At 44.0% G+C, this 61,527-nt stretch overlaps 1 protein-coding gene across 6 annotated transcripts; it reads left to right on the top strand.

Annotated features, from left to right (window-relative positions):
• The first annotated feature begins 19,763 nt into the window (after positions 1-19,763).
• On the top strand, positions 19,764-48,952 carry uso1 (USO1 vesicle transport factor). Of its 6 annotated transcripts, none has more exons than XM_060926644.1 (27): positions 19,764-19,973; positions 24,285-24,371; positions 26,951-27,015; positions 27,140-27,216; positions 30,239-30,265; positions 30,959-31,059; positions 31,173-31,275; positions 31,366-31,421; positions 31,531-31,651; positions 31,779-31,960; positions 32,576-32,716; positions 32,898-32,986; positions 34,877-35,031; positions 35,567-35,772; positions 35,940-35,960; positions 38,105-38,119; positions 41,073-41,183; positions 41,271-41,389; positions 42,837-43,018; positions 43,312-43,433; positions 43,588-43,726; positions 46,414-46,568; positions 46,673-46,738; positions 46,892-46,990; positions 47,121-47,210; positions 47,348-47,563; positions 47,811-48,952. In XM_060926644.1, the coding sequence occupies exons 1-27, from the start codon at positions 19,908-19,910 to the stop codon at positions 47,898-47,900; spliced, it is 2,901 nt and encodes a 966-aa protein (XP_060782627.1). In that variant the 5' UTR covers positions 19,764-19,907; the 3' UTR covers positions 47,901-48,952. The 6 variants fall into 6 exon arrangements, with proteins under 6 accessions (XP_060782627.1, XP_060782626.1, XP_060782630.1 ...); XM_060926643.1 differs by having other exon boundaries at positions 38,105-38,131; XM_060926647.1 differs by lacking the exon at positions 35,940-35,960.
• The last annotated feature ends 12,575 nt before the right edge of the window (positions 48,953-61,527 follow it).

Raw genomic sequence — 61,527 nt, 5'->3', positions numbered from 1 at the left:
GGCTGTTTTTGATCCTTTCAGCGTAGCTCCTCTTAGCTGCTTTCACCTCTTTCATCAGTGTGTTTCTGGCCTGTTTGTACAGGACTCTGTCCCCACTTCTGGAGGCCTCCTCCTTGGCCTAGCAAAGCTGCCTGAGTTTTGCAGTGAACCAGGGTTGTTTGTTGTTGTATGTGTGGAAGGTCTTGGTGGGCACACGCATATCCTCACAAAAACCGATGTAAGATGTCACAGTATCAGTCAGTTCATGCAGGTCTGAATCTGCAGCCTCATAAACACTCCAATCAGTGCACTCAAAGCAGGCTTGTAGTTCCACTTTGGCCTCATCGGACCATCTCCTCACCATCTTTACCACAGGCTTAGCAGATTTCAGCTTCAGCCTGTAGGTCGGGATAAGATGAACAATGCAGTGATCAGATAGTCCCAAGGCTGCATGGGGGACAGAGTGGTATGAGTCCTTTAAAACAGTGTGTTTGTGTCCCTGGTGGGACACTTAATGTGCTGTTTATATTTTGGCAGTTCGTGGCTGAGGTTTGCTCTGTTAAAGTCCCCCAAAACAATGAGCAAAGAGTCCGGGTGTTTTTTCTCCACGTTGTTTATCTGGTCAGCCAGGTGTTGTAACACCTCAGTAACACAAACCTGAGGAGGGATGTAGACTCCAACCAGAATAAACAAGGAAAACTCTCACGGAGCATAAAACGGTTTGCAGTTTATGAATAATGTCTCCAGATGAGGACTGCATGATTTGTTTAGAACCGTGACATCAGTACACCAACCTTCGTTAATGTAAAAGCAGACTCCGCCTCCCCTCGTTTTCCCCATGAGCTCTGTTTTGCGGTCCACTCGGTGCAGGTGAAATCCAGGCAGGTGGAGAGAAGTGTCCGGGATGTGCTCACCGAGCCAGGTTTTGGTGAAGCACAAGGCAGCAGATCTGTTAAAATCCATGTTGATTGTGTTGAGGAGCAGCAGTTCGTCCATCTTGTTGGCCAGAGAGCGGACATTAGCCAGGTGAATAGACGGGAGCGCAGCGCAAAACCCCCGTTGCCTCAGCCTGACGAGCGCGCCAGCTTGCTTCCCCCGGTGTCTCCAGCGTCCTCGGCAGAGACCATAGAGAGCTGCTGCTCCTCCAAAAAGTAGCTCTGGAAAACTTTCCGGATCGATGAAAACCGATGAAAAAACTTTACTGGTGGTTATTCCAATGTTTATGAGTTCTTCTCTGGAGTATGTGACCAGAGGAGAAGCACAAAAAACACAACAAATACACAAAAACATAGAAAGTATGAGAGAGCGAAGTACCGAGGCAACTGTCCGCGGCACAATCCTTTTAGAGTTAGACAATGTGTTTTTGACACCCTTCCCTCTGGCAGGCTTAGGGTCATAAAGTCACGAACAGCAAGACACCAAAATAGCTTCTTCCCCAGGGCTGTAAAAGCTCTGCTGGAGGCCTGATTTGGACTTGGACCCACACTTTGCACCTTACTGTGTTTGGCTACATTGTATAATTACATGCTGCAATTTATACTGCTGCTTACTGTATGTGCCAATATGTTGCTTTTTAAAAGGTTATGTTATTTTATGTTATGTTATTCATTTATATTATTTTATTGATATGCTGCTGTGATTTGAGCCCTCAAACAGTGTTTTGTTGTATAGTAATGTGCAATGACAATAAAGAATCTATCTATCTATCTATCTATCTATCTATCTGTACTGTGATGTTCACGCCCTGGTTGAGGCAACTCCAGTGAGGGCCTGTAGGCAAGGCCCTTAATGCTACCTGCCTACTTCATCAATGAGAGACAGAAAAACAAGATTCATGCTGGCTCAAACATCGCCCAGTCTAACAAGGTCCATGTCAGGTGTTGAAGAACCAGGGCAACCTGATGAGAAATGGGCTACTGGAACAAGAGCAAGGCATTCATGGACAAGAGCTGAGAACACTGGACTACTGGAATGCTGAAAGGGGTTACAGTGTCCTGCAAAAGTATTCATCCCTCTTGGTGTTTGTCTTGTTTTGTTGCATTACCAGGTGGAATTAAAATGGAATTTGGGGGGTTAGCACCATTTGATTTACACAACATGCCTACCACTTTAAAGGTACAAAATGTTTTATTATGACACAAACAATAATTAAGATGAAAAAAAACAGAAATCTGGAGTGTGCATAGGTATTCACCCCCTTTCTTATGAAGCCCCTAAATAAGAGCTGCTCCAACCAATTCACTTCATGAGTCACATAATTAGTTGATTAAGATCCACCTGTGTGTAATCAAAGTGTCACATGATCTGTCACATGATGTCTGTATAAATCAACCTATTCTGGAAGGACCCTGACTCTGCTACACGACTAAGCAAGCAACATGAAAACCAAGGAGCCTCCAAACAGGTCAGAGACAAAGTTGTGGAGAAGTATAGATCAGGGTCGGGTTATAAAAAATATCCCAAACTTTGAATATCCCAGGGAGCTCTATTAAATCCATTGTAGCAAACTGGAAAGAATATGGCACCACTACAAACCTGACAAGAGAAGGCCCCGTCCACCAAAACTCACAGACCGGGCAAGGAGGGCATTAATCAGAAATACAACAAAGACACCAAAGAGAACACTGAAGGAGCTGCAAAGATCCACAGTGGAGATGGGAGTATCTGTCCATAGGACCACTTTAAGCCATACACTCCACAGAGTGGGCGGGGCTTTATGGAAGAGTGGCCAGAAAAAAAGCCATTGCTTAAGAAAGCATGTTTGGAGTTTGCCCAACAGCATGTGGAAGACTCCCCAAACACATGGAAGAAGATTCTCTGGTCAGATGAGACTAAAATGGATTTTTTTGGCCATCGTGGGAAATGCAATGTGTGGTGCAAACTCAACACCCTGAGAACACCATCCCTACAGTGAAGCATGGTGGTGGCAGCGTCATGCTGTGGAGATGTTTTTCATCTGCAGGGACAGGAAAGCTGGTCAGGATTGAAGGAAAGATGGATGGCACTAAATACAGGGCAATTCTGGAGGAAAACCTGTTTGAGTCAGCCAGAGGTTTGAGACTGGGACGAAGGTTCATGTTCCAGCAGGCCAATGACCTTAAAAATACTGCTAAAGCTACACTGGAGTGGTTTAAAGGGAAACATTTAAATGTCTTGGAATGGCCTAATCAAAGCCCAGACCTCAATCCAATTGAGAATCTGTGGCATAACTTGAAAATTGCTGTACACCAATGCAACCCATCTAACTTGAAGGAGTTGGAGCAGTTTTGCGTTGAGGAATGGGCAAAAATCCCAGTGGCTAGATGTGCTAAGCTAATAGAGACATACCCCAAGAGACTTACAGCTGTAACTGCAACAAAAGGTGGCTCTACAAAGTATTGACGGGGGGTGAATACCTCTGCACACTCCAAATTTCTGGGGGTTTTTTTCAACTTAATTATTGTTTGTGTCACAATAAAGCAACAATTTGGACCTTTAAAGTTGTAGGCATGTTGTGTAAATCAAATCGTGCTAACCCCCCCCCCCCCCCCCCAATCCATTTTAATTCCAGCTTGTAATGCGACAAAACAGGACAAACACCAAGGGGGATGAATGCTTTTGCAAGGCACTGTACATGTGAAGGATGTGGGACCAATGGATACTTCAATACCCAACATCTACAGTAACACCAAAACAACTAGTAACTCAATGTTCCAATGTCCACAAAAAGCAACTGTTATCACAATGAGAGATTGATAAGATACATAAAAAATGCTATGGCAAGGAGGAGTGGGGGGGCAATCATCATCCACACACTTGGAGATTGAGACTGGGACCCCCCAGCAACACACCCTTGAAAGCAAGAGCTTAAGGTACAAGCAGCTGACAGTAACAAAGCTGAACACCTGGAACCACTGTGCCTGACTACCAAGACTGTGTGAAATCTCCTAGAACATGTGAATGCAAAAGTATGAACTATCCCAACTACGACCATCACTGAGACCAACAAGTTGATATACGTCACAGCAACAGTGATCCTGGAAATGCTTGGCAATAAGATAAACATTAACCATAAGGTGCACTATCCACCATGGACAAGAAGGTTAGAAGCTAAGATCAAGGTGACCTGGAGAGAAGTTAGCCAGCTATCAGAACTCCAGAAAGGTATGACAAGGAAAGGGCTACCTAAGAAATACTGCAAGCTGTCCATACCTGAGGCCCTAGAGACTGCCAAACAAAGACTCACAGCCCTGGCTACCTGTCTAAGGAGGTACACAAGCAAAGCTGAAGCCAGGAGAATAAATAGGATGTTCTCCACTCAACTGTCAAAAGTGTACACCCAGTGGCAGGGTAATAACATGGTTCCAGATCCACCAAGGCTGGAGACTGAACAATACTGGAAAGGGAAATGAGAGAAGGAAAAATCACATAATGATAGTGCTCAGTGACTAATAGACCTGAGAGCCAAATACAGCAATCTCCCTGAACAAGACCCAGTAACCATCACTGTGGCAGACATCCATTAAGAGTCTCGAAAATTAAGAACTGGACAGCACCAGGCCCAGATATGGTTCACGCCTACTGGCTAAAGAAGTTAACCTCACTACATGAGCACTTGGCAGCACAGATGAAACAGCTACTAGTGGAGGGGACTCAACCGGAATGGCTGACTGAAAGTCGGACAGTCCTGATCCTGAAAGAGCCACAGAAGGGAGCAGTCCCATCCAACTACCACCCAATAACCTGTCACTGCACAACATGGAAGCTCTTTTCAGGCATCATAGCAAATAAGATGAGTAGGCACATGACTCAATACATGAGCGAGGCCCAGAAAGGAATTGGTAGGAACACCAGAGGGGCAAAACATCAGCTACTGTCAGACAGTGCAGTAGCTCGAGGCTACAGAACCAGACATATCAATCTGCGCACTGCCTGGATTGACTATAAGAAAGCTTATGACTCGATGCCCCACACATGGAGCCTGGAATGCTTGAAACTGTACAACATCAACAGGACTTTCAGAACCTTCATCAAGAACTCGATGAGGCTATGGAAAACAACTCTAGAGGCCAACTTCAAGCCAAGAACACGGGTCACCATCAAGTGCGGCATATACGAAGGAGAGGCCCTGTCCCTGCTGCTGTTCTGCATACGACTGAACCCTCTCAGCCAGATCATCACCAAGAGCAGCTATGGATACAGACTGTGAAATGGAGCAACCATCAGCCACCACCTCTACATGGATGACATCAAGCTGTATACCAGGTCTGAGCAAGACATCGACTCACTGATCCACACCACCAAGATCTACAGCAGCGACATCGAAATGTCATTCAGACTAGATAAGTGTGCCCAGATGGTAACAAGGAGAGGGAAAGCAGTCAGAACTGATGGGGTGGTGCTACCAGACAGCATAATAGGAGATGTGGAAGACAGCTACAAGTACCTTGGAATCCCTCAGGCAAATGGCAACCATAAAGAAGCCGCTAGGAAAACAGCAACAGCCAAATACCTACAGAGAGTAAGACAAGTCCTGAGAAGTCAGCTGAATGGGAAGAACAAGGCCCAGGCCATCAACACCTACGCCCTGCCAGTCATCAGATACCCTGCTGGCATAATAAGCTGGCTGAAGGAGGAGATAGATGCTACTGACATTAGGACAAGAAAACTGACAATGCCTGGAGGGTTTCACCCCAAGTCCAGCATCCTGAGGCTGTATGTTAAGAGGAATAAAGGAGGCTGAGGACTAATGAGCGTCAGAGCCGCTATCCAGGATGAAACAACAAAAATCCATGAGTACATCAAGGAGATGGCCCCGAATGATGAAGTGCTTGCTTAGTGAATACCTCAGGCAGCAGAAACCCAAGAAGGACGTGCAAGAGGAACCATTATGGAAAGTCAAATCACTGCATGAGATGTACCATCGGCAGATGGAAGAAGTGGTTTATGTTGAAAAATCCTACCAGTGGCTGGATAAAGCTGGACTGGAAGATGGCACAGAGACATTAATCATAGCTGCACAGGTATAGGCCCTAAGCACAAGATCAATAGAGGCCGGAGTCTACCACACGAGGCAGGAGCCTAGGTGCAGACTGTGCAAAGATGCCTCCAAAACAATCCAGCACATGACAGTAGGGTGTAAGATGCTAGCAGGAAGAGTGTACATGGAACACCATAACCAAGTGGCTGGCATAGTGTACAGAAACGCCTGTGCCAAGGATGGACTGGAAGTCCCAAAGTCAAAGTGGGACACACCTCTGAAGGTGGTTGAGAATGACCAAACTAAGATTCTGTGGGATTTTCAGATACAGATGGACAAACTGGTAATGGCTAACCAACCAGACATGGTAGTGGTGGATATACAGGAGAACAAGGCTGTGGTGATAGATGTGGCAATACCAAGTGACAATAACATCAGGAAAAAGGAACTTGAGAAGCTCAAGAAGTATCAAGGGCTGAAAGAAGAGCTAGAAAAGATGTGGAAGATGAAGACAACAGTGGTCCCTGTGGTGATAGGAGCCCTCGGTACAGTGACCCCCAAACTAGGAGAGTGGCTCCAACAGATCCCAGGAACCACATCCAAGATCTCTATCCAGAAAAGTGCAGTCCTGGGAACAGCTAAGATACTGCTCAGGACCCTCAAACTCCCAGGCCTCTGGTAGAGGACCTGAGCTCAAGGGAAAAAATACCGCCCGAAGGAGGGGCGAATGGGAAATTTATATAAATTTGTCCATGTTAATTTGTTTATACAGTAACTGCTAAATCACAAGGGCTTGTACAGTGGATGTTCTACATAACCTAAGCCTGATAATAAACAAAGTAAAATGTTTAATCATTGATGATTATACATTTGTTGATATTTTTAGGAGACATTTATTTAGTTATGGCAGGAGTCTCTGGTGTCAGCAATTTATAGTAGCCATGGTGCTTTGCAAAATGTCCCAGCTGTTAGATTGTGAAGTAAATTTTCTGTTTCCCCTTCAATAAAGAATTGAAAGCAGGCACCAAGACTTAATGAGAGAGGTTGATTTTATTCAAGAAGCTTCACAAATATACACCGGTGCTGTCTGAGACTCTCTCTGCACACCCAAAAAAACAACACTTTCACTTACTCTCTGGTTTCTCACAACTAAGAACCGCGAGTTGGCCTAGTGGTTAGCATGTCCACCTCTCAATCGGGAGATTGCGAGTTCTACTCGTAGCAAATGCCATCGTAAAAATGGTACCGACTGCTGTCTGGCAAGGCATGCTGCAATACAGATGTGAGTGGGGAGTTAAACTCTCATGGTTACCAGAGGACCAGCCCCCCACTGTAACCCTAGCTGTGTAATAGGTGAGAGGCCGAGGGCTACAGAAACGGGGATCAGTGCTGCCTAATGCGCCATATGGTGCGAGAAGGACTTTAGACTTCTCACAACAAAGAGATCTTTCTCAAAACATTTAATCCATAACACAAATAAGGATGTTACTGTGGACACACACTGTTTTTCTCCATCAGACAGAGGATTACACATATTCTGAAATAATAAGAATTTTAAGAAGCTCTTAACTATTCTTCACAGCTAAGAAAAGTCTTTCAGATATCTCTGTAAAATGACAGGTTGGTTTTTAGAGAGAGAGAGAAAGAGAGAGAGGCTGTTGGGGGAACAGCTGTTTATTGCAGCTATAACACAAGTGAGAACAGGAATGAACTCGTCTCAGTTCATGTAATGAACTGTTCCATAATATTACATCTGACGATAAACCGTTAAAATGTGCAACATGTTTGTTAATAAATTAAACATTTTAATAGTAAACAAATCTGTGGTATAAGTGGAATAAACACTACAGACTGTGTGGTTCTACAGAAATAATGCACTTTTTCTTGCATGTCGTGTTCCATCATACCGCTCTACGTGCATTATTTCTGTATAACAGCATAGTCTGGAGTGTGTTATTCCTTATATATAAACTTGCAGTCATTGTGATTGTCAGTCACACAGCTATTGACCAAGGTTCACGTTACTGAGTCTCCTTCTACACAGATTTACACACACAGGAGAGGACAGGATTCATGGGTTTTCATGAATATCACATTTCTTGTGGAAATGCACCTGTGAATGATTTATAAATAAATTTGTATTTCTCCAGTTTGTGTCCATTGGGACTCATTTCTCAGGCTGGATAACGGATTTATTTATAAATTGTTCATATGAGTGTGTTACATGAACATTTTTAAAATTCTGATTAAGTTTTCTGCCAGCTAATCAAAAGATGATGAGACTACATGTAAATTTAGTCACTAATAAAACTCTGCCCTGCTGTTTGGACTGCCTGGGTTTGAAGACTGTTTCAGAAATGTACAACCCCGATTCCAAAAAAGTTGGGACAAAGTACAAATTGTAAATAAAAATGGAATGAAATGATGTGGAAGTTTCAAAATTCCATATTTTATTCAGAATAGAACATAGATGACAAATGTTTAAACTGAGAAAATGTATCATTTAAAGAGAAAAATTAGGTGATTTTAGGGAGAGAAGACGACAGCCTCCACGCGGCCTCTCCTGCAAGTAATGAGAAATGGTGAAAGACCAGCTCATGAAACTAATGTCGCCACCAAATCGTCACGCTGCCAGACCAGGGCGCAAGAGGTCGGGGGGACGCAAGCTCACGTCAGGGCGGGCGGCCATCCTGACCATCAAGCATCAGGATCTGTCAGTGTTTCAGCTGAATGTCGAGGGCCTCACCATCGCCAAACTGGACATCATATGCCACCTCGCCGACTCCCACGAAGTCGCAGCCATCCTCCTTCAGGAGACACACTGTGAAAAAGCAGACTTCCTCAGGTTGCCCGGGTTCCACCTTGCCGGCTCCATCCTCAGTAGGCAGCATGGGATGGCCACCTTTGTTAGGTCATTGTTAGGCCATTCTTGTCTAATGTAGGATTCTAGTTGCTCAACTGTCTTAGGTCTTTTTTGTCGTATCTTCCGTTTTATGATGCGCCAAATGTTTTCTATGGGTGAAAGATCTGGACTGCAGGCTGGCCAGTTCAGTACCCGGACCCTTCTTCTACGCAGCCATGATGCTGTAATTGATGCAGTATGTGGTTTGGCATTGTCATGTTGGAAAATGCAAGGTCTTCCCTGAAAGAGACGTCGTCTGGATGGGAGCATATGTTGCTCTAGAACCTGGATATACCTTTCAGCATTGATGGTGTCTTTCCAGATGTGTAAGCTGCCCATGCCACACGCAGTAATGCAACCCCATACCATCAGAGATGCAGGCTTCTGAACTGAGCGCTGATGACAACTTGGGTCGTCCTTCTCCTCTTTAGTCTGAATGACACGGCGTCCCTGATTTCCATAAAGAACTTCAAATTTTGATTCGTCTGACCACAGAACAGTTTTCCACTTTGCCACAGTCCATTTTAAATGAGCCTTGCCCCAGAGAAGACGTCTGCGCTTCTGGATCATGTTTAGATACGGCTTCTTCTTTGAACTATAGAGTTTTAGCTGGCAACGGCGGATGGCACGGTGAATTGTGTTCACAGATAATGTTCTCTGGAAATATTCCTGAGCCCATTTTGTGATTTCCAATACAGAAGCATGCCTGCATGTGATGCAGTGCCGTCTAAGGGCCCGAAGATCACGGGCACCCAGTATGGTTTTCCGGCCTTGACCCTTACGCACAGAGATTCTTCCAGATTCTCTGAATCTTTTGATGATACTATGCACTGTAGATGATGATATGTTCAAACTCTTTGCAATTTTACACTGTCGAACTCCTTTCTGATATTGCTCCACTATTTGTCGGTGCAGAATTAGGGGGATTGGTGATCCTCTTCCCATCTTTACTTCTGAGAGCCGCTGCCACTCCAAGATGCTCTTTTTATACCCAGTCATGTTAATGACCTATTGCCAATTGACCTAATGAGTTGCAATTTGGTCCTCCAGCTGTTCCTTTTCTGTACCTTTAACTTTTCCAGCCTCTTATTGCCCCGTCCCAACTTTTTTGAGATGTGTTGCTGTCATGAAATTTCAAATGAGCCAATATTTGGCATGAAATTTCAAAATGTCTCACTTTTGACATTTGATATGTTGTCTATGTTCTATTGTGAATACAATATCAGTTTTTGAGATTTGTAAATTATTGCATTCTGTTTTTATTTACAATTTGTACTTTGTCCCAACTTTTTTGGAATTGGGCTTGTAGTTAAATGCAAAAATTCACGCTTAAAATCTAGCTTTGTGTCCCATTTTCTTAAGTGTTTTGTTTTTTAAATAAGAGCACCATGGGCGGCACGGTGGTGTAGTGGTTAGCACGGTCGCCTCACAGCAAGAAGGTTCCGGGTTTGAACCCAGTGGCCGGCGAGGGCCTTTCTGTGTGGAGTTTGCATGTTCTCCCCATGTCTACGTGGGTTTCCTCTGGGTGCTCCGGTTTCCCCCACAGTCCAAAGACATGCAGTTAGGTTGACGTGGGGTGGCCTCGGGCTGAGGTGCCCTTGAGCGAGGTACCGAACCCCTGACTGCTCCGCGGGTGCTGTGTGTGGCTGCCCACTGTTCTGGGTGTGTGTGTGTGTGTGTGTTAACTGCTTCAGATGGGTTAAATGCAGAAGATGAATTTCACTGTGCTTGAAGTGTGCATGTGACAAATAAAGGTTTCTTCTTCAACTCAAATATAAACTGCTTAAATGCCTATTTTAGTCTATTTGAACATTCCATATTGATCTGTGGATTGTACACTTATTTACATCAATGCACTGTGGATTTTTTAAAACACACCATTTGTACTAATTTCTGCTAATTGACATTATAGTATTTTTGGGGACGTAGTAGTAGTGGTGGTGGTGGGGGTATAATTGGAGCATTTGTTGGGGAGAGAAACAAACCGGTGACAGAACAGGACAAGGACTGTAATGACTAGATTTCTGTATTGTGATGCCACAGTTATAGAACACCAAAGGAGAATTAAACACTCAGCACTTCATCAGTAAAGCACACAACCAGATACTGATGAAGTATCCAGGTCTTTGAGATCATCCTCTGAGATGGTGAGGTGACATTTTTATTATTATTATTTAAGAGCATCAGTACCTTGTTTGTACCATACACCCTTAGATGATGATAATTCTTTCCTGATTCAAGTGTATTATTATATCCGTGTCTGACGAGGTGTTGATCTCATGACAAGACTCCCAGGGCAAAAATGGGGCAACCTAAGGCAGGACTGCTACTGGGTAAGTAAAAAGGTGGGTAGGGGGTAACCACATTAGCCCCAATATCAGAAGTTATATTTATAGTCATAGTCGATATTATTATTATTATTATTATTATTAGTGAGACTCATTGCCTGTGGGTGTTGGTCTCCAACCAGGGCTGCCCTTTGTCGCCAATTCTGTACATAACTTTCATGGACATAATTTCTTGGTGTAGCCAAGGGGTGGAGGGTGACCGATTTGCTGGGCTCAGGATTGCATTGTTACTTCTGGCAGATGATGTGGTCCTGTTGGCTTCACTGAGAGGCTGGGATAAGAATCAGCACCTCCTTGTCTAAGACCATGGTTTTTAGCGGTAAAAGGGTGGACTGTCTGCTCCAGGTTGGGGATGAGTCTTTGCCTCAACTGGAGGAGTTCAAGTAGCTTGGGGTCTTGTTCACAAGTGAGGGAAGAAAGGAGCAAGAGATTGACAGGTGGATTGGTGCAGCTCCTGCAGTGATGCAGACGCTGTACGGGTCTGTTTTGGCGAGGAGGGAGCTGAGCCAAAAGGCAAAGTTATCAATTTACTGGTCGAACTATGTTCCTACCTTCACCTATTTCCACAAGTTGTGGGTAGTGAACAAGATTGCACATGCAAGCAGCAGAAATGAGCTTTCTCTGAAGGGTGTCTGGGCTCACCCTGAGAGGCAGGGTGAGGAGCTTGGACATGCGGAAGGGGCTCAGAGTGCAGCCATTGTTCCTCCACATCAAAAGAAGCCAGGTGAGGATGACTTCTGGACACCTCCTAAGTGAAGGGTTCCAAGCATGTCCAACTGGGAGGATACCCCAGGGCAGATCCAAGATATGCTGCAGGGATTATATCCCAAGAGACAGCTGGCATGGGAACAGATCGGTGTCCCCCCAGAAGAGCTGGAGGAGGTGGACGGGGTGGATGGGGTTTGCTGCTAGAACTGCTGCCCCTGGACCCAGAAAAATGGCAGAAAATGGATGGATGGATGTGGTGTTGTTTTCTGTGCTTGGACCCCTAATTTAATAAAAATAAACAAATCCTGTCCCTGTGTTTTAATCAGTGTCTGTCCCTTTAAAAACGGTCACTCTCCAAACCGCTGTATCCTTGACTTGGAAGTGACGCCAAAGCAAAATAGAAACCCAGGTGTCGGCCATGTTGGTGGAGATACAAATGTGAGGTCAAGCAACATTCCATACAAAACATAGTCATGCGTGCGTAACTTTCTTTGTTTTTCCACTGCTTTAAGTGTTCTTTTAGCTATGCCATATATTTGTGCTGTATATGGTTGTGGTCACAACAGTACTTGTGACCGTGGCACATTCCGATTTTTTCGAATTCCGCCCGTGATTCGGAAAGAGGAAACTCTGAGGCTTAGTACGGAGAGGAGACGAGGGGATCAGGACACTTCATCCAATGACCATTTCATCCAATAGTTTCATTATTCCAAGATGGCGGCGCACACACACGCAGCGGCTCCTCTCTGTCCCGACAGAACGGTGTTTTTGTGTTTTTTGTGTTTTAAAACAGTGTGTATCTGTTCGTCTTTGTCGCTCCCATTAGTCTCAAGGCGCACATACTCCCGTGAGTTTCTGCTTGACATCCGCAGAACTTTATTCACGGATATAAACCCAGCGGACGTGGAAGTGCTACGCGGCTACGGTTTGCTCTGGAGGCCTGCTCAAGCACCGACCCCCACTCCTGCATCCTGCCCGCAGTGGAAGTGCCACAGGCGGAACATGTGGAAGCAGAAGAGAGGCAAACGTGGAGGTATTCGAGCTAGGCTAGTGGCTAGCCCTCACCGGCCGGCTATCCCTACCATCACTCTGGCCAATGTACGCTCGCTGGACAACAAGCTGGATTATGTCCACCTGCTCCGCTCATCTTTTAAGTCTGTGAGTGAGTGTTGTGTCCTTGTGGAAACATGGCTTAACAACAGCGTCCCGGACTGTGCCATTCAGCTAGCCCGGCTAACATACTACCGGTCAGACAGAGCGCTAGTCGAGGGAGGGAAGACTCACAGCGGAGGACTCTGTGTTTACATCAGTGATGCCTGGTGCCATGATGCTGTTGTAGTCTGCAAACACTGCTCACCACTGGTGGAGTTTATGATTATTAAGTGCCGGCCATTCTACCTGCCAAGGGAATTTACAGCCATACTGCTGGTAGCAATATACATCCCTCCCGGCTCCAATAACAACAGAAGTGAAGCACTGAATGAACTCTATCAGCACATCAGTGAGCAGCAGACAGCCCACCCAGATGCTTTCCTCATCCTGGCTGGGGATTTCAACCATGCAAACCCCAAAAGCGTGTTTCCAAAACTCTATGGACATATCAACTTTCCCACACGTGGAACCAATACTCTGGACAATGTTTACACCATGCATAAAGACGCCTACAAAGCCCTACTCCTCCCCCACCTTGGGGCTTCAGATCACTCCACTGTTATGCTAATGCCAGCATACAGGCCGCTGGTTAAAGTCACCAAACCAGCTAAAAAGCAGATACGTGTGTGGCCAGAGGGGTCCTCAGAGGCACTCCAGGACTGTTCCACCACTGACTGGAGCATGTTCAGACAGGCGGCCACCTACAACAACACCACAGATCTCCAGGAATACACGGAGACCGTCACTGCCTACATGAGGAAGTGCATGGACGACGTTACGGTCACCAGAACCGTCTCCATTCGGGCCAATCAGAAGCCATGGCTGACAGGGGAAGTCTAGAGGCTCCTGTGGGCTCGGAACACCGCCTTCAGAGCTGGGGACGAGGTGGGCCTGAGGACAGCTAGGGCCAATCTGTCATGAGGCATCAGGGTGGCCAAGAGACAGTATTCCAGGCACATTGCTGACCATTTCAACAACAGCAGAGACACCAGGAACCTGTGGCGGGGGATTCAGACCATCACAGACTACAAGCCCTCGCCACAGACCTGTGACAACTCCACGTCTCTGCTGAATCAGTTGAATGACTTCTTCGCTTGCTTTGAGGCAGACAACAGCACCACGGCAAAGAAGACCCCACCACCTCCCGGCGACCAGGTGTTGACGCTGTCCCCAGACAGCGTGAGGAGAGCTCTCAGGACGACAAATGTACGGAAAGCCCCGGGTCCTGATAACATTCCTGGTCACGTCCTGAGAGACTGTGCCGAGGAGCTCACAGATGTCTTTACAGACATCTTCAACATCTCATTGAGCCAGGCTGTTGTCCCCACATGCCTCAAAGCCACCACCATCATCCCAGTCCCAAAGAAGCAGTCTCCCTCCTGCTTCAATGACTACCGCCCTGTCGCACTCACTCCCATCCTCATGAAGTGCTTCAAGCGGCTAGTCATGAGGCATATCAAGTCTGCCCTCCCACCCGCCCTGGACCCTTTCCAGTTTGCATATCAATCCAACCATTCGACCGATGATGCCATCTCCACTGCCCTCCACTCAGTTCTCACCCACCTGGAGACAAAAGACTCGTATGTCAGAATGCTGTTCATAGACTTTAGCTCAGCATTCAACACAATCATTCCTCAGCAGCTCATTCACAAACTGGACCAGCTGGGACTCAACACCTCCCTGTGCAACTGGCTGCTGGACTTCCTGACGGGGAGACCACAGGCTGTACGGGTCGGCAGCAACTCCTCCAGCACTATCACACTAAACACAGGGGCCCCCCAAGGATGTGTGCTAAGCCCCCTCCTCTTTACTTTGCTGACCCACGACTGCACACCAACATCCAGCTCAAATATCTTCATTAAGTTTGCGGATGACATGACTGTGGTGGGTCTCATCAACAACGGCGATGAGACAATCTACAGGAGTAAGGTGAGCCGCTTGGCCATGTGGTGCAAGGACAACAATCTCCGTCTGAACGTGGAGAAGACGAAGGAGATTGTTGTGGACTTCAGGAGAGAGCACACCCAGCATGCTCCACTATCTATCGACGGTGCTGCAGTGGAGAGGGTGAGCAGCACCAAGTTTCTGGGTGTGCACATCTCTGAAGACCTGTCCTGGAGCAACAACACCGCATCACTGGCCAGAAAATCCCAACAGCGTCTGTACTTCCTCCGCAAACTGAGGAGAGCAAGAGTCCCGGCCCCCATCATGCACACATTCTACAGAGGCACCATCGAGAACATCCTGACCAGCTGCATCACCGTGTGGTACGGCGCCTGCACCGTGTCCTGCTGCAAGACTCTGCAGCGCATCATGAGAGCAGCTGAGAAGATCATTGGTGTCTCTCTCCCTTCTCTTATGGATATCTATAACTCCTGCCTCACCCGCAAAGCCATCAGGATTGCAGGTGACCCCACCCACCCATCTCACAGCCTGCTGCCATCGGGGAGGAGACTGCGGAGTCTCCGGGCCAAAACCAGCAGGCTCAAGAACAGTTTCTTTCACCAGGCGGTCAGGAGGCTCAACTCCCTCCCTGTTCTGCCCCCCCTCCCCCCTGCCACAGATTCTGCTCACACACACCCCTTCAGCATCTGAAATGTCATCCTCACAGTTCCCCCCCCCCAACACACACACACACACACACATATACATACATCTCATCGTTCATCAACACACTGAACTCAGGGACCGCACATCTCACTTTACCTCGCCCATTTGCACTATTCCGCACTACCTCACCTTAACAGCTGCTAGTTTGTTTATTCTGCTTATTTCATGTTTACCTGCTATACCTCAAGTGCCCTTGACTGTTTGGTTATTTGTACCAATTTGTGTGTGTGTGTGTGTGTGTATGTATATGAGTGTTTAGTCTAGTTAATATCTAGAGTGTTTATACTGTTTATATTGTCTGTTTGAGTGTTTAGTCTGTCTTGTTATCTAGTGTTTATTTATACTGTTTATATTGTTTGAGTGCTTAGTCTAGTTCATATCTAGTGTTTATACTGTTTATATTGTCTGAGTGTTTAGTCTGTCTTGTTCTTATCTAGTGTTTATACTGTTTATTTATTCTGTTTATATTGTTTGAGTGTTTAGTCTGTCTAGTTCCTATCTAGAGTGTTTATACTGTTTATATTGTTTTTTTTTTCAATTATTCTGTTTTTATTTATTGCATTGCCTGTTTGCACCGTGGGTCAGAGAGGACTGATATTTCATCTGTGCTGTATGTCGAGCATGTATAGCATATTTGACAATAAAGTTGACTTGACTAGTTAAGACATTCCATCCAAAGCCTTTTTCATACGCACTATCAATTATTTTATATTTCAGGTATTCCTGTGTTCATGAATGAAAGCCCCGCGAGAGCGCTGCTCCACGCCTAAAGATTTAACATGATCCAGCCGGCTTTAAAAAATGAATAACTCGGCCAAGGGAGCTTGCAGCAAAGCCAAATTTGACAGGCACCTCCGTCTAAGCCTCCCCCTTGGAAAGAGCATGGTCTCGGGTTGGTAGGACTGTGCCTCGGCCTGGGATTCATGAACAAACCCCTGCGAGAGCGCTGCTCGGCGCCTAAAGATTTAGCATGATCCAGCCAGCTTTAAAAGTTAATAGGTAACTCGGCCAATGGAGCTCACAGCGAAGCCAAATTTGACAGGCACCTCCCTCTAAACCTCCCCCTTGGAATGAGCATGGCCTCAGGTTGGTAGGACAACGCTCTCATGAAGCCCCCATGAGAGCGCTGCTTGGCACCTAAAGATTTAACATGATCCATATGGCACTCATTTGCTTTACAAAAATGTGTTTTTCTTCGGTCAAATTCCACTGAGAATTCCTCCTTTTTTTTGAACAAACAAATACCTGAAATATAAAATAACCAATAGTAGGTATGAAAAAGGCTTTGGACGAAATGACCTGCATTTGTACTCAATGGTCAGTAGAAGCATCTTATCTTCAGAAAAGTCTGACTTTTTTTAAATAATATGGGTCAAAACCACACACGTCTATCTTCGCTCGATCATTCAAATCGTGGCAATACTGAGAAAATTCAGCATTGTTTACAGACACACTTTCAGCGGCTGCCGTCCAAGTTGCTTTATAGATCCACCATCATGATGGGGCACATTTTGATCACGTGGTTGCAAGGCATTGATTAGTTTTTATTCCCCTCCCACCCCACAAGCCGTTGATTGGACAATTGTGATGTCAGTTTTAAACCTGAGAACCTGTTTATCCATCCATCCATTATCTGTAGCCGCCTTATCCTGTTCTACAGGGTCGCAGGCGAGCTGGATCCTATCCCAGCTGACTACGGGTGAAAGGCGGGGTTCACCCTGGACAAGTCGCCAGGTCATCACAGGGCTGACACATAGACACAGACAACCATTCACACTCACATTCACACCTACGCTCAATTTAGGCCCACTTTACACGGGGACGGTCTGAAACAAAAACGCAAAAGTCCGTTTTTGTTCTCACTTTTTTCCGCGTCTACACGACCGTTTTCAAGGAGGAAATCTGCGTCTATACGGTGACGCATAAATGTGTGGAATTCAATTGGATGTTGTAATAGAGTGTGCCGAGTGGATGGAGTAGTCAGTCAGAATGATGAGCAAAACAAGGAAAATTCTTGTACAAAAATAGTTCTCTTTTTATTCTTAAGCCGGCAGTTAACACAAACAGGACAAACAAACAAAAAAAAAAAACACTTATGACAAAACCAACCAAAAAAAAAAATCTGGGACAAAATGCCCACGCAAGCCAGGCTACTCTGGCATTACTCACACAGAGCTCAAGTCATGCGTCCTCTCCCTGCCGAGGCCATCTCCTGAATGAACAGTGCAGCGCATATTTAAAAGACTACGGCACAGTCTTAACACAATTAAAATCAATCAACACATCTAGACAGATTTTAACAGTTCTAAACATTTTCACTGCATGCATTACACTCCTACAACAATGTGCAGACCTTAAATATTACAACAAACACTTGCGTAAGATTTTTAGACCATTTCTCTCCGCTCTAATGAGCTGCTTTCCCGCGCATCGCGGAAGAAACCTGGAAAAGCGCTTTCAGACCTGCATTCTGGTTTGGTCCCACACCCGGAAGACTACAGCAGGTAAATGGCTACAAACATTTCTGGCTGATGTTAGATAAACTCTAGCAGAAAAGGATTCAGATGTTAAACGTGCGCACTTAATGAATCTTTACACGCTATTGTTTATAGTGAAAACTAATAAATGCTTGCGCTGTTTAAACCTGTATCGCGTCTTTTACTATGAACATGTACCAAACATTTCAGGTTTACATATCTAAAAGTTGTAACAAATGTACCCGTAACAAAACATACTTGTAAAGCCCCCATTACCAAACCCACAACAAACATACAACACAGATTGTATTTGGAATGTCTTTGCAACTGTGGTTTAGTCCATTGCACTTGACCATTGAAACATGACCAGCGGGAGGAACCGCTGTTTAGTGACATTCGCATTGCGCTCTGTCACAGATGTGCATGCCAGGCGGTGCTGTGAAAGACCTCCGCTATGTCTGCACGCATGCGCAACATCTTCCGTCTTGTCTGATCTGCACATCTGCGCCGCGAAAACTTTGACTACTCTGGCTATGGTAAGTAAGAAAGTAAGTAAAAAAGTAAGAGCATGCTATACCCGCCTCTGTTCATTAACGGTATATGTGCAGATTCGGTATAGATGTTCGAAGGACTCCTGGACGTTTATTAAAGCTGCCAGAGCAGCTTGAAGGTCCGTTGGATCGATGTAATCAGACATGCTCTTACTTTTTTACTTACTTTCTTACTTCCCGGGCTGGCATGTACAGTATATGACATATGTATGACGTAAGCGCGTACCCGACGTGAGCAGATCCGAGCAGAGTTTGGCGTATTGGGTAGTTTAGACGGATATGCAACGGGGGCCGTTTTTAACTTATCCACTTTGGAAGGCGTTTTCAATTTTTTCCGTTTTTCAGCCTCGGAAACGCCGTCCCCGTGTAGACGAAAGGCACTTCCGATAAAATATTTAGTCGTTTTTACCCGACAGCGTCCTCGTGTAAACGGGCCCTTAGAGTCACCAGTTAACCTAACCTGCATGTCTTTGGACTGTGGGGGAAACCGGAGCACCCGGAGGAAACCCACGCGGACACGGGGAGAACATGCAAACTCCGCACAGAAAGGCCCTCGCCGGCCACGGGGCTCGAACCCAGGACCTTCTTGCTGTGAGGCGACAGCGCTAACCACTACACCACCGTGCCGCCCCCCTGAGAACCTGTTTAGTGAAATTAATTACAATTGTATAAATGACGTGCCAAACTGTAATTGTAGCGGGTTAGCATGTCGCTAAAAGCTGTTGGAAAAGAAACGTAAATTTGTGTTAGCTAGGTATATTAGCTTCGTAGTCTTAGTGTAAAATTACCATAATGAAAATCTTGACTAAAACCCCTGTATTTTGTGTAAACGGGCCTGTTCGCTCCCCGATCAACTCGATTGATTAATTTGTTTGTTTGTTTTTTTTCTCCGTGTGACAGGCGGGACACTTGTGAGGACTCACGACCAGCCAATCAGAGAACGCGAAAAGCTTATTGACCAATCACAACACAGGGGGGCGGGACTTATCAGAACACTGGGAAGCGGCTCAGTGGTTGAGCCACGTATCGCCACGTCTTCGCGCATGCGTACGAGGCTGCGTTAGCACTTCCGGGGTCGGTGCCGGAGGAAAAGGGGAGGGGGGGCAGGTTTCAGACTGAAAACAACTCCGAGCTGTGAGAGAGGAGAAGAGTAGCGGAGAGAGAGATCCAGGAGAAGGGCTCAGAGTTCACTGGGAAACAGGAGGCTGGTCCGCGGGCAGCATGAATTTCTTCAGGGGTGTGATGGGGGGACAGAGCGCCGGGACGCAGCCTTCCGGTGTGGAGACTGTAAGCTCACTTTCACTTTGCTCTTCCCGCTGGGGGAAAAGGTTCAGCTCGGCTGCTGGAGTTCGGTAGCGCGTTATACACTCGCTGGCAGTCTTATAAACATCTTCTACAGGAGTTAAGGTGCGCGACGAGCCGGAGTTGCCGGGGCTTAGCACTGTTAGCACTGTTAGCTTAGCTACACCGACCTGCGTGGACCGACTGCGTCCCAAATGTCTTTCAGTAGGACATGTAGTGCACTAGAGAGGGTACAGGGCATGATTCGGGCTTTACACCATCGACACCCAGTAGGGCGCAGTAATCTCACTGTAGGGTGTAGGGTTTTACCCTATGAGATGTAGTGCACATTAGTGAGCTGAATCTAGTGTACTTGTTTTATATAGAGATTTGGAAGGTGAATGTGTTTGACCCTATGTATGTAGTGCACCAAGGAAAGAATCTGAATCCCACCCTACATGGGGTGTTGGAGTCTTATTTTGTGTTGCGTACGGACACTAAGGGACCGAGGACACTGGCATTTCTGCAGGACCTGTTTACTGAATGGAGGGAAGTCACCTTAAAACACTGTGTGATGTCACAGATACGATATCATGAGATGGCATGGTGACATCACAGTCCTGGTTTCTGCCTCTGTGAAAGCAGGCTCCACCCCACACCAGCAGGGGGCGATCATTTTGTTCAGAATGATCCATCACAGCGATCTTCATTAAATTGGGCTGAAATCAGCAGAATTACATTACACATCTAAACATACACCTTTTTTGGTAAATACCTTTTCACAACACGGGTACAGAGATTTATCAAGTATAAAAGGGGGCGGCACAGTGGTGCAGTGGTTATCACTGTCGCCTCACAGCAAAAAGGTTCCGGGTTCGAACCTCACGGCCGACGGGCATTTCTGTGTGGAGTTTGCATGTTCTCCCCATGTCTGCGTGGGTTTCCTCCCGGTGCTCCGGTTTCCCCCACAGTCCAAAGACATGCAGATTCGGTACAATGGGGTCACTGTAATTGGCGCAAGCCGTAGTGGTTTCCCAGCCATAATGTATGTACGGTACATATATATATAGAGCTTGCTATGGCAAAGCTAATAAATCAAATCAAAATGAGACAGGGAAATGTGTTTAACTGTGTGAACACCAGCATGTCGTAGTGATGTCAGGGGGATATCCCCAGAGTTCTCGACTGGACTTTTTAGTGGGTTGCAGCATAAATGTGTTTCTCTGTATGTGTACTGTTGGATTATTAAGGCTTATTAATTATTCATAATTTGGATTTTGGGATCTGAGGCTCAAAGATTTATTTGCTCAGATTTTTTTTTTGTAACCTCCATTTTGGCCTCCTGGCTGTCAGAAGGGTTGGGTGTTGAGGTCCCCCCTGCCGCCTTCAGCCAATCAGAGAGCTGCTTGTTCTCCTTTTGGCTTCTGCCGATTCCACATTCTCAGCTGGCTGAACAAAATCTCCAGCCAGGGTTCAAAGGGTCAGAGCAGAGCTGTATCAGGTATTGGCCTGAGACTGATCTCCGTTACACTTCGGGCCAGTTGTACATCTGTGGTGGAACTGTGATCCCTACACCATACTTCATCCTGTAGCCTGACGGGCATTTCTCCAGAAATGTAATGATATTTTTCAGCGACGTGGAACACACTTACTGAGATTGGCACGATTGGTAGCATCACACTTCCTCCTGCGAATTTCTGGCTGCTCATTCTTCTCTGAGGAAATTGGAAATCTACTGTCACGATATTGTGTTAACATAAATTTATGAAGTGTCAGGCTCTATAGCGGCTGTACAACCCCAATTCCAAAACAGTTAGGATGGTGTGTAAAACGCAAATAAAAGCAGAATGCAATGATTTGCAAATCATTTTCAACCTGATATTCAGTTGAATACAATACAAAGACAATATATTTAATGTAGAAACTGAAACTTGTATATTTGCAAAAAAACCCAACACTCATTCTGCATTTGATTCCTGCAACATGTTCCAAAAAAAGTTGGGACAGGAGCAACAAAAGTCAAGTTTATTTCTATAGCACTTTTAACAATAGACATTGTCGCAAAGCAGCTTTACAGAATTTTAATAACTTTAGACATGAGCTAATTTTATCCCCAATGATCAAGCCTGTGGCGAGGAAAAACTCCCTCAGATGACATGAGGAAGAAACCTCGAGAGGAACCAGACTCAAAAGGGAACCCATCCTCATTTGGGTGATAACAGACAACGTGATTAACAGTTTTAACATGAAGTCAGTTTCGTTGATGTGATAACTCCTCATTGATGAAAACTTGAGTGCAAAACTGTTCATGACAACTGCAGTCCTCAGCCATAAAAGCATTACTGTAAGAGTCCAGAGCATCTTCTGAGTGTGACTTTCAACTGTCCAAACTAACTATGACAGCATAACTAAAAGGGGAGAGCCAGAAGGTAACACAGGTATGAGGGGCCCCGGGACATAAAGCAGCAGCCACTACACCGTCAACAAACTCGAGTGAGCAAGCGAGTGGGGACTGACAGCATCCATACATCCCAGTTTACCAAAACATCTATGTCTGAGGATCCTCCAGATCTACTCCTTTACCTCATAAACACCATTAACACAAGGCTTGACTAAACAGATCTGTTTTCAGCCGAGACTTAAACGCTGAGACTGTGTCTGATTCCCGAACACTACTTGGAAGGCTGTTCCATAACTGTGGGGCTTTGTAAGAAAAGGCTCCGCCCCCTGATGTAGCCTTCACTATACGAGGTACCAGCAGATAGCCTGCACCTTTTGATCTAAGTAGGCGTGGCGGGTCATAGAGGAGCAGAAGTTCACTCAGGTACTGTGGTGCGAGACCATTCAGTGCTTTAAAGGTCAATAGTAGTATTTTATAATCAATACTAAATATGACTGGGAGCCAATGCAGTGTGAATAAGACAGGCGTGATGGGGTCATATTTTCTAGTTCTAGTAAGGACTCTTGCTGCTGCATTTTGAACTAACTGGAGCTTGTTTATGCACTTATTGGAACATCCAGACAGTAAGGCATTACAATAATCCAACCTGGAGGGAACGAAAGCATGAACTAGTTTTTCTGCGTCGCGTAGTGACATTAAATTTCTTATCTTAGCACTATTTCTGAGATGAAAGAAAGCTATCTGGGTAATAGACTGGGAAAGGTGTGGAACATTCAAATAACACCTCTTTGGAACATTCTCCAGGTGATAAGATCATGATTGGATATGAAAGGGGCACCCTTAAAAGGTTCAGTTGTTCACAAGTAGGGATCGGGCAAAATTCACTACTTTGTGAAAAACTGTGTGGGCAAATAATCCAACAGTTTAAGAACAATGTTTCTCACTGTACAATTGCAAGGAGTTTAGTGATTTCACCTCCAACAATCCGTAACATCAAAACATTCAGAGAATCCAGAGAAATCTCTGCATGTAACGGGCAGGGCCAAAAAAACAACACTGAATGCCCATGACCTTCAACCCCTCGGGTGGCACTGCATTAAAAGCCAAATGATTGTATAAAGGACATTACTACATGCGCTCGGGAACACTTCAGAAAACTGTTATCAGTAAACACAGTTCATTGCTTCATCTACCATGAAAAGAATCCAGAAACACCAGTGAATTTTCTGGGCCTGAGCTCCTCTGAGACGGACGGACGGACGAAAAGTGTGCTGTCGTCTGATGAGTCTACATTTCACATTGTTTTTGGAAATCATGGAAGTTGTGTCCTCTGGTCTAAAGAGGAAAAGGACCATCCCAATTGCTCTGGGACAGTGCAAAAGCCAGCATCTGTGATGGTATGGGGGTGTGTTTGTGCCTGTGGTAAAGGTAACTTGCACATCTGTGGAGGCTCCATTAATGCTGAAAATTTGTGCCAAAACCTGTATGAACATGCTGCCATCCAAACAGTGTCTCTTTCAGGGACGTCCTGTTTATTCCAGCAAGACAAGATCAAGCCACATTCTGCACGTGTTACAATAGCGTGGCTTCATAGTACCGTAAGAGTGCAGATGCTAAACTGGCCTGCCTGCCTCTGTGATGAACCCTGCCCCTTTCTGTCAGCCTGCATTATTTACTTGCTTTTGGACAGGGGATCTTGTGCCTCGGTTATTTAACAGTTGTTCCACTAAATTGAGTCGTACATGAGCTAATAGCCATGTATGACAAGATTGAGTTATACTCACTCACTCTCACTTGCGTATGGCCTAGGCTGACTGGTCTGTGTTGAGTAGACAGAGGTAATGGTTCTCGGTGTAAACTTGTGTTGAACAGTTGCTCCTGATCCTCATCACGGTGTTTAATGTTTCTCTTATCAGATCCAGAAGCTGTGTGACCGTGTGGCCTCGTCCACGCTGCTGGAGGACCGCAGAGATGCCGTCCGTGCACTCAAGTCTCTCTCCAAGGTCCGTACTACTGACCGTGTATCTCTGTCTGTCTTATTTTCGTCTGTCTGTCTGACCATCTGCATTAGGGCTGTCCCAAACGATTATTCTTTGAACGATTAATCTAGCGAATATATATTTTTTTTTTATTATTCGACTAATCTAACGACTAATATTTTGATGAACCTAATAATAAATTTTTTGCAATTATTTTCCAGTTAGTTATTTAATATAACAATTTGCCCCGTCCAACACACACAACAAGACCTCTGAAATTTTAACATTTCAATATTTTATTAAAACATTTTCTCATACACCACACTGAGCGTTATTCTTTAACAAAACACTTTCCAAACTCAGAAAGCAAGACCTTTTGGTGAGATTTCGGATGTGACATTTTTGAGGGCAGCTTTCACCTTCTCTGTGATGGCCAAATACTTCTCTATTAAATCCATGAAGTGATGATGGAGGGAAGTGCAGACCCTGGGTGAAATGTTTTCATCATGTCACAGAAGCCTTCACCTTCCACAGTGGAGACGGGTCTCACGTCCTTTACGATCCTCTGTAAAGTGCTGTCAGTAAGGTCTGCAGCCATCTGGGGATCGCAGGGATTTGAGGTCCTTTTATGAAAAAAATCCCCCACACTGCTTTGTCTGCTCCTAAAAAGATGAACATAATGCACATGAATGACAATAGGAAATTTGAAACCTGATGATATAATTTCTAAACTATTGCTGTTATGTCATGCACGTATTCAGAGATATTGGTCCTCAAATTCAATAGGATTTCTATCTCTAGGATGAAGTTAATAATCACTGCAATATTTTTTACTTAATAAATTGCTTCAGTCGGCCTATAGCTGCTAAAAGACGGAATGATTTCAAAACTAGAGAAACATTATCACTGGCGAAGGGAGCTCATCAGTGAGCAAGGAAGCTACATTCTGTGAAAATAGTTGTAAACGATAATTTGACTCACTCACTCACGGAATAAGTAAACAGAAAACAAAACAGCTAAAACAGCGTTATTAACGTCAGCTACAGTCGCGGTGCAGAATTTAGTATGATATAAAAAATTACACACATCAGTGGATTGACTGTGGTAACGTTTCCAGGCTTGGGTGGAGAAGAGGCAAAGAAAGTAAACAGAACTTGCGGAGTTTTGCTGCCGTCTTGACTCGCTGCACCAGGGTGTTTCCTCTTCATGTGCTCGTGCATGACTGGCGTGCTCGAGTGATGCCAGATACGCTTTGCAGACGACCCCACTGTTGGTGTCAAGATTAAAGGAACAGTCCACCGTACTTCCATAATGAAATATGCTCTTATCTGAATTGAGACGAGCTGCTCCGTACCTCTCCGAGCTTTGCGCGACCTCCCAGTCAGTCAGACGCAGTCAGACGCGCCGTCACTCCTGTTAGCAATGTAGCTAGGCTCAGTATGGCCAATGGTATTTTTTGGGGCTGTAGTTAGATGCGACCAAACTCTTCCACGTTTTTCCTGTTTACATAGGTTTATATGAGCAGTGATATGAAACAAGTTCAGTTACACAAATTGAAACGTAGCGATTTTCTATGCTATGGAAAGTGCGCACTATAATGAGAGGCGTACTAACACCTTCTGCACGCTTCGGCAGTGCATTGATACGGAGCTCAGATATCAATGCGCCGCCGAAGCGCGCAGAAGGTGTTAGTGCGCGCTTTCCATAGCATAGAAAATCGCTACGTTTCAATTTGTGTAACTGAACTTTTCATATCACTGGTCATATAAACCTATGTAAACAGGAAAAACGCGGAAGAGTTTGGTCGCATCTAACTACAGCCCCAAAAAATACCATTGGCCATACTGAGCCTAGCTACATTGCTAACAGGAGTGACAGCGCGTCTGACTGGGAGGTCGCGCAAAGCTCGGACAGGTACGGAGCAGCTCGTCTCAATTCAGATAAGAGCATATTTCATTATGGAAGTACGGTGGACTGTTCCTTTAAAGTATGCCCAAACTTTGGAGGACCGTGTGCGAGCCTTTTTTGCCCCGTGTTGCTCCACACGCTCCGTTGTACTGCTGGTAGACGCAGCCATGTTGCTCAAGTAGATTACACAGACGCAAATTATTCACGTAATCGATGGTCAACGCGTTGTCCCAGCCCTTGCTCTGCGTTTGTATCCAGTTAAACCCAAGACGATTGATATAAACGGTCCTATTTGAAAGTTCTGGTGAACATTTACCCTGTGGGGTTTTACACAACGTGTCGACACTAAAATTCCACATAGAATAATTTTTATAATCGACATTGTCGATTACCTCGGATAATCGTCCCAGCCCTAATCTGCATGTCGTACCACATCCTCTCTTGTCTGTTTGACTGTTTTATCACATCTGTCCTTGTCTATCTGTCCTTGTCAGATCTGTTCCTGTCTGTCTCATCATATCAGTCCTGATCTGTCTGTCTGACTATCTTTATCATATTAGTCCTGCTCTGTCTGTGTGTGTAAACAGCAGAGTTAATCTTTTAATCATTAGTTTGCCTTTTAATAATATATCTTTATTTTTGTACCGATAGTTGCTAAAATCATTAATATAGAAATAAAATGGTGAACTTTACAGAAGTACCGTATGGAGGTGGGGACGCAGGCGATGGAGCATCTCATCCGTATATTACAGTCAGATCGGTGAGATCAAACACAGTGAACACCACGCCAATGATGATGCACGCTTTACGCACAAAACCTCTTATAGTCTGAATAATATGGTAAAATGAGCCTGAGTTAAGGATGTTTGTCATGCTGTGGACAGGTCCGACTCTGAGATCCTGGGTTACGCCCTGGACACGCTGTACAACATCATCTGTAGTGAAGAAGAAGAAGAACAAGGTATATCACCACCTCACTAACGTCTAACTTCTGTTTAAACACAGTGACACTGCATGGTGTGTGTTTATTAGTATTTAAACCAGGGATGAGAAATTTGTTTAATTTTGGTTTGTTTGGAAAAGAAACAACATTTTTACGTTCCTGCTGTATCGTTCCACTCGCACACGGTTTAGCTGGAGATTAGAATGAAATAACAGTTCAGTTCATAGTGTTCTTTACGGATGTTTATAAATAAAAGAAATTTATAAATAAAACCAAACGCTGATGTTATCCTGAAACGGGTTTATTTTTATGATTTTTAGAGCATACTTCTACTGTGTCATTTGTTGTTTGCAGAATCATAGGACAAATACTTTCTACATAAGTTTTCCTGCTGTCTCCATATATATTAGTACCAGTCAAAAGTTTGGAAACGCCTCTAATTCAGTGGTTTTTCATTGTTTTAAAATTTTCTGAATTGTAGATTAATACTAAAGTCATCGACATTATGAAGAAATGTATATGGAATTATTTGGTAAACAAAAAAGTGTTAATCAAACCAGAATATGTTTTATATTTTAGATTCTTCAAAGTAGGCACCTTCTGCTTAGATGACAGCTTTGCCCATCTTGGCATTTTCTCAGTCAGCTTTACGAGGTAGTCACCTGGAATGGCTTTCAGTTTACAGCTGTGCCTTGTCAAGAGTTAATTTCTTGAATTTCTTGACCTCTGAATGTGTTTGAGACCATCAGTTGTGTTGTGAAGAGGTAGAGTTGGTATACAGTGGATGGCCCTATTTGAGTACTGTTCTAATCCATATTATGCCAAGAACTACTCAACTAAGTAAAGAAAAACGACAGTCCATCATTACTTTAAGAAATGAAGGTCAGTCAGTCCGAAAAATTTCAAGAACTTTGAAAGTATCCCCAGGTGCAGTCACAAAGACCATCAAACGTTATGATGAAACTGGCTCTCATCAGGACCGCCCCAGGAAAGGAAGACCTAGGGTTACCTCTGTCGCACAGGATAAGTTCATCAGAGTTACCAGCCTCAGAAACTGCAAGTGAACAGCACCCCAGATGAGAGCCCACCAAAATGCTTCACAGAGTTCAAGTAGCACACACATCTCAACATCAGCTGTTCAGAGAAGACTGCGTGAATCTGGACTTTAGGGTCGAATTTCTGCAAAGAAGCCACTTCTAAGGAAGAACAACAAGAGGAAGAGAATAGCTTGGGCCAAGGAACGGACATTAGACCAGCGGAAATCTGTCCTTTGGTCTGAGGAGTCCAAATTTGAGACTTTTGGTTCCAATCGCCATGTCTTTGTAAGATGCAGAAAAGGTGAGCGGATGGTTTCTACATGTGCGGTTCCCGCAGTGAAGTATGGAGGAGGAAGTGTGACGGTATGGGGGTGCTTTGCTGGTGACACTGTTGGCGATTTATTCAAAATCGAAGGCACACTTAACCAGCATGGCTACCACCGCATTCTGCAGCGACATGCCATCCCATCTGGTTTGCGCTTAGTGGGCCCATTTGTCTTTCAACAGGACAATCACCCAAAACACATCTCTAGGCTATGTAAGGGCCATTTGACCAAGAAAGAGTGTGATGGAGTGCTTCGTCAGATGATGTGGCCTCCACAATCACCTGATCTAAACCCAGCTGAAATGGTTTGGGATGAGTTGGACCGCAGAGTGAAGGCAAAGTAGCCAACGGGTGCTCAGCACCCCTGGGAACTCCTTCAAGACTGTTGGAAAACCATTTCGAGTGATGACCTCATGAAGCTGACTGAGAGAATGTCAAGAGTGTGCAAAGCTGTAATCAAAGCAAAAGGTGCCGACTTTAAAATCTAAAACATATTTTGGTTTGATTAATATTTTAAAGTTTACTAAATGATTGATTCCTTATGTGTTGCTGCATAGTCTGGATGACTTCAGTATTAATTTACAAGGTAGGAAAAAAAATAAAAACATCAAATTTGAAGGTGTTTTTTCAAATCCTTGATTTAAACACGAACCTCAGCTGATCCTTATTATATTATACTGCAGAAATGGATTCTCGTTACCCGATAGATTTCTAAGCATGTTCTACACCATCGCTGATTTTCAGACTGATATTAGTGATGTCATGGTGACGTAGATCAGTATTTGATAGCTGACAGAATGAAAACAGTACTCGGGTTACTAAGGATCTTTTAACTAGCAGTTATCAAACCATTCATTAAAAATGGATGCAAACAGCTTTACAGAAATCCACATGTGGACTTGTATAAACCATATAGGTAATTTATTACTTTAACCAGTGCTGTGTAAGGATTAACACCAAATTGCTATCATGAGACAGTGCTGGTTAACGTAGTAAATGACCCTAAATCTATAGAAAACAGAACTCGGTAGAAATAAGGATTACTGTTCAGTTGTTAAATGTTCTGTATCTAAAAAAAAAAAATTTGAACTGACAGACCTGATTGTATATAAACCAGTCTGGTTGAATCCCTATGCAGGATATTCAATTAATAGAATAATTACGGTATGTGTCTTCATTTTAGCTGTCAGACTGATCCAAGTTTACTTTTTTGTTGTATAAAGCTACGTTCACGTTAGCTGATAAATAAACTATAAATTGTCTCAAATGCTAAAATTCGTGTCTAACATTCGTTGTTGCTGACCAGTTATTTTAAGGCTCCATCCCAAACACGCATGGGTTAGCATCTCTGCTAGTTGTATGCTAAGTACTAATTAGCTCATAGACTAATCATGCTATCCCTTTATATTTATATAGCAACCTGATCAGCTCAGATCATGTTCTTGTGGATTTTATGCTGATTTAATTATGACACAATCAACGATGTGTGTGACTAGATTGAGAAAATTACTTTGCCCAAAAATAAGACGCTCCCTTCCGGTCCAAGTGTGTGTGTGTGTGTGTGTGTGTTTTACCAGTGTTGTGTTAGTTAACGTGAACGTGGCTTTGTTAAACTACTTCAGTAAAGTGTGAAGTTTCTGATCCTCGCTTTCTTTTCTTCCATGTTTTAACCCTCCAGATGAATCCGAAGGTAAACCGTGCACGAGTGAGTTTGTGCATGACCCTTTGAAATAATTGCCCCCCCTTTTTTCCTTCTTTAGGATACTTCCCTATGCTTCCCCTCCTACTGTCACTTCATTTTATTGTAATTTTATTCAGTGTACTGTAACTGCCTAAGGATTAATTATGATTAAATATCAGTTGTTAAACAGCGTAAAATCTTTGGCTTTTTTTTTTTAAGTCATTGCTTTTTATTTATACTTTACATTTGTACAATTTTGTATTTGTTATTGGTGAGTTCTTCCCCTTAATTGTAACTTATTATGATTAAAAAATAATGAAGAATAATTAAAATAATGAAAGTCAGTAAAAGAGATTGATTAAAAATTGGTCAGATATCAGAAAACAAACAAAACGGATATTGGCTCCTGTAACAAATGGCAGCGACTGGATTTGGAAAATAAATTTTTGGAAATGTTTGTAGATAAAGAAACTTGACTATTGTTTTTATAATTGATTTTGTTATATTTATACTTACTCATTTTAGTTTTAGAAAATTAGTGTGAGCAGTAATGGATTTATAAACCAGGCTATGGTTCTGTCTCACGCTCTTCTCACTCTGTCTCTTTAATAACCCGTCCCTGAGCTGCTTCACCACTTTACTGGGAATAACAGCTTTCTGTGCTCATAATGCTAAGAGTGTTCAATAAAATCATGTCCGTGTGTGTGTGTGAGATAGATGATGGACAGAGGAGGCAGGAGGAGGATGTTGGAGTTCAGTTTGCTGATAAGTTTATTCAGGATCAGGAGAACGTCACACTGCTGCTCTCTCTGCTCGAGGTCAGGCTGAGATTTTATAGAAGTGTTAATATATAAACTGAACTTGATGTGTAAAAAATATTAAATCGTGTGTGTGTGTGTGTGTGTGTGTGTGTGTGTGTGTGTGTGTATAGGAGTTTGATTTCCATGTGCGGTGGCCTGGTGTGAAGCTCCTGACAGCATTGTTGAAGTGTCGGTGTGCTCAGGTTCAGGGCATCGTCCTCATCAGCCCGATGGGTCAGTGTCTTTTTTTTTTTTTTTTTTTTTTTAAATATACTCTCTCACACACCATCACTGTGTGTTTATTTTTATTTTGTTTCTTTGTAGGCGTGTCCAGGTTGATGGATTTGCTTGCTGACTCCAGAGAAGTGATCCGTAATGATGTGGGTTTTAATCTCTTCACCACAGCCAGCCATTTTCAGTGTACAGTGTTATTACACACACCTGACCTGACCTGCAGTGTGTGTCTCCTGTGTGTGTGTGTGTGTTCAGGGTCTCCTCCTGCTGCAGCAGCTAACTAAAGGAAACGCTGCCATCCAGAAAATCGTGGCCTTTGAGAACGCTTTTGAGAGACTGCTGGACATCATCACTGAGGAGGGGACAAGCGACGGAGGTCTGGGGACACGGACACACACACACACACACACACACACACACCTGAGCGTGTATGCGCATGATCCTTCCTTTCTCAGAGCCATCAGCCCATAACTCACTGTGTGTGTGTGTGTGTGTGTGTGTAGGCATTGTGGTGGAGGATTGTCTGCTCCTGCTACTGAACCTCCTGAAGAACAACAGCTCCAATCAGAACTTCTTTAAGGAGGGTTCCTTTATCCAAAGGATGAAGCAGTGGTTCCAGCTGGGGGAGGAGAGCGGTGGGGGCTGGTCCGCTCAGAAAGTCACCAACCTACATCTCATGCTGCAGGTCTCTTGCGCGCGTGCACACACACCCTCACACACCAACAGTACGAAATACAGTCTCGATCTAACTTCACTAAACCTCTAGAACCTGAGTTTCCATTCCAGATGCTGAGATCAGAGTAAATCTCCATTAATATAGCAACTCGTACCGTGATGCTAACGGCTCAATACTGGATTTATTTTAACTAAACCCAAACCTGCACTCTCGCACCTTACAACTCTGAATAAACACTCGCCATTCTCCTGTGAATATTTTTGTGAACACAGTTGTTTTTCAGAGGAGTCTTCCCCCCCCCATGTTTGAGCTCAGTGTTGTATCGGTGCAGATTTTGTGTTTGACTGTGTTTTTCTTTCACTGGAAACTTTCTACACAACACTGAAGACACTCTGCATGTTTGCAAAGCAGCTCTGTAATGGGTTTGTATAAGTAGTCAGCATGATGTTACCATCACCATGCTTCACTGTTATTACACTGCAGAATGTAGAACAATTCAAGAGGGAGTGAAAACTTATGGAGGAGACTATATGTTGCATTGTACCAACAATAATTTTCTGGCTTGCATTCAGAGGTGTGTGTGTGTGTGTGTGTGTGTGTGTGTGTGTGTGTGTGTGTCCACAGCTGGTGCGTGTGATGGTGTCTCCAGTGAACTCCCCTGGAGCAACAGCCAGCTGTCAGAAGTCCATGTTCCAGTGTGGTCTGTTACAGCAGCTCTGTACCATACTGATGGCTACTGGTGTTCCTGCTGATATCCTCACTGAGGTGTGTGCATACACACACACACGACTGTCAGTGTGACACATTTCAGTGTAAATAATGAAAGGCGGGATTTGATTGGCTGGTGAAATGAAACGTTAACAGCTGCGTGTTTCGTGCCTGTATTTTAATTTCACTCATTAATCTGTTAATTGTTTAATGAATAATCTTTGTTACCTCTGTGCAGACAATCAACACCGTATCAGAGGTCATCCGCGGCTCACAGGTCAATCAGGATTACTTTGCATCCGTAAATGCACCATCCAACCCACCACGGTGAGCATCTGACAGTGTGTGTGTGTGTGTGTGTGTGTGTGTGTGAGAGAGAATGAAAAGCTGAGAGAACTTTGGAGGCATGGTATGAGTTTCAGTGAAGGAGACACCGTCTTATCTAGGAGACGTGGCCTGTCTCTCAGTCTTGGTAAGGAGGTGTGGCTTCTGCAGTTCCTCTTAGTAATGAGTGTTTGGTGTCGTAATAAAGGTGTGGCCTTGTCTCTGTGTAGGAAGCATGGGCTCCTAATTAATGGAGGTGTGGCCTCTGAAGTTCAGTTTCAGTGAAGGTGTGGTCTGAGAATGAAGGAGGTGTGGCCTCTGCATCAGGCTACAGTGTGGGGTATAGTATAGAGGATGTGCAGTCATGTGACCTGCACGTGTGTACTCCGCCATATTGGACGGCATCAGGATTGTTTACCTTGCGCGAGCGTAATGGATCCAGGCAGTAATCCCCAAGAAAATTCGGAAAATACCCCATCTACATCGCGATTACTTGTCTAAGTTTGTTCAGCATCTTGAAGGTGATGTGAGGCAGCGTTACGTGGAAAAGTGTTCCAGGTTGGGGATTGCAGATCCGTACAACTTGCCGCAATCCTTGTTCAGGGAAATTCAGAGCTGCGGTGCCGGCGATTTGCCCGATCTGGCCTACCACGACATTTACAATTTTCTTGTTAATCGTGAATCGTGTTACACTGGCAAAGCCCTCAAAGCTTACAAGAGCCTGGAAGCTTATAAATATTTTGTTGCGGGATGGATATCCCAACTATACCTCTGGAAGGTTCTGAAGAAGAATGTCTACTTGATAACCTCACGGGTAAGTGGCATTAAGACGTTTATCATAAAGAGACTATGCAGGACGTTTTATCATAAAGAGACTATGCAGGACGTTTTATCATAAGAGTGTTCGAAATCTAAACTCAGTTCCAGATATGAGAACAAAACAGTAAATCAGAAAGCTGCGCACATTTGCGCAGCTAAACGTGCGCAGCTTTCTGATTTACTGTTTTCCTCTCATACTTCCTATGTTTCATGGACTGTAACAGCATTTGTTCATTTAGTAATTTTAATACAGAATTTACTCTGATGAAATTATTCAGACACTCCAACGCCCCCCCTAAAAAAAAAAAATCGGATCTGCGCGATTCAGCCGTGAAAAAGGCGCATCCGCTGTTTGCATCCCTGTTTAAACTCGTAGGTTAACCGACTTTAACCGGCTAATGAGGCTCGGTGGTCGGTCAATATTTTTTTTTAGTTTTCGCATCCCTACTATGGATTGGCCTTTCAAAGGCATATATGAGCCAAAAAGATAAAACATTGTCTCGGACTAGGCCAGGGCAGTAGGGCTCGGCATAGCCATTTTAAACATTACAGACTGTCTAGTTTCTAAGTATGCAGTTATCATTCAATCCGAAAATCAACTTAACAGATGTACTAGGAGTATTGAATTAGAAGATTACACCTACCTGATATGAAGTGTTCACTACAAATTCGGCTGGTAGAACTGGGGTACCAGTTTTCTCTTCGCACAGCAGACACCCATTTTGCGCGTCTCTCCTCGTCTGCGGGGAATCTATAAAATGACACGCCCTCCTTTTGGCCCTGTCTATTGGTACAACCAAATGCTGAACAAGATATAACCATTCTCAAAAGATCTACTCCCACACACTTGATAATTAGAACGGGTTCGTCTAAGTTCTATGCGCGGCCATGCCATCCAAGATGACAGATAAACAAATATCACGTGACCTCGTGACGTCACGTGCACGCTCTCTATAGGGTATGTGGTTATGTCTCAGTTTTGGAGGTGTGGCCTTTGTGGCTCCATCTTAACGAAGATGGCGTGGTCTGATAAAGGACGTAGCCCTGTGTGATGTAGCTCTGTGTGTGTTGCAGGCCTGCAATTGTGGTGTTGTTGATGTCGATGGTGAACGAGCGTCAGCCCTTCGTCCTGCGCTGCGCCGTGCTCTACTGCTTCCAGTGTTTCCTCTACAAGAACCACAAAGGACAGGCAGAGATTGTGTCCACTCTGCTGCCCTCTACTATAGATGGTGTGTGTGTGTGTATATATATATATATATATATATCTCATCTCATCTCATTATCTCTAGCCGCTTTATCCTTCTACAGGGTCGCAGGCAAGCTGGAGCCTATCCCAGCTGACTACGGGCGAAAGGCGGGGTACACCCTGGACAAGTCGCCAGGTCATCACAGGGCTGACACATAGACACAGACAACCATTCACACTCACATTCACACCTACGGTCAATTTAGAGTCACCAGTTAACCTAACCTGCATGTCTTTGGACTGTGGGGGAAACCGGAGCACCCGGAGGAAACCCACGCGGACACGGGGAGAACATGCAAACTCCACACAGAAAGGCCCTCGCCGGACCCGGGGTTCGAACCCAGGACCTTCTTGCTGTGAGGCGACAGCGCTAACCACTACACCACCGTGCTGCCCCCATATATATATATATATATAACTCTTAATTTCCTTATCTAATCACTGTTCATAATGTAGACAATATTTACTCTGTAACAGCTGGCTAGAATTAAACACTGAGTTACTGTGTGTGTGTGTAGCTCAGTCGATCTCGGCTGGTCAGTTGCTGTGTGGAGGTCTGTTCTCAGCAGACTCGCTCTCGAACTGGTGTGCGTCAGTAGCGTTAGCGCACGCTCTCCACGATAACTCCAACCAGAAGGAGCAGCTGCTGAGAGTTCAGCTGGCCACCAGTCTGGGCAAACCGCCCATCTCTCTCCTGCAGCAGTGCACCAACATCCTGTCCCAGGTATATATACACACACACACACACATGCTAGAGCAACACGCATTCATCAGACTATTTTATACTGTTGGTTGGAGTGGTGTGTGTGTGTGTGTGTGTGTGTGTGTGTGTGTGTGTGTGTGTGAGAGAGAGATCCTAAGCATAAATTGTGATGCATTGTGATTTTACAGGGTGATAAAATCAGTCGGAAGGTAAGTGTGTGTGTGTGGAGTGTCTTGGTGTTAGCAGGGAGCCCCTCTGTGTTAATCATGTCGGGATGCTTGTGTTTTCCTGATGTTGCAGTTTGTGCTTCTGTTTCTGACCTTCGCTTCAGTCTCTGGGGCTTCGTTCTGCTCAGTCCGGTTGTTGTGCTACAGTGCCGTGTTCTAATCCTGTTTAAATAGCCCTGATTTTTTCTTTCCCCCCATTTTCCTTTGGTTGAATCTGTGTGTTAGCTGTCTGAAGATGAGGTGTTAGACAAACACCAGGCAGTTTTTAGGTGAGGATTAAACAGGCATCAGATTATAGAATAGAATGGCTTTGCCACTGCACAAATGTACAACGAAATTTAGGTCATCGGAGAGCAAAGCCACTGCGTACATGTGCGCCGCCACTCTTGGGCACTTCAGCCCGAGGCCGTCCCATATTAACCTAACCTGCATGTCTTTGGACTGTGGGGGAAACCGGAGCACCCGGAGGAAACCCACGCGGACACGGGGAGAACATGCAAACTCCACACAGAAAGGCCCTCGCCGGCCACGGGGCTCGAACCCGGACCTTCTTGCTGTGAGGCAACAGCGCTAACCACTACACCACCGTGCCACCTGTGGGTCAGTCAGTCTGTTACTTGGAGTCAGATGAGCATTGGATGAAAGTGAGGCAATTTTGTTATGGAGAGTCAGACAGTCATTAGCTGAGAGTAGGACAATCAGACGAAGCCATCTTCATCACCCTGGAACGACCATCACTGAACAGAGGAGGTGGTCTGAGACACCACTTATCAGCCACCTACAATGCAGTCCTTAGCACACATCCCAGAAAACTGAATACACGTCCACACCAAGGTGGTGTTTACATTAGACCGTATCGGTCTCGTTTTCGTCGCGGATGCACTGTCCGTGCACATTAAAACGCCGGGAAACGACTCCACAGGCGGAACAACTTGAATCCGCCAGGGCCCACATATTCAACCCAGTTCGTATCTGATCCGGTGCTGTGTAAACATTGAGGAACGAGGAAACGCTGTGCTGAGCTCTAGCTGATGTCGTCATCGGACAACGTCACTGTGACATCCACCTTCCTGATTCGCTGGCGTTGGGATCACACACACAGCAGCTCAGTCCCGAATCACTGCTCGTGCGCTTCACTCGCGCGCTCTGTGAGCTGCGCAGGGCCGGAGTGCGCACCCTCCAGAGGGCACTCGCTGTTCAGGGCGGAGTGATTTGGAGCGCAGGAGGAAGCGCTGAGCCGCACTGAGGTTTATTTACACATTTCAACTTATTTACCTCCTTCAGGCGCTTAAACTCAGTGAGAACATGAACATCACAGCCAGGTGTGTTTATCTGCTGGAGAAGGTGTTCGCTTGCCATCCTTCCACTTGCAAGTGGTGAGTGACTTGCGCATGCCCGATATGCACTGGGATCATGTGACGTGCCGTCTAAGTAGTCATGTGATTAGCATATCCGTGTATTGGCGTTGCTGTGTGCACGCGAATCGTTTTAAAAACGTTAATCTGATGATCCGCTGATACGGTCTAATGTAAACACCACCCAAGACTCAGCTGACTTCAACAACCCACATGATGGCAGAGAGAGAGTCAACGACCCACAGGTCACCCTAACGACCCTCTAGGCTGCGAACACTGTTCACTCTCAGCCTCCAGTAACCCAACACCTACAGGATGACTGAGAGGGTCAACGACTTTTCCTTAGGGTTGCTTTTGGTCCACTAGAGGATAAATACCTGGAACTCCCCACTAGTCAGACAGAAGTGAAGAAGCCTTTCAGATGAGAGATGAAACCTCTTCGAGGATTTCGAGCAAGTCCAGTTGCCTTCTTTAGCACCTATGGATTACTGTACGATGGCCTGGATGACTGAGAACCTTCACAGACGTACACCTGCTTTAACATTTATAATTCTGTAAAATACAGTAAGAGTTTGCATCCATTAGACTCCCAAGTCGTTAGGGGAAGTAAATGAGGCTGCCACATAAGCAGGATTAGAACACAGGGTGGAGTCAGTCCTGTCCCTTACCTCCTGTCCTGCAGGTGGAAAATTTATCTCCCCCTCTCTCAGCAGAAAAAAAACTAATTTGTGAATTTTCTATTTTTGTGGTTTTACTACTTCACCACTGAAGGCCGAGTCTGAACAGGTGAAGATCAAGGTATTCTTTTAAACTTGATATAATAATTTTTAAAATGACATGAACACCTTCACATAATCATTAACTGTAGAGTCTCAGTGTTGAGCTGAACGTTGTCTGTGTAGTGTAGCATCTCGAACAAAGTGTTAATCTAGTGAGGTGAGCTAATGCTCGTTTCTTAGTTAATTTCAGTAAACATCTAAAAAAATGTTGTATACAATGTCCGTATTATGTATGTGTAATGCTTCATGTAGTAATTAAAGTATAGACTTGTTATATATGTAGTGAAAGTTCATTATGTCTACCTATTGAAACTATTCTTTAAATTCGTTTCTTAAGACAAGGATTTTAAGATGTTACCTTGACAGTTTCGGCGATAAACTTCCGCCTTCTTCAAAACGGGCACCAGATGTCGAGTGGTGACGTGCCTTATCAGCTGATGTTACTCTAAGGAGGCGTGAACGTCCCGCCCAATTCTTCAGTCATTCGCGCTGAAGAAAATAGATTCCAGTGTTGGATTTTAGAGGCAGTGGAGATATGAAAGCGTGCGCAGAGAACTATGAACCGGGATGAGGGAGCGTACGCGCTGTCGCACACCTGGAGCGCCGTCCTGGAGGAGCGACCTGACAGCAGGAAGCGTGAACTACCTGTCAAATTGGGCGGGACGTTCACGCCTCCTTAGAGTAACATCAGCTGATGAGGCACATCACCACTCGACATCTGGTGCCTGTTTTGAAGAAGGCGGAAGTTTATCGCCGAAACTGTCAAGGTAACATCTTAAAAAAATCCTTGTCTTAAGAAACGAATTTAAAGAATAGACTTGTTATATATTTGAGCCATTCCACCGAATCGGTGCCATTTCCGTCCCTAGAAAATTATATGTATAAATGAACATAAAAATGTACTTTAAAATACATTTCCTTATTACGCAGAATGTCCTGCACATTGATGTGATTTCAAATTTAAGATATATAATTGTAAGGATAAATTAAAAACTACCTAAAACACTGAAAAATAGCATGTGTTACCTGTCCCCACACTCTAACTTTATACTTAACTATGAAATATTATGATTAAAATCCTTCAGAAACAGTATTTCTTTTGCACTGTTGTGACTCCATATCCTAGCCATGGTTTAAATATTTTTTTTTCATAAGAAATCCACAATATCTTAGTTAAAATACACATTTTAGTCGTGTCCCTGGGTTTTCACTCAGTCCTGTTACCCAAACATATTACTCCATCTGACAAAAATTTGGAACATTCCATAAATCACATGCTCAACAGGAAGTTACATCAGTTGTGTCTTCTGAAGGCCATGGGAAGACCAAAAGTTAGTTCTCTCATTTACTTTTCTGTATGTTTGATGATTTTTTTTTTTTTTAAACTTTGATAAGGTCAATGTCAACATACTGTCCTGTTACTTAAATAATTTCTTAGATATTTTTGTTTATTTTAAAAATACAGATTTTTGGTAAATCACTAGAATGTGCTAAGTGTGGTCATGCTATTAGCGATGACGCCATGTGGCTTAATTCCATGTATTAGCTAATCCTAGGCTTAAAAACTCAGTCCTGTTACTCATATAGAGTATGCAGCCATCTTTGACTTCCAAACCTTGTAAAAAAAAAAATAAATAACGTAGCCTGAGGCTGACCAATACACATTTTTGAATAGTTAAATATGTTATCAGTGTTGAAAAGATATATAACAAATTAAGTTTAATTTGGGAGTGGTACAACAAGCAAATGGCACCCCTTCGGTGGAACGTCCCATTTATTGAATTAACGTGTGTGTGTGAGAGAGAGATTATATAACAAAAGTGTGTTCTACCATCAGATTATAGAACTGTACCAAAAACATGTCCCATGAAATCAGGGCTTTTTGAGGTACCTGGAAAAATGTATTTCAGGACAGTAAAGTTATTATTTACATTAAAAAGAATTCTTTAAAAAAAAAAGTTTAGCGCCAAAGCATCATCTGTCCTGTCTATTAGCTCCAAAATTATGGGGGGGGGAATCTGCTGAATAAGTTGAGGATTAAAGTCTCTTGAATAAATGAGAGATCCGTTTTTCTCTAAAGGCTAACGATGACGGGTCATACTTTCTTATCCATTTATAGTTAAGTCTCATGTTGAATTTGTCATATTACAGCAGCTATAAACAGTCGTTCCCAAACCAGCCTCTCTGTTAATAAGACACAAGGAAAAACCACACAGCTTGTCATGTTACTGAGAAACCTGAAAGATGCGTAAACTCTTACAGTTCCAGCTTCACCTCTGACTGTTCCACAGCACCGACACTGGAGACTCCTTCCATTCATGTGGAATAAATATCTCCTTAGAAAATATCAGTTACGACAGTGTTTTTATCTTTTTGCGTGGAGTCTCTGCTGGACGCTCCCTGTGAATGAGCTGTTGCTATAGAAACAGTAATGTATTCAAATGAGTGCATTAATATAAACCTGCACTACTGTCAGAGCTGCCGTTGGAGAGAATTAATCAACACCTTCTGACCAATCAGAGTCCAGGACTCAGCAGCAGTATTGAATGCATGCAAGTCATAACCTCGGGTCATGTTTGCTCTTGTAGTTTGTAAAATAACTCTAACACTCCGTGTTTTACTAAGTTGAAGTTTTGATGTTTTTTTTGTTTTTGTTTTTTTTAAACGTTTGTGTTCCTTCACTGTCTGTTTTGAGACAGTCGACCTGCTAGCAGAGCATGAGAGTTTTTGGCTTCATTAAAAAAAAAAACAATGTGAACAGGCCACACCCAGAAAGACACGCCTGGAGCCACACCAGTGTATTTTACATGTGTTTCAGAACAGTGTGGTGATCGTGTGTTCAGTTTGAGTTTGTTTATTCCTTATACAGCACTTCTACTGAGTCAACAATAAAAACATGATTGAAACATAAGGAAGTGGTTTAAAAATGTGTCCATATTATGGTGTGTGTGTGTGTGTAGGGCAGTAAGGTGCAGACGAGGGTGGGTCTCCTCATGCTGCTGTGCACGTGGATCAGTAACTGCCCCATCGCCGTCACACACTTCCTCCACAACCAGGAAAATGTCCCTTTTGTATCCTTTGTGTGTGTGTGTGTGTGTGTGTGTGTGTGTGTGTGTACGCGAGCACATGTTTGTGTTGCCTTAATTGGGTGTATGTAGCTGACAGCTCAGATCTCGGAGAACCTGGGTGAGGATGAGAGGCTGGTCCAGGGTCTGTGTGCTCTACTGCTGGGAATCTGCATCTACTACAACGACAACTCACTGGAGAACTACACCAAGTACGACTCGGTGTCTCTCGCCCTCTCTCACCACCTTCCAGTCTTGCAGACATGCCAACCATTACGGTTTGCCCGTAATCATTACGGTTTCGGTGGTCCAATTGCGCTATTACGACTTTGAAGTCGATTATTACGGTTTTTGCTCATAATTGATATTTTCAAATTTGCCGCCAGAATTCCCACACTTGCGATTTCCCAGTCTCCCGGCAGAGGGCGCTATTACTAGAATGTCAGCCAGTGCTTTAGAAACACGGTCTCTGATTGGTTAACCTCAGCAATTTTATCAAATTTCGACCAATAAGAGCCCCGCGCACATTTTGTACTTTAGAAGAAGCAAACAATGGCTGACAGTTCAGCCGATCCGTCTGACCCGCCGCCGAAAAAAGCAAGAAAAACGATCGGCAAAACTAAGACCGTGTACCAAAAATTTAAAGAGGAATACAGTACCTTGTATCCGGTTTTTGGTGCTTTCCAAAATCAAGGTATATGTACAGGTAAACTTTTTCAATATCTGCTGTCTCTAGTCAGATTAGTTGTACGTGTTTATACCAAATACTTGTTTTTATATTTTAGTTTGGTTGAATGACTGCAATACGAGATGCTCTAGTCATGACCATTCATACTTACGATATGTGTATTTTTAGATTTTCATTTATGATTCATTTATATATGTACTCGGAGATTCAAGCATTTTTTCCATTTTCAGTTTACTCATATATATGAATGTGGAAAGTTTTACAGTAGGTTTGCATGCTTTTTAGCTAATCAAGGTCTGAAGAATGTTATGATGGGGATGCTGTCTATCAGATTCACGTAGAACTGGAATAGATGTACTGTGTTTGAACCAATGTTTTGTTAATTGCTGATATTTTTATATTGTAATTTGTCATTTTTGAGAGAAAACACTTCTTGTTGCTTGAAGTTATAGAATAAAGTTTTCTCAGTTATTTTTTGATAATCATTTGATTTCTTTTCAGAATATATATTCTAAAAAACAGCATTTTATGTTCATTTGCAAATATTTTTGAAGTTTGACAGAATAACTGAAGTTGTATGATTTTTAATATTATAAGTATTCAAATGGTACTGATTGCCCTTTATTTTCACTGTAAAAAGCCACCAGAGGTCACCATTTCTGAATGCATTTTATAAAATTTTCCGAGCCCAAAGGGGGGGGCGCACCCCCCTTTGGAACCCCCCCATGCACACACTTCGTGCATTATGTCTGCCATTGGCAGACATGGACAAATATCTCAAAACCATTACAATTTGCTATCATACAGGGTTGGCATGTCTGGTCTTGAGAGCAGAACTCTAATGATGCTCCGTTTATATGCAGCTTAACACTGAAAGCAGAATAAACCCCATCACATGAACACTGTTTTAGTGGAGGAGAGTGTGGGAGACGTGAGCGTGATGTCACCCGTAATGTCTGTTTCTGTGTCAGAGAGAAGCTGAAGCAGCTGATTGAGAAGAGAATCGGGAAAGAGAACTTCGTTGAAAAGCTCGGCTTCATCACCAAACATGAGCTGTACTCGCGCGCCGCTCAGAAACCTCAGCCCGCCTTCTCCACGCCGGAGCACATGCTGTTTGACCACGAGTTCACCAAACTGGTCAAGGAGCTCGAGGGTCAGTGGCTCTGTTGCTCCGCCCTCTTTTGCTCTCCAGGGAGAAATATCAGGCTTTCATATTTATTCATTTATATTCACTCAGTCACAGAAAAGGAAGACGAGTCTCAGACGATTTGCAAGTCGATTCACACTAATTTACTGATTCGCGACTCGACTCGGAGTCGTTTCCCTGACTTGTGGACTTATGCCGATTTGATTATTTATCAGTGTTGAACAGATGGATAGACGCTGTATCTCTATTGAGCTGACCTGTAGAGGTCAAAGGTACTGACTGTGTGTGTGGTGATGCAGGTGTGATAACGAAGGCTGTGCACAAGTCCAGTGAGGAGGAGAAGAAGGAGGAGGAGGTGAAGAAAACGCTGGAGCAGCACGACAGCATCGTCACTCAGTACAAAGAGCTGATCAGAGAACAGGTACAACAGTTAGCCCTGCCCCCACTGTCCGATTGGATGAAAAACAATCAAGAGGCGGGACTGATGTTCCCCAAGTTCCATTTATAGATCTTGTGTGCACGTTAACATGTGGTGTGCAGGTAAATAAACGTGTGTGTGTGTGTGTGTGTGTCAGGATGCTCAGATAACAGAGTTTAAGGAGCAGGTGTCAGCATTAATGTGTCAGAAGGAACAGATGGAGAGCACCATCACACAGCAACTGTCTCAGATCCAACAACACAAAGACCAGTACAACATCCTCAAACTCAAACTAGGTGGGTGTACACACACACACACACACACACAGTGTACAACATCCTCAAACTGGGTGGGCACTGCCATAGAAAGTACATTTACTGAGCTTTTTTTGGTGAGGGGAATTGATGTTTGGCTCCCACATGAAGTCCTGAGAGGAAATGATGATGCCCAGGAAGCAGGACGACTCCACACTGTTGACCAGAGAGTTGTGCAAAGTGATGAAGGTGGCTGGAGCTCGGTTACACCTGAAGTCCACTACCATCTCCACAGGCTTTAGAGGGTTGAGCTCCAGATTATTCTGACTGAACTAAGTTACATGATGATAAATTTCCCTCCTGTAGATGGACCCCTCTCCACCAGAAATGAGTCCAATGAGAGTGGGGTCATCCACAAACCTCAGGAGCTTGACAGAATCATGACTGAAAGTGCAGCTATTAATGCACATGGAGAAACCTGGGGGGACAGGATGAAACTTTGAGGAGAACCACTGCTTATGATCAGCTTCCAGATTTATGTGGCTTCCTGTTGGACAGGAAGTCAGTGATCCATCTGTAGGTGGTGTTTGGCACACCCAGTGTGGGAAAACTTGTTTTGGAGCAGAGCTGGAATGATCGTGTTAAATGCAGACAGAATTCTGGCATAGGAGCTAGGAGAATCCAGGTGCTGGACAATGAACTGAAGCGCTATGTTGACTGCATCATCAGCACACCTGTTGGCTCTGCAGGCAAACTGCATTGGGTCTGGGAGCAGGTCAGGTCCAGATTTGCAATGGGACATGGTGCTCAAATGAATTTATTACTACAGAGATCATGGCAACGGGTCTGTAGTCATTCAGTCCTGTGATCCCGGGCTTATTTGGGATGGGAATAATGGTGGAGGTTTTGAAGCAGGCTGGCACATGGCATGTCTCCAGTGAAGTGTTGAAAATAGTTGAGTACTGGAGACAGATGGTCAGTACAACGTAGAGGAGGAGGTGGAATCCGGTTTGGCTGGCTGCTCTGTGGGGGTTCTGATGCTTAAGTATCTTGTTAAAGGAACAGTCCGCCGTACTTCCATAATGAAATATGCTCTTATCTGAATTGAGACGAGCTGCTCCGTACCTCTCCGAGCTTTGCGCGACCTCCCAGTCAGTCAGACGCAGTCAGACGCGCTGTCACTCCTGTTAGCAATGTACCTAGGCTCAGCATGGCCAATGGTATTTTTTGGGGCTGTAGTTAGATGCGATCAAACTCTTCCGTGTTTTTCCTGTTTACATAGGTTTATATGAGCAGTGATATGAAACAAGTTCAGTTACACAAATTGAAACGTGGCGATTTTGTATGCTATGGAAAGTGCGCACTATAATGAGAGGCGTACTAACACCTTCTGCGCACTTCAGCAGCGCATTGATATCTGAGCTCCGTATCAATGCACTGCCGAAGCGTGCAGAAGGTGTTAGTACGCCTCTCATTATAGTGCGCACTTTCCATACGTGTTTGGTCGCACACTCTGCCTTGCCAAACCTGTATTTTGCGTCTTTAAACCCATCGCAGTTCCCGTTACCGAAAGCCTTTTCTTTTTCTAAATGTAGCTGTCTGAGTTTAGCTGTGAGCCAGGGTTTGTCCTTGTTATAACTCGCCCTGGTGTGTGTTGGGATACGACACTGAAGCTGAGATAAGGCATCAAAGCATCAGTGTCCTCATCAAGACCATCGTTTGCAGACTTGAATGTCCCCCACGGTACAACCCAAACACACACAGCTGCTGCGCTGCATCACTACTTCATCTCTGACGACCTCACAACAGGTTTAGAGAAGTGTTTATTTTTGCCTGTGTGTGAGAATCGGACGGACCCTTACATGATCGGAGTGCCCCGGTGTAGCACAGGGTCCGCCGTTATGAGCATTGCTAACAGATGTGTAGCAGTGATCTGGAATCTTTTTCTCTCTGGTCAGACATTTAATAAACTGTTTGTATCTGGAGAGATCTTGACTTGCGTGACCTTTGTTAAAGTCACCAAGGATGAGGATGGGAGTGTCTGGGTTTGCCCGCTCCTCCGCGAGTATCCGGTTGGTAAGTGCCCACTGTGTTACCTGCATATTGGCTTGTGGCGGAATGTAAACACCAAGCAGTATAAAGGACGTGAGCTCTGTGGGAGTAGGATGGGCTCCAGTTAATGTAAATGATTGTAAGGCTGGAGAACAGCGCTGCTGAATCCGTCTCACTGCACCAGCTGCCATTGATTTTAAAAAAAAAAATTCCACCGTCTGTGGTTTTGAGAGTCTTGTCACAATCAGCATGAAAAAATTGGAGGTCCTGCAGCTGCAGGGCCGAGTCTGGTGCAGAGCCCCACAGCCATGTTTCCATGAAGCACAAAACGCAGGATGTGGAAGAGTCTCTGTTCATTAGCGATTGTAATTTGTTCATTTTATTGCTGAGTGAGCGCACTTTGAAGAGGGATGTTGCCAGTTCGTAGACCACGCCTTCAGAGACGAATCGGGTGTGTTTTGCTATTCGGCCAAGGGAGAGGGCACCTTTGACCACAATGTCCAATAACTCCTCCAATGGTGTTTCTCTGATGTTCAGGATCTCTTCTCTAATAAAAACCATCGGAGTATTTTCACAATAAACAAAAGACAAACAAGTAGGCACCAACACACCAAGGTGGCCGTGCGTGGCACCATCTTGGAACAGTTCTGACTTGTCACAGCTGTGTGTGTGTGTAGGAAAGGACGGAGCAGTGTCTCAAGCTGATGTTCAGGTGAACGGTGTTCAAGTGGAGGAGCTCTCTGTGCTCAGAGTGGAGCTGGAGGAGTTACGCACACAGCACACACTGCTGCAGACACAACTGGGTGAGAAGGACACGCTCATCAGCAGCCTGGTGGGTATCTGTGTGGGGGGGGGGCACGTTTTATACTAGCCTGCTAATTACACTGCTCGTTTTGTTGTTTATTTTATAAGTTCATTTTCTGCGTGTTTGTGTAGAAAGCAGAAGCAGCTCGGTCAGCAGAAGCACCAGCATCTACATCAGAAAACACAGAACTACTGAAGGTGCATGGAACAAATCACGCTGTCTGTCTGTCTGTCTGTCTGTAGGCACTGCTCTCCTTCTGTATTAGTGTTTGTTTATCCATGTTGATAAGTCTACTTGGAGAGGTGTGTGTGTGCGCGCATGTTGTACTGAGTGTGTGTTTGGTCGTACAGGAAGTGGAGTCTCTGCGAGTGCAGGTTCAGAGTCAGCAGGCTGAGATCTCCCAGCTGCAGAGTGAAAGACACGAGCTGCAACGGAGAACTCAACCCACGGTGAGCACCGATACTAAAGAACTAGTCTATAAAAAGTCATTACAGAACAGATACTGACAGGACTCGTCAGTACTCACCATTACTCAACGTCAGTACTCACCATTACTCAACACACTGTGTCTCATCTCAGTCGGGTTCGAGTAACGAAGCAGAAACGGCTAAACTCCGTGAGCTGGAGCAGAGACTGTCCACACAAACAGCAGAAACACACCGACTACAGGTCTCTCTCTCTCTCTCTCTCTCTCACACTTTCATTATTTGTTTCCTGTGGCTCATAACCTTTCTCCCTGTTTATCAGACACATTATTTAATTTCCATTCCAAGTATGAACTGTGTGTGTGTGTGTGTGTGTTTCAGGAGGAGGTCCAGACTCGCTCTGCGAGCAGGGCACAGTTGGAGAAGGAGCTGGCGGCGGCGAACAGCACAGTGGCCATATTGCAGACGGAGAAGGCGAAGCTGCAGCAGGAAGTGAGCGAGTCGAAGAAGGAGCAGGACGATCTGCTGATGCTCCTCGCTGATCAGGACCAGAAAATCCTCGCTCTCAAACAGACACTTAAAGACCTCGGCCAGCCGGTAACTGCATCACCACAGTCTCCTGCCCCTCTGCTACTCACCTGCTCTGTCTGATGCCCCTGTGCCTTGCCTTTCCTGCCTCTAATGGCAGAAGCACTTCTTCTCACTGACTATAAGCCCTGTTTTAGTTTTGGTTTAATTTGGACTGCAGTGAATCCCTGTCACATGACTACATTTTAAATGTTTTAAATATTTCAATCAAAAGTTTCTCAGTGACGGTGAAGATGATGTCACTCTTTCTCCACAGATTGAGGATGAGGATGATCTGGATGCGAGGGACCAGTCTGATGAGGATGATGATGATGAGGAGGAGGAGGAGGAAGAGGAAGATGAATAGAGAGACTGCGTAGAATTCAGGGGAATTAAACTCATTCTGACCCGTTTAATCCAGACACTAATCGGAGGAGAGATAAAGGGTCTGATTTCTTGCTGCAGAGTCACCTGTTCATTTTTAGCTTTTATTTGTTTATTTCCTGTTTGCTAATGCAACTTTACCATCATATTTGTTCATTTGTACTCTGAAAGTTATTTAGTGGAGCAGCTCCATTAAAAATGCTAATGTGGCTAGCAGTGACTGGACTCTAATAGCTACCAGTTAGCATGATACCTGCTGAGTGTTTCCTTTAAAAAAAAAAAATTCATTCAAATTAAACATTGTTTAGCAAAGTAATTCCGCAGAGCTGATGGTGCTAACACGTAGCAGTCACCGCCAGTCTGGAAATGCTGCTACTGAGGAGTGTGAGCCAATGGCTGCTAGCTAGCATGCGATCTACCTTTTGTTTTTCATTAATTAGCAACATTAGCATTTTCAACTGTTTTAAAATATAAATACAGCTCAGTGATTTTCAGATGAACATGTGGCTGTCTTTAGTTATATTCTAATGGAAGAGTTGACAATTTTTACTAATCATCCCTGAAAGTTAGCAGCTGTACATTTAGCATCAACTCGTCTGCATATTTGCTTTAATTCAGTGCTAACAACGTTACCGTATCAAGCTGAATGGAAATCTTAATGTACATGAGTAACTGTAAAAAGAATGTACAGCCAGTTAAATAATGCTAATGTTGCTAAAAATGAAGAATCTCATGTCAGGTGTGATGTCATCGCAACTTTACTGACCTGTGCTGCTGAACAATGCTTAAACTTCACAATGTGTACGGTACATTCTGAGAGAAGAAACTCCTCGATCTAGAATATAAATATACAAAATATAAAAGTGAATACACAGAAACAGTTATGTTTAAAAACGCTGATGTTGCTAATGGTAAACAGAAGCTGATGGCCGCTAATCAGCTGAACACTATTGACATTTATGTATTGAGTAAAATTGGCATACTTCAATGCGTCTTGGCTGAAATCGATTAGAATAAATATGACCTCAGTGAGAACAGGTCCACAAAACACTAATGAAGGTTTATTGAAGCGAGACTGAAATTCTGTTGAAGCTTCAGTGAAACACCTGGAATGGAGCTCTACTGAAACTATTAAAGCACCAATGAAGATACAATTATTAAGGCTTAACTGAAGCTCCTGTAATGAAACTGTACTGAAATTCTACTGGTTTGAAGCTCTATGTTCTAATGAAGCTGGAAGAGAGCTCTAGTTAACCTGTAATGAAGCTCTTTTGAAGCTGTAGTGGAGCTCTGTTGAAACTCTGCTGAAGCTGTACTGGAGCTATAAAGGAGCCCTAGTGGAGTTCTGTTGAAGGTCTCCTGAAGCTGTAGTGGAGCTATAAAGCAGCTCTGCTGATGCTGTAGTGGAGCTCTGTTGAAGCTGTATTGGAGCTCTGCTGTAGTGGAGCTCTGTTGAAGCTCTGCTGACGCTCTAGTGGAGTTCTGTTGAAGGTCTCCTGAAGCTGTAGTGGAGCTATAAAGCAGCTCTGCTGACGCTGTAGTGGAGCTCTGTTGAAGCTCTGCTGATGTTCTAGTGGAGCTCTGTTGAAGGTCTCCTGAAGCTGTAGTGGAGCTATAAAGCAGCTCTGCTGACGCTGTAGTGGAGCTCTGTTGAAGCTGTAAGGAAGCTCTGTTGGAGCTCTGCTGTAGTGGAGCTCTGCTGATGCTCTAGTGGAGTTCTGTTGAAGGTCTCCTGAAGCTGTAGTGGAGCTCTGTTGAAGCTCTCCTGAAGCTATAAAGCAGCTCTGCTGTAATAAGTCTATGATGCAATGAGATTTTTCTATATTCATGCTACACACCCCAAATGGATGTTTCAGGTTCCTCGCATTTAATTTATCTTCATTTTTGATCCAGGTGGAAATAATAAACTCCTCTATGCTTTTACACTGCTGTATAAAAACAGAAATAATTTTACAATAATTAAATAAAAATTAAATGAAATTAAACAATATACAACCCCAAATCGGAAAATGGTGGGATGGTTTGTTGAAATTAAAACTGAAAACGATTATTTAGAAATATTTTACTTGTATTGCACTCAAAACAATACAACAGCACATTATTTGATAAAGTTGTGACAGTAAATCATTTCCCACTTTATAATGTTTATAATGTTCCCGTTCCTTCTCCTGAAACTGTTTATGGACTGAAGACTCCAAGTGCTGAAGTGTCTCAGGTGTTATTTTCGTCCCGTTCTTCCTGTAAACAGGTCTGAAGGTGTGGAACAGTTCGGGGTCGTCACTGTCATTTTTCATCTCTAAATTCTCCACACATTCTCTATTGGGGACAGAGGGGACACGCCCTCTTCTTCCACAGCCACGCCTTTGTAATGTGAGCAGAATGTGGTTTTGTATTGTCTTGTTGAAATCTCCCTGGAAAAGACGTCGTCTTGAAGGCAGCAGATGTTCCTTCAAAATCTCAGTGGACTTTTTTGCATTAATGCTCCATCACAGAAGTGTAAGTTACCTTTACCAAGGGCACTGACCCAACGCCATACCATGGCACACCCTGGCTTTTGGACTTGTTCCTGCTAACAGTCTGGATGGTCCTTTTCGTCTTCAGAGCACACGGCGTCCATTTCTTCCAAAAAAGACCTGGAGTACTGATCCATCTGACCACAATACCCGTTCCCACTGTGTGATGGTCCATCCCAGACGCCTCCAAGCCCAGAGAAGTCGACGGCGTTTCTGGACACAACATAAAGCTTCCTTTTTACACAGTAAAGTTGTAACTGGTGTTTGTGGCTGTAACTCTGTATTGTAGCTTGATAAAGGTTTTCCAGAGTGATCCCGAGCCCATGTGGTTCTATCAGCTGGAGATGAATGACGGTTCTTGATGCCGTCCGAGGGATCGGAGATCACGGGGGCTCAGATTAGGCTTGAGCCCTTGCCCTTTATGCACACTAGAGGACAAACTGGAGATCCTCGGCCCGTCTTTACTCCTCAAACACTCGGTCTTTCCTGGATACTGATTTTGTCCCAAATCATGATTACAGTCACCTGTTTCACATCACATTGTTTAACTGTTTTACCTCATTACTCGCCCTAAATTTCCCCGTCCCAACTTTTTTTTTGGAATGTGTTGCAGGACTGAAATGCAGGAATAGATGGATATTAACAAATGAAATGAAGTTGACCAACAAAACATGAAATATCTCAGGCTCATTCTGTCTGCAATGAAATACAAGTCAAAGTACATTTACAAATGACTGCTTTCTTTTTAATTATTTGCATTTTCCATATGTTCCCAACTTTTTCTGATTTGGGGTTATACAGTTAGGTCCATATATCACTGACACAAATTGTTTTTTTACCTGTTTACTGAAACATATTCAAGTTATAGTTATATAATGGACATAAAGTCCAGACTTCCAGCTTTCATTTGAGGGTATCCACATTAAAACTGGATGAAGGGTTTAGGAGTTTCAGCTCCTTAACATGTGCCACCCTGTTTTTAAAGGGACCAAAAGTAATTGGACAATTGACTCAAAGGCTATTACATGGGCAGGTGTGGGCAATTCCTTCGTTATGTCATTCTCAATTAAGCAGATAAAAGGCCTGGAGTTGATTTGAGGTGTGGTGCTTGCATTTGGAAGATTTTGCTGTGAAGAAAACATGTGGTCAAAGGAGCTCTCCATGCAGGTGAAACAAGCCATCCTTAAGCTGCGAAAACAGAAAAAACCCATCTGAGAAATTGCTACAATATTAGGAGTGGCAAAATCTACAGTTTGGTACATCCTGAGAAAGAAAGAAAGCACTGGTGAACTCATCAATGCAAAAAGACCTGGACGCCCACAGAAGACAACAGTGGTGGATGATCGCAGAATAATTTCCATGGTGAAGAGAAACCCCTTCACAACAGCCAACCAAGTGAACAACACTCTCCAGGAGGTAGGCGTATCAATATCCAAATCTACCATAAAGAGAAGACTGCATGAAAGTAAATACAGAGGGTTCACTGCACGGTGCAAGCCACTCATAAGCCTCAAGAATAAAAAGGCTAGATTGGACTTTGCTAAAAAACATCTAAAAAAGCCAGCACAGTTCTGGAAGAACATTCTTTGGACAGATGAAACCAAGATCAACCTCTACCAGAATGATGGAAAGAAAAAAGTATGGCGAAGGTGTGGTACAGCTCATGAGCCAAAGCATACCACATCATCTGTAAAACACGGCGGAGGCAGTGTGATGGCTTGGGCATGCATGGCTGCCAGTGGCACTGGGTCACTAGCGTTTATTGATGATGTGACACAGGACAGAAGCAGCCGGATGAATTCTGAGGTATTCAGAGACATACTGTGTGCTCAAATCCAGCCAAACTGATTGGTCGGCGTTTCATAATACAGATGGACAATGACCCAAAACATAAAGCCAAAGCAACCCAGGAGTTTATAAAAGCAAAGAAGTAGAATATTCTTGAATGGCCAAGTCAGTCACCTGATCTCAACCCAATTGAGCAGCATTTCACTTGTTAAAGACTAAACTTCAGACAGAAAGGCCCACAAACAAACAGCAACTGAAACCCGCTGCAGTAAAGGCCTGGCAGAGCATTAAAAAGGAGGAAACACAGCGTCTGGTGATGTCCATGAGTTCAAGACTTCAGGCAGTCATTGCCAACAAAGGGTTTTCAACCAAGTATTAGAAATGAACATTTTATTTACAATTATTTAATTTGTCCAATTACTTTTGAGCCCCTGAAATGAAGGGATTGTGTTTAAAAAATGCTTTAGTTCCTCACATTTTTATGCAATCATTTTGTTCAACCCACTGAATTAAAGCTGAAAGTCTGAACTTCAACTGCATCTGAATTGTTTTGTTCACAATTCATTGTGGTAATGTACAGAACCAAAATTAGAAAAATGTTGCCTCTGTCCAAATATTTATGGACCTAACTGTATGTTTGCAATTTTTTTCCTTTACTTGTGTTAATATTAATAAAAGTACCTTAAGAATATATATGTATATATTATTAGTATATCTTGCATAACGTTGACCCATAAGTATTTGGACAGTGACCATTTTGGTAACGTCGCCTCTGTACACCACCACAATGGATTTGAAATGATGTCATGAAGATGTGATTGAAGTGTAGACTTCCAGCTTTAATATAAAGGGTTGAACAAAAGTATTGTGTTAAACATTTTGGCATTATTTACATAGTCCTTACGTTTTTACAGGCTCTAATTGGACAAACTAACATGATTATAAGCATCATTTTCCATACTTCTTATCCCCTTCCCATCATTCTGGTACAAGTTAATTGTGGTTTGAGAAGGCTTTCTAGCAAAGTCTGAGTCACTTCTAAGGGATGGTGAAGAAGACTGGAGAAAGAATTTGAATGTAGAAGAAAAAGAAAAGTTTAGAAGAAAATTCAAGTTCAGTCTTTGCAGAAGGTGTTGAAGGAAAGCAGAATTACTGAGCTGCTGGTTTTCCTCAAACTCTGGGAGGAATGAGACAAAATGTTTTACACTCCAGACTTTACTGTCCTGGAGCTAAAGGAGCAAGAGAGCTGAAGGAAAACCAGCATGAAAAGATTGGACTTCTCATCTTTCAAAATCAATCACGAACGGTCTTTTTTGAGCATTTGAAGCTGTTCTGATATGTTTAGATAAGGACTTGTGTCCTATAACAGTTTTAAGTTTAAGTGTAACTGTGCTAAGTCCACCCACTCTCTCTGAGTTTGGCATGATGGGTTGGTTTGTCAGTGGTGGGATGTTTACACCAAATGGTGATAGTTTTAGTTCCAGGCCACCATGGCCTTATTGACAGCAAATTACTGGAATTAAATCAAATCTGTCCATCCACTATCTATACTGCTTATCCTACTGAGGGTCGTGGGGAAGCTGGAGAAGCTGGAGCCAATCCCAGCTGACTTTGGGCGAGAGGTGGGTTAACCCTGGGCAGGTCACCAGTTTATTGCAAGGCTAACATGGAGATGAACAGCCATCACACTCACTCACACGCCTCTGGGGGATTTAGAGGAGCCAGTTAACCGAATCCACATGTCTTTGGACTGTGGGAGGAAACCAGAGAACCTGAAGGAAACCCACACGGACACGAGGAGAACATGCAAAGTCCACAGAGAAAGATCCCAGTGGGCTGCAAGGTTCGAACCCAGAACCTTCTTGCTGTGAGGTCACAGTGATGACCGCTGCATCACCGTGCTGCGCTATTAAACCAAATCAATTTCTGCAAACATCTGGCAAACCAAAAAAAAAAAAATTTAAAAGCAGTCTGATGCAATACGATGAGAGTGCAGGATTAGCACATGAAACCCTTCGCTTCTATATTTAACTCCTCACAGAAAAGTTCATGTCAACGATTACAGATTTTTAATCTGTTTATCATCAGTGTAGCGCCGTCCACATCCCTGTGAATAATCTCTTCCTATAGAAACGATAATGTATTTGAACAAGTGCATTAATATAGACTTAATGTTACAGCTGGAACAACTGTCTGAGCTGCTGTTCTGACCAATCAGATCCAAGAATTCAGGTTTATATTTCAAATTACACAACCTGAAAATTGCTATTTGACATGAATCACTAAGTTCATCAGAAGCGAATATTAAACTTTTGTCATTTGGTGCTCCGCAGTGAGCTCAGAGTGTTTCAGTGGAATTCAAATGAAAATTTTAAAATTTCAAAAATAAAATTTCTGCTTTCACTTTAAAATGCTGATAAATATTATTTATGGTTGAACTACAGGACTGTCTGGGCAAAAGACACAAACAGAGTTCACTGCAGGTAAACTTGTAATTTTCAGAACTTTCAGCAGCAGTATGAAGAGAAAATGTCTCAATGTGAAGGTTTTACTCAACCTGCATCCCATTCAATTCTCAACTAAAGCTTTCTTTTAACTGTAATTCAGTTTGGGTCCACCAGGGGGCGGGACCGCCTTAAAATACATTGGCATAAGGTTACTACACTAACCTAAAAAAAATTAAAAGCAGTCGGATAGCTTAAAAGCAGCTTGATGGATTACAGTTAAAAGAAAGCTTTAGTTGAGAATTGAATGTGATGCAGGTTGAATAAAACCTTCACATTGAGACATTTTTTCTTCTTCATACTGCTGAAAGTTTCATGTGCTAATCCTGAACAACTGACTGGTTCAAGGTGAAGGTGGGACTCCATCAAGGATCTGCTTTGAGTCCTTTCTTGTTTGCCATAGTGATGGACAGCTTGACGGACGAAGTGAGGCAAGAGTCACCATGGAACATGATGTTTGTGGATGATATTGTGATATGCAGTGAAAGTAGAAAGGAGGTTGAGTTGGGTTTGGAGAGATGGAGGGATGCATTGGAATGAAGAGGAATGAAGGTGAGCAGGAGCAAGACAGAATACATGTGCATCAGTGAGAATGGGGATGAGAGTGTAGTGAAGATGCAAAGAGCAGACGTAAAGAAAGTTGGTGAATTCAAGTACCTGGGGTCAACTGTGCAGGAAAATGGGGGCTGCGATAGTGAGGTGAGAAAGAGAGTGCAGGCAGGGTGGAGCAGGTGGAGAAGGATTTCAGGAGTCATTTGTGATCGGAAAGTCCCAGCAAAAGTGAAAGGTCAGATGTATAAGACAGTAGTGAGACCAGCTGTGATGTATGGATTGGAGACCGTACCCTTAACGAAGAGACAGGAGGCAAAGTTGGAGGTGGCGGAGTTGAGGATGTTAAGGTTTGTGATGGGAGGTTGGACAGGATAAGGAACGAGCACATCAGAGGGACAGCACATGTGGAGAGCTTGGGAATGAAGCTAAGAGAGATGAGGCTGAGATGGTATGGGCACATCCTGAGAAGAGATGCAGAGCATGTGGGAAGGAGAATGTTGAGGATGGAGCTGCCAGGCAAACGAAAATGAGGAAGGCCAAAGAGGAGATACATGGATGTGGTGAGAGAGGACATGAAAGTGGCAGGTGTGGTAGAGAAGGATGCGGAAGACAGGGAGCAACGGAGACGAAAGATCCACTGTGGCGACCCCTAATCAGGAGCAGCCAAAAGAAGAAGAAGAAGAAGAATCAGGTTAATGCATTGTGTGTGTGTGTTTACACTGTTATCACGTAAATAATTCTTTATCGGAGTTTATTTTCTGCACTGAACTTGGGACTGGAAAAGGTCAATAACAGCAGTGAGCTGAAACGGGGAAACAGATTTAAATAATATTTGCAGAAGTCAGGCTGTTTCTCTCGTCTTGTGATCCGTTTATCATGTGTTGTTGTTGTTGTTGTTTTTTATCTATTAATAATTTTATGTGCAAATTATTTCAATAGATAAACATTAATAATGTATAATACACCATAAACATCTGATTAAATAATAATAATACAAATATAATAAATAATTCCTTGGTGTTAATGTAGGACCTATGAAATGAAAGGGCTGGATATTCTGTTTATATTCAAATTAACATTTATAAATATTTGTGTATTTTTTTTCACTAACGACACAGTGGAGGAGTGAAGCAGGAATTTATGTTAATTTACTTTATGAATAATAACCTACTGTAAATAAAGAAACTGAACATAGTGCTCTATTATAATACTGTGTGTGTGTGTGTGTGTGTGTGTGTGTGTGTGTGTGTGAGAGAGAGAGAGATGACATCACTGCTTCTGCATCATAAAGAAGTGTATTGTCCTGGTAATAAAGTGGGATTTTGGTGTTGTTGATTTTACACCCTCTTTTGCCACTAAACCACGCCCTTGTGAACTTTGTCGTGTTCTAATTGGCTGGTTCGACACTCACACAAGTCAAGCATTATTTCGGATAGATTATCGCAAGCAATATTATTATTATTTTGCAAAATCTGATTATTCGTGAGGTTGTAATGGTGGTGCAGTGGTTATCTCTGTTGCCTCACAGCAGGAAGGTTCTGGGTTCGAAACTCGTGGCTGACTGAAGGCTTTCTGTGTGGAGTTTGCATGTTCTCATGTTTGTGTGGGTTTCCTCTGGGTGCTCCGGTTTCCTCCCACAGTCCAAAGGCATGTGAATTTGGTCAGCTTGTTACTCTGACTCCCCCACAGGGGGTAATATGTTCTCCTGAAGGGGTTCTGGTACTGATACAGGCAGCTGAGTTCTGAATGAGCTGAACTTTATGGAGGAGTTTGTGAGGAAGACCAGAGAGGACAGTTTTACAGTAATCAATGCAAGATGGAACGAAGGCGTGTATAAGAATAGCGGGGCAGTGATGTGTAAGAGATGGATGTAATCGATTGATATTGCGTAGATGAAACTATGCGGGCTGAGTGATATTAATAATATGTACTTCAAAGTGTAGATTCCTGTCAAGGAAGCTCTTAACCTGAGAGGAAAGAGAAACTATGACACTGTGAGAGGAATGTAGTTTAATAATATTGTCTGGGGCGGCACGGTGGTGTAGTGGTTAGCGCTGTCGCCTCACAGCAAGAAGGTCCTGGGTTCGAGCCCCGTGGCCGGTGAGGGCCTTTCTGTGCGGAGTTTGCATGTTCTCCCCGTGTCCGCGTGGGTTTCCTCCGGGTGCTCCGGTTTCCCCCACAGTCCAAAGACATGCAGGTTAGGTTAACTGGTGACTCTAAATTGAGCGTAGGTGTGAATGTGAGTGTGAATGGTTGTCTGTGTCTATGTGTCAGCCCTGTGATGACCTGGCGACTTGTCCAGGGTGAACCCCGCCTTTCACCCGTAGTCAGCTGGGATAGGCTCCAGCTCGCCTGCGACCCTGTAGAAGGATAAAGCGGCTACAGATAATGAGATGAGATGAGACATGAGTTTTAATGTTTTTGCAGGATTTATACAGCATAACGTCATTTCATTCTCTGTCCTCCTTATTCACTACAGGCAATCCCAGCCGGCCTGAGGTGAGAGGCAGGGCGCGCCCTGTACATCACAGGGCTAACACGCAGAGAGACAGACAGCAGTTCACTCGCCCAGTCACACCTCTGGGGGATTGAGAGGAACCCGCTGTTCAAATCTACACGTCTTTGGACTGTGAGAGGAAACCCACACAGACACGAGGAGAACACGCAAACTCCACACACCCCAGTTGACCATGAGGTTCGAACCCAGAACCTTCCTGCTGTGAGGCGATAACCACAGCACCGCGCCACGCCCATACAGCATAATGCACAGTGTAAAACTGTTGAAACACCATGAAAGGGTTGGTTTGTGGAGAATGTGACCCTTTGGGCCTTCCATAAGCACGTTCAGCGTTCCCCAGCGCGTGGGGGAAGAATTCTCGCGCGCTGTGATTGGTCAGGTTTTAGCGCTCTGTTTACGTCACCGGTTCAACAGCTGACTGGATTTTAATATTAGTGGGGAAAAGGTGATAAAACATCTCTGTTCATAATAAAAATATTATTAGCAAAAGCATGAGATATAGATAATTCTAGAAAAAAAAACACTGAAATGTTAATTATTACATGTTTGCTGAATGCTGATTTGGTTCAAAAGAATCATTGGCTCAATCTGAAAAGCTTCTGATTGGTCACTTTCCTGAAGCGCTCTGCTCTGTGATTGGTCAGAGCTCTGAGGCATGAAAGAGTTTTAGCTTCTGCTCAGGCCTGGAATTTCATCATTTTAGGGGCGGGGCCACGTGGCCTTTTGTGCTGTCAATTTTTTGAGGGCACGAAGGCCAAAAGCCAGGGCACCCAGGCCAGAAAATAAAACACTGATTTTAAGTTCACGTCTATAACGAATTTAACTTAAGGTCTAATGACTCTTCTGAGGAAGATTGGAGTCTCAGTCGAAACTATCAAGCAGGTAAAGAAACGTCTCCTACACTATTATGTCTGAAGATAAGAAAATATTGAACACATCTAAACTCATCGATCCATCACTCACTTCAAAAACTGTAAAACTTATTAAACCTATATCTTCCCATCATTTTTGTTCAACTGACACCGAATGTGCGAGAGCATCTTCAGACTGTACTACTACGCAGATTTTTCATTCATCAAAATTGAGCCAAAATTGAACCAAAATTGAGTCAAACATCAAAATGTTTGACTGTAAATGGAACATATACTAGCATGCAGGCTACTGATTAACCCATAAGAGCCCAGACCCATTTCTCAATCAAGGAAAATTATTGAGGAAATAAAATGAACTAAATAGACGACAAAGAAAACATTTCTGACCTTTTATTTTTTTAAATAGCACTTTCATGTCTCAAGATCTGAAATATTAAATTGCAAATCTGCGGAACACTGCAACGCTATTACACTGTTAACCCCAAAGTTCATTCTGTGCAAACAGTTTGAGTAAATTCCACTTTTAAAGATTAGTTTTATTGCATTACTTAAACAGTGTGAGTATATGAAGAGTATATGAGACAGTCATTGGGTTACTCATCTCATCTCATCTCATTATCTCTAGCCGCTTTATCCTTCTACAGGGTCGCAGGCGAGCTGGAGCCTATCCCAGCTGACTACGGGCGAAAGGCGGGGTTCACCCTGGACAAGTCGCCAGGTCATCACAGGGCTGACACATAGACACAGACAACCATTCACACTCACATTCACACCTACGCTCAATTTAGAGTCACCAGTTAACCTAACCTGCATGTCTTTGGACTGTGGGGGAAACCGGAGCACCCGGAGGAAACCCACGCGGACACGGGGAGAACATGCAAACTCCGCACAGAAAGGCCCTCGCCGGCCCCGGGGCTCGAACCCAGGACCTTCTTGCTGTGAGGCGACAGCGCTAACCACTACACCACCGTGCCGCCCATTGGGTTACTCATTTTTGTAATTTAAACAAACTTAAACTATCGTGTTTTACCTCAGGCCACAGTGCTGCCCTGCTGTGATCGGCTCAAAACTCAAGACGAGTCTGTGCTTGTCCGTTGATGGCTACAGAGGAAGTTGCGCCATTTTCTAATTTACACAGAGCAATTTAAGGTCTTTGCACTTTGCATGCTCCTTGGACAATATGCCTGCATTTTTCTGTTTTTAACAATGAGAGGAAATCTCTTGCAATGGTCTCGTCAAGATGGCAGCAGTTACACTTCGGTTAAACATCAAAAAGAAACATACAATACTAGTAACAAAACAATGCTAACTGCATAGATTAAAAAAGTGGCTATGAACAGACAACAGCACACATCACGTATCATATTACAGCAGGAACAAGCAGTAGGAACATCCATGACCTCACGCTTAAAGCTCGACAAAGGAAAAACTTGACAGCAAGCTAATTAGCATTTGTTACGGGCTACAGTCGGTACTCGGAACATTAAAAGTGGGTCAACGTTGTAACAACATAACATTACTGTACAAGGAATGCTTATTTAACGCTAACAAACTTAAGCCCTATATGTTGAAATTCCTCTCTTATTCGTTCGTTAATTTATCACACAGTCTTACTTCAGTCAACTTCTTCCCTCCTTCTGAGAAAATTCAACATCTCAGACGCGGACACAAGTGGGCAGGGGATGCGTTTGATTAAGTCTCCTGGTTGGCTGGTGATAGATTGGTATCATTATAGCGCGTCGGAGCGGTTCATGCCAGGCTCGAGTCCGATCCACCACTGTTGAGTTGCCCAATAAGAATCCAGAATGTCATCAAAAGATGTATTTTTTTTTTCTCAGTAGACGCAGGTGATGTTAAAGCCTATTGGCAGTCACAAGGCAGACTACAAAACCACAAAACCGCAGGGCATCAAGGCCACTGTGGCCTTACGGCAGATATTTTTTTCCAAGGGCACAAGGCCAAATTGAGAGGGCACGAGGGCCATGGGCCTCATGAAATTCCTGCCCTGCTTCTGGCTAACGGCTCACGCTGACAGGATCCTGCAACCCGAGCGAGCGCTGTATTCATCACTGTAATCCGGCCTGCAGCGCTGGAGTGGCCGCTGGGCTCCTGGGCTCCCCGCTGGGCTCTGCATCTGCCACACGGACAACCAAACCAGGGCACAACTCTCTCTGTCACTTGGGAGGAAATCACTGAATTGTTTCGATAAATTTGTGAATGTGTTGATAATAAAAATAAAATCACACGCTGGCTTGAAGTTATGAAGTTTATCTTCTCGTGTTGGAAAACTCACATTTTTCACACGAAATCCATCACAGATCTAAGCAACATTTAAATAATAATAATAATAACTAGACTGCATTTCCAGGCGGCACGGTAGTGTAGTGGTTAGCGCTGTCGTCTCACACCAAGAAGGTCCGGGTTCAAGCCCCGGGGCCGGCGAGGGCCTTTCTGTGTGGAGTTTGCATGTTCTCCCCGTGTCCGCGTGGGTTTCCTCCGGGTGCTCCGGTTTCCCCCACAGTCCAAAGACATGCAGGTTAGGTTAACTGGTGACTCTAAATTGACCGTAGGTGTGAATGTGTGTGAATGGTTGTCTGTGTCTATGTGTCAGCCCTGTGATGACCTGGTGACTTGTCCAGGGTGAACCCCGCCTTTCGCCCGTAGTCAGCTGGGATAGGCTCCAGCTTGCCTGCAACCCTGTAGAACAGGATAAAGCGGCTACAGATAATGAGATGAGATGAGAAGTCAGAGTCAGTGTTGAAGTGCTTGATTTATACAACAGCCAATGGTGTTGGAGATACACTATGCCAAGTCTCCACTCAATCTAAACAAATCTGACAGAAGATTAGTGAGCTAGCTGAAT

The sequence above is a fragment of the Neoarius graeffei genome, chromosome 7 (assembly GCF_027579695.1).
Source record: "Neoarius graeffei isolate fNeoGra1 chromosome 7, fNeoGra1.pri, whole genome shotgun sequence".
Taxonomy (NCBI): domain Eukaryota; kingdom Metazoa; phylum Chordata; class Actinopteri; order Siluriformes; family Ariidae; genus Neoarius; species Neoarius graeffei.
Note: the sequence above shows the minus strand (reverse complement) of the source record. Positions and strands in the feature narration are given on the sequence as shown.

What these genes read in the sequence shown, in the direction of transcription:
- uso1 (XM_060926643.1), top strand. Translation starts at nt 19,908, where the DNA reads ATGAATTTCTTCAGGGGTGTGATGGGGGGACAGAGCGCCGGGACGCAG. An exon ending in TCACTGGAGAACTACACCAA is followed by an intron (nt 41,390 to 42,836) that starts GTACGACTCGGT and finishes TTTCTGTGTCAG; the next exon opens with AGAGAAGCTGAAGCAGCTGA. An exon ending in TTAAAGACCTCGGCCAGCCG is followed by an intron (nt 47,564 to 47,810) that starts GTAACTGCATCA and finishes CTTTCTCCACAG; the next exon opens with ATTGAGGATGAGGATGATCT.